The following is a 72089-nucleotide window of genomic DNA, read 5'->3' on the forward strand; positions in this document are numbered from 1 at the left end:
ATCAATCCTACCTAATCTTTCTAGTTTCTTTTCCATTGTCACAACATTTTTACGTTTTGTTAACATTACAGTTTTGTTACCATTACGTAGACAAAAATCAGGCAAACACAATCTGAAGCACGATTACAGAACGGAAGTGATTAAAACAATGTTGTTATTTAAGAACAGACTAAGGCCATTGTTTTAAAAAAGAATTTTTAAATAGTCACGTCTATTTTAAACAATGCTAAGACAGTTTGACATAAATAACGGAAAAGGAATACAGACAGGTGCCTGTTCTTTCCGATAAGCTGAAACGGTCGCTCTGCCTGCCGCCGTGTGCATGAATCATTTTTACTGTTGTACATACTTATATGTGTTCAAATTACACAAATACACATTATCTCTCAAATATTATTTGACCTACATACATTTTTATTTGATAAAATTGTTAAATTGTTTATTTGTTAAATTTTTGTCTGATGAAAATCGGTCCGGGTTAGCCGGACTTCCGGGTTATCGGGGGCCGACTTATCGGGGTTCCACTGTACTATAATACCTGTGTTCCAATCGTCTGGTAGTCAGTTTTGTCCATAATTTGTTGTATTAGTTGGTTAATTTCTTTATGTAATTCTCTTCCTCCGTATTTTTTAATTCCACTACTTTTTCATCTTCTCCTGCTGCTTTTCCGTTTCCTAGGTTTTTAATATTTGTTTTTGTACTTATTCTGCTGTGAAAATTTCGACTTCGTCGTTATCTTCTATGGTTTTATTTCTTCATCGCAGTGTGCTTCCTTCTTCATAGTGAATAGCATTTTTTCGTAATATTCTTCCCATATTTTGCTGATCTGTTTCTCTTCAACTACGGTTTCTCCTTTCTGGTTTTTTAGTCCTCTTGTTTTGCTTGATTTAATGCTGGGCATATTTTTTGTTGCTCTGACTTTTTTGTAAAATTGCTTTATTTACTGTTCAGTTAACAACTGTTTTGTTCTGACGGATTGTTAATCCATGATATTCTGGCTGAGTTTTTTACTTTGTTTCGCAGTCTTGATCGTACGTAAATTACATATTCAAAGGTAAATTGAAAAGGATTTGTAGGTCCCAAATTAGCTAAAAGACCATGTTTCATCCTGTCTATTTGGATATCGCTCCAAACCCTCCTTGGCAGTGGCGTACCCGGAGAGGGGACTTGGGGGTTAAACCCCCTTTCCCCCAGGGCATATGAAAAATATATAAAAAAATTAAAGGCACTCGTGGGAGTGCCGACAGAAGTGAAAACTTCTTGTAGTATATAAATTACGAGCTCAATGCTTTTACCCCGTCCTATAAGAAGTGCGATACCTATATCATATACGATATACGCGATGCGTATGCCCTATGCTATTTATGTATACATACACATAATTTATATATTATGTACAAAATTTATTTCAGCGAAGTGATGACGGTCGCAAATTCAATACTTTTTATCCATCCAAGAAGTGCACAACGCCCCTAAAAATTTTTCAATTCAAAAATTTATTTCGTCGAAGCGATAACGGTGGCTAATTTAATAATTTTTCCCATCCAAAAAGTGCACAACGTACCTCAAGAAGTTTTCAATTCAAATATTTATTTCGTCGAAGCGATGATAGTCGCTTATTTAATACTTTTTTACATCGAAAAAGTGCACAACGTCCCTAAATAAGTTTCACTTCAAATATTTATTTCGTCGAAGCGATTACGGCCCTAATTCAATACTTTTCCTCCATACAAAAAGTGCACAACGTCCCTAAAAAAGTTTTCACTTAAAAAATTTATTTCGTCGAAGCGATGACGGTCGCTAATTTAATAATTTTTCCTTATCCAAAAAGTGCACAACGTCCCTCAAGAACTTTCTACTTCAAAAATTGATTTCATCGAAGCGATGACGGTCGCTAATTTAATATTTTTTCCGTCGAAAAAGTGCACAACGTCCCTAAAGAAGTTTCACTTCAAATATTTATTTCGTAGAAGCGATGAATGACAGTCCCTAATTCAATATTTTCCCCCATCCAAAATGTGCACAAGGTCCCTAAAGAAGTTTCACTTCAAATATTTATTTCGTAGAAGCGATGACGGTCACTAATTTAGTAATTTATCCCCATCCAAAAAGTGCACAACGTCCCTAAAGAAATGCTTGACTTCAAAAATTTATTTCGTCGAAGCGATAAAGGTCGCTAACTTAATATTTTTCCCCATCCAAAAAGTGCACAACGTCCCTCAAGAAGTTTCCACTTCAAAAATTGATTTCATCGAAACGATGACGATCGCTAATTTAATACTTTTTTCCATCGAAAAAGTGCACAACGTCCCTAAAGAAGTTTCACTTCAAATATTTATTTCGTAGAAGCGATGAATGACAGTCCCTAATTCAATATTTTCCCCCATCCAAAATGTGCACAAGGTCCCTAAAGAAGTTTCACTTCAAATATTTATTTCGTAGAAGCGATGACGGTCACTAATTTAGTAATTTATCCCCATCCAAAAAGTGCACAACGTCCCTAAAGAAATGCTTGACTTCAAAAATTTATTTCGTCGAAGCGATAAAGGTCGCTAACTTAATATTTTTCCCCATCCAAAAAGTGCACAACGTCCCTCAAGAAGTTTCCACTTCAAAAATTGATTTCATCGAAACGATGACGATCGCTAATTTAATACTTTTTTCCATCGAAAAAGTGCACAACGTCCCTAAAGAAGTTTCACTTCAAATATTTATTTCATCGAAGCGATGACGGTCGCGATGACGGTCGATAATTTAATACTTTTTTCCATCCGAAAAGAGCACAATGTCCCTAAAGAAGTTTTCACTTGAAATGTTTATTTCGTCGAAGCGATGACGGTCGCTTATTTATTACTTTCTCCCCATCCAAATTTAATATTTTTTCCCCATCCAAAAATTGCACAACGTCCCTAAAGAAGTTTTCATTTCAAAAATTTATTTCGCCGAAGCGATGACGGTCGCTAATTCAATACTTCTTCCCCATCTAAAAAGTGCACAACGTCCCCAAAAAAAGTTTTCACTTTAAAAATTTATTTTGCCGAAGCGATGACGGTCGCGATGACATTCGCTAATTCAATACTGTTTCCCTATCTAAAAAGTGCACAACGTCCCTAAAGAAATTTTCACTTCAAAAATTTATTTCGTCGAAACGATGACGGTCGCTAATTTAATACTTTTTCCCCATCCAAAAAGTGCACAACGACCCTCAAGAAGTTTTCACTTCAAAAATTTATTTCTTCGACGCGATTTCATCCAAAAAGTGCACAGTCCCTAAAGAAGTTTTCACTTCAATACATATACGTACAAAATTTATTTCGTACGGTCAAGAGATGACGGTCGCGATGACGGTCGCGAAATAAATAAATTCAACATTTCCCCATCTAAAAGTGTATACCGTCCCTAAAAAAGTTTTCGCTTTAAACATTTATTTCGTGGAAGCAATGACGGTCGCTAATTCAATACTTTTTCCCCATCTAAAAAGAGCACAACGTCCCTAAAGAAGTTTTCACTTCAAAAATTTATTTCGTTGAAGCAATGACGGTCGCTAATTTAATACTTTTTCCCCATTCAAAAAGTGCAAAACGTCCCTAAAGAAGTTTTCACTTCAAAAATTTATTTTGCCGGAGCGATGACGGTCGTTAATTTAATACTTTTCCTCATCTAAAAAGCGCACAACGTCCCTAAAGAAGTTTTCACTTTAACAATTCATTTCGTCGAAGCATTGAAGGTCGCTAATTTAATACTTTTTCCCCACCTAAAAAGGACACAACGTCCCTAAAGAAGTTTTCACTTCAAAACATTATTTCGTCGAAGCAATGGCGGTCGCGACGAGGTCGCTAATTCAATACTTTTTCCCCATCTAAAAAGGGCAAAACATCCCTAAAGAAGTTTTCACTTCAAAAGATTATTTCGTCGAAGCAATGACGGTCGCGATGACGGTCGCTAATTTAATACTTTTTCCCCATCCCAAAAATGCACAACGTCCCTAAAGAAGTTTTCACTTCAAAACTTTATTTTGTCGAAGTAATGGCGGTCGGCATGACGGTCGCCAATTCAATAATTTTCCCCATCTAAAAAGGGCACAACGTTTCTACAGAAGTTTTCACTTCAAAAATTTATTTTGCCGGAGCGATAACAGTCGCTAATTTAACACGTTTTCCCCATCTAAAAAGTGCACAACGTCCCTAAAGAAGTATTCACTTTAAAAATTTATTTTGTCAAAGCAATGGCAGTCCCTAATTTAATACTTTTTCCCCATCTAAAAAGTGCACAACGTCCCTAAAGAAGTATTCACTTCAAAAATTTATTTTGTCGAAGCAATGATGGTAGCAAATTTAACACTTTTTCCCCATCTTAAAAGTGCACAACGTCCCTAAAGAAGTATTCACTTCAAAAATTTATTTTGCTGAAGCGATAACAGTCGCTAATTCAATACTTTTTCCCCATCTGCAAAGTGCACAACGTACCTAAAGAAGTTTCCACTTCAATAATATTACTATTATTATACGTACATTATATTAATATACGTACAAAACTTATTTCGTCGAAGCGATGACGGTCGCGAAATCAATCCTTTTTCCCCATCCCAAGATAGATTTTACATTTATTTTATATTTAAATACTTCTACACAATTTATATATACGTAGGTACACATAATAATATACGTACAGAATTCATTTCGCCGAAGAGATGACGGTCGCGAAATAAATCCTTTTTCCGCATCCCAAAATAGATTTTACATTTATTTTAAATTTAAATACTTCTACACAATTTATATATACATAGGTACACATAATAAATATACGTACAAAATTAATTTCGCCGAAGAGATGACGGTCGCGATGACGGTCGCGAAATAAATCCTATTTCCCCATCCAAAAATAGGTTTTACATTTATTTTAAATTTAAATTCTTCTATAAAATTTATATATAAATCCACATAATATACCTAGATATGTACAAAATTTATTTCGCCGAAGCGATGACGGTCGCGATGATGGTCGTTAAATCAATCCTTTTTCCCCATCCTAAAATAGATTTTACATTTATTTTAAATTTAAATACCTCTACACAATGTATATATACATAAACATAATATATAGCATAAGCGATGACGGTCGCAATGACGGTCGCGATGAGGGTCGCGATGACGGTCGCGAATTCAATGCTTTTTCCCCTATCCAAAAATCGCACAACGTCCCTAAAGAAGTTTTCACTTCAAAAAAGTAGGAAAATGTAACTTGTCTTTCACAAACAAAACAAAAAAATACGCCAACCCCCCTCCCCAGAGAAAAATTATACGCTACTGCTCCTTGGATGTGTCCCCTTTTTTCAAGTTTATGATCTGGTCACCCTAACTTACAACAAAATTTTTGACAGTTTTGTGGTTTGAAAATAGTTAGGATTTTTAAATGTCAAAGTTCTAAAAATTGTAGAATAGAAACGAATTCCAGTGACGAAGAGTTACAGTTTTTTCATTTGTTTATCGTAGATAAAATATTGTATGAAACTGTGCGTGAAGTACTTTTTGCGAACTTACGCGATGTATAGCACTCGCTCCGTTGTCGCTCGTGCTCTAAATATCGCGTGCGTTCGCAAAAAACATACTTCACGAACTGTTTCATAAATAACTATTTTTCAATAAGATTTTTTTACATCTAGTTTTGGTAACACTTTAGAAAAAGTCACGCTTCGCCACTGTGTAAACTGTATACTAAAATTTATCATTTCGCTATCGAGTTAATGATTAACAATAGTAGACTATATTAAAAATCGTTTGAACATAAAATAAAAATTTGATGTCAAATCACTACAATTCTACAGGGTGTAAATTTTGCTACGAAATTAACAAAAAAACGTAATTATCTTTTAAACTACCTCATATAATATTACAAAACTATATTTTTAAGAATGGAAACATTGAGGAGAATCTAAAAATGTAAAAATATACAGGGTGTTCCATTTAAAAAACATAAGTTTGTGTCACCCTGTCAATACGAACGCTTCTGTATATTTGAAAATATTTTTAAATTATGGTGCTATCAGTGCCCCAACTTTTACCTAAATAACTTTCTTTCGTATCTCTTACGACAAAAGAGTAATTGGACGTTGTCATACTAATTCCCCACCCTGTATTATAATGCCATATTAACAAGGTATTTTACGTTCTCGCACCCTGTGCAAGGGGTAGGGGGTAACAAGGCACCATCGCACCTTCCGACAAGATTCAGTTTTCCATTGTTCAAGGTCTCAGGTAAAGGAATTAGAACATAGTTGCCGGTCCTCAGGTTTTGCACACTCAAATACTTCCAGGGCCAGGGCCTGGATTCCGTGCACTGTAGATATCTACATGTCGCTTTCTATCGGTGTCAATTTTCGTAAAAATATTAGAATTTTTAGCTTTAATTGAATTATTTTCTACTTTTGCTAGGTTATACTCTAATTGATGCTGAAGTGACACTTAGTAAAACAAGAAAATATTTGAATTAAAACTAAAAATTAAAATATATTGACATCGCGCCGATCGCTTTCTATCAATGTCAATATATTTGAATTTTTAGTTTTAATTCAAATATTTTCTTGTTTTACTAAGTGTCACTTCAGCATCAATTAGAATATAACCTAGCAAAAATAGAAAATAATTCAATTAAAGCTAAAAATTCAAATATATTTACGAAAATTGACATCTATAGAAAGCGACGTGTAGATATCTACAGTGCACGGAATCCAGGTCCAGGTCTACATAAAATTATCCGTTATCTGGAGCTTTAAGGGTTTACACATACTGTGTAAGACAAATTATAGTCCGTCTCACCTTGACTTTACAGTATAAGGAACATAAAATGTAGGCAGTGCTTATGAGAGTTTTTAGCGCGGTGATGCTGATTTTATCAAAAAGAATTTGTAATCGAACATTATAGAGAGATTAAATTAAAACTGTTTTAGAAAGGCAATCTACAATTTTAGAATTCATATGCGTTTAAGTTTATTTGATATACTATAGTTATTACGCATATGAATCCTAAAATTGTAGATTGCCTTTATAAAACAGTTTAAATTTTTTACTGTACTTAATCAGTAGACCCATTTGTACCATTCGGTGTTGGGCCGTTTATAATACAATTCATTAAATTACAATATTTTACAATCTTCTGAGTTGTCCTAGCTCTTAACGAACTTTCTCCATTCCTTCCTATTGGATGCCATCTGTGTTGCTTCCTGCCAAGTCTTACCCTTACTCTGCAGTATCTGCGAAATGTCACTGTTTCATTCTTTAATGGATCTTCCTCTTCTGTTCTTCCCTATTGGTTTGGCGTCCCACACTCTTTTTACTTGTCTATTATTGTCCATCCGGGTTAGATGTCCGAACCATGCCAATTTTTTCTCCTTGATTGAGTGGAGTATCGGTTTGATTTTGAGTCTTTCTCTTATTTCTTCATTTCTGATTCTATCAGTTCTTTTTACTCCGATCGTTCTTCTGAGGTATTTCATCTCTGCTGCCTGAATTCTGCTCTGACGTCTTTTGTTTAATATTCAATTTTCTGCTTCATATGTCACCGTAGGTCTATATATTGTTTTGTATATTAGGCCAATCAAGTTAGGTTTTTACTAGACATAACGGAAAAGACGAGGTTTGACAGTTGAAATGTGTAGTATGAGATATTACAAAAAGACTACCATCTTTGGATTCATCAATTTTTTAGTGGAATATTTTTTAAATAAACAATCAAAACGTCAAACTTACTTTTTTACTCATCACTTAAAAACTTGTTTATTTAGAAATTTGACGTCCACAGGTAACTTTCTCAGAAAAAAAAGATACATCGAATGAGATACGCTAAATAAAAATCGGTTAATAAACAAAAAAGTTATTCCAAAATGGATGACAAAATCACTGTTTTTGAATATAGTTAATAACAATTTTATTGTTTGTTAAAATACGTTTTAATATACCCAAAATTGAGGGCACTATGGTGTTTGAATGGTGTGCAAAAAATGGTCCAGATCTGTTAAATAGTTTTCGTAAAATTGAATTTGTTTATAAAAATTTTTTAAAAACGAGCTAATTTCTGAGGCTGGTCCAGTTAATATGACTGAATGTAACTCAATAATCTGGGCCTCATTTCCTTCGTTAAGATGTATACTAACAGTTTATGAAAAAAAAAGTAAAAAAAATTACATATACGTACACAAAATTATTTGTTAATAAATAGCAGTTTTTAAGCTTATAAACAATTACAATAATTTCGTAGAAATGAGATCAAATTAAATGGCAATAAAAAATACGGAAATCTGGTTAAAATACACAACTTTCAAAAAAAAATTTTAGGTCCTACGATCCTTGGGGTCTGAGATAACCCTTTTTTTTTGAAAAAATCACTGTTACGTTAATTAACAACACTAAGAGCTGAAATTAACCAATCTTTTATAAGAAAAGTCAAAGTTTTTAACAAAGTTTTTAGTAAGAAAAAATGTTAAAAATTGTTTAAATAGAGGTGTTATAAACACAGAGTATTTTGCGTTCCGACTAAAGTAAAAAATAGCGGGCGTAGTCGACTGACTGAATAGTGGGCGCGGTTGGCGACCGGCATGCGGCAGCAACTATTAAAATTACGTTATCCCGACCACAAAAATCCACTTTAAGGTGAATGACAAATTTTCGTCATTCCGTATGTTTTCGAGGTCTCTGAATCTGAATATGGGGTTAATTTTTTTCTAGAATTAGTGGAACATGTTCAAAAATCAAATTTTATGCAAAAATGCGAAAAATCAATTTTGATGATTTTGCAATTTTAACTCACTGTATTTTTGGTCGCTGTAAATATTTCCTTTTGAAAATTTTACTGTGTTATCTTTGAAGCTTTTAGATAACAATGAGATTTGTCCAAAATGACTCAACACGTTAAAAGAGAAGTTGTTAATTTTTAAACATTTTGTCGTCAGATTTCGTTAGTTTCATGTTTACTTAAAAAAGTTGAGTGACAAACTTTTTAGTTTATAATTTTAATTAACACAGAAATAAAATATAATTTATGAAGAAGTTTTCCAAAAAAATTTGATTTAAAATATGCAATAGGAAAAATGTTATGTGACTTTATAGACGAGCGGCACACCCCAAAAAAAGCTTATTTCTCGAGATACTGTTACTAATTTTGGTCATACTTTATATTTTTGATGGTGCTCAAAACTAAAATTAGGGTTGTTTTGAATTTTACGTGGGGGAACATTATCAAAATCGCAACTTTACCTTAAAAATAAAAAAAAAATCACGTTTTTTGAGTTTAATTTGCTACAACTCTGTTCCATTGTAATATTTTTTTCTGATATTTTTATAGTATATATTTCTCAACTTTCTGAAGACAATGGGACCTGCTTCAATATTTCTGTCATGCCATAAAGAAAGTTATAAATTGTTTGAAGTAAAAGGTGCAGATTCTTGAATTGAAAAGTTTAATCGCAAAAGTTGAGTAACAAAATTTGAAATTTAGCTGTTTAATTAATTTTAAGTTAAAATCTAGAGTACAGAGAACAAAATGTTTTATAGAAAAAAAGTGGTGTAACTTTTAATTTTAAGAAAAACGTGATTTCATTTTTTTTATTTTTAGGGTAAAATTGCGATTTTGACAATGTTTCCCCATCTAAAATTCAAAATAAAACTCATTTTCGATTTCAGCACCATAAAAAGTATAAAGTAAGACCAAAATTAGCCATTCACCACACCGTGGTTGATATCTCGAGAAATGAGCGATTTTTGGGGGGGAGTACCACGTACCACTCGTCTATAAGGTCGCGTAACTTTTTTTCTGTTGCATATTTTGACTTTGTGGCCTTTTTATTGTTATTTTTTAAATTTATTTATTTAAAATATAATTTTACTAAATAAATGTGCAACATAACAATATCCACAAAAATTCAAGTTTCTACCAAAATATATAAATATAATATTAAGCTTCAAATCCGGTATACTGTCAATGTTAAAAATGGGCTGCAACGGTCTAGCGCTAGAGAATGCTAGTCCGCGAATTTATTATCATTCGGCTGCGCCCATCATTTTTTTTACTTTAGTCGGAACGCAAAATACTCTTTCTTTATAACAATACTGTTTAAACAATTTTTAACATTTTTCTTGCAAAAAACTTTGTTAAAAACTTTGACTTTTCTTATAAAAGATTGGTTAATTTCAGATCTTAGTGTTGTTAATTAACGTAACAGTGATTTTTTCAAAAAAAGGGGCTATCTCAGACCCCAAGGGTCGTAGGACCTAAAAATTATTTTTATAAGTTGTGTGTTTTAACCAGCTTTCAGTATTTTTTATTGCCATTTAATTTGATCTAATTTCTAGGAAATTATTGTAATTGTTTATAAGCTTAAAAAACTGATATTTATTAACAAATAATTTTGTGTACGTACATGTAATTTTTTTTACTTTTTTGAAGTTATACTTCTTTACCGGCGATAGAGGGTGATTTTTTTATATGTTAAAACCTATCAGCCCGGCGCATGCGCATTATAACTTTGTTCTGATTGGATGTTCAAATGACATGTCAAAAATTATCCGATATGGCAGCTGTGGTTTGGAGGTAAAGGTAAACAAATGTATAATATATTAGTTTTATTGTTGTGAGGACAGAAACAAAAAAGTTTATAATATTGTAGTGACTTTTAAATAGTTTTTAAAAGCAACAGGTACGTAATAATTGTTAATGTATCATGGGTATAAACCTACCTATTTGATCTGCCAAAATACATAGTATGTAATACTTTTATTTATATAATTTGATTACCATCAAAATTTCTATCAATATTCACCTAATATATTGGTTTTTTGCTCTATATTTTGTTGTATTTTTTCAATTCTAAATCATTTCAATTCAAAATTAAAATAATTTGATCAATTTTCAAAATATCAAAATATCACAAGTTTAATCCGTTTAGTTAGTCGATCTTCGTAAATAATGACACATAGTGTCCGTGGCTAAGCGGAGAAGGCGAGTGAATTCCAATACCAACCGCTCTTATCAGCGCTGGTTCGAGTCCCAATAGAAACTTCCTTTTTTGTTTTTTTTAATACATTTTATGATTGTAAGTATATTTATTATATAATTGTATTTTCAGAAAATACGTATTTAGTTAAAAAAAATTTCGACAATTAATTTTCAGACATCATTTGTGGCTTGTTTAATGTGTTTGTGTGTGTTTTATTCTTTTATTCTTTTAATTTTTGGCACTGTTCTAATAAAAATGTTTGAGAAGTTGTAAGTATAAATTAGTTTAATATTTAAACAAAATATAAATAAAAAGTATATTAATTTCGTTTAAATCATATAATAGAAGTATAACTTCTTACGTGCGTACAAAGTACACACACATTCTTTTTTTTTTTTCATAGGGTATTAGTATACATCTTAACGAAGGAAATGAGTCCCTGATTATTGAGATACATTTAGCCATATTAACTGGACCAGCCTCAGAACTTGGCTCGTTTTTCAAAAAATTCTATAAACAAATAAAATTTTGCAAAAACTATTTAACAGGTCTGGACCATTTTTTGCACACCATTCAAAAACCATAATGCCCTCAAGTTTAGGTATATTTAAACATATTTTAATAAACAGTAAAATTGTTATTAACAATATTCAAAAACAGTGATTTTGTCGTCCGTTTTGCAATAACTTTTTTGTTTATTAACCGATTTTAATTTGGTGTATCTCATTCGATGTATCTTTTTTTTCTGAAAAAGTTACCAGTGGACGTCAAATTTCTAAATAAACAAGTTTTTAAGTTCTGAGCAAAAAACTAAGTTTGACGTTTTGATTGTTTATTTAAAAAATGTTCCACTAAAAAATTGATGAATCCCAAGATGGTAGCCTTTTTGTAATATCTCATACTACACATTTCAACTGTCAAACCTCGTCTTTTCAATTATGTCGAAAAACGGCTTATTTTTTACTAACTTGTTTGGTCTATATTGTCATATTGGTCTTTGTTGATATTTCTTTGTTATTAAGGAATCCTCTATTTAGTGTTTGGTATAGTTTTCCTGTGTTTTCCATTCTGTTGTTAAGATCGTCCTCGATGTCTCCTTTGTTGTTGATAACTGTTCCTAAGTATTTGTATGAATTTGTCTGTATTATTTTTTGTTGGTCTATCATTACTTCTACTTGATCTTCCGTCCCTTGTTTCCTTGATATTTTCATTATCTGAGTATTCTCTTTGTTTACGTTTAAGTTGTATTTGCTTGCTTCTAGATTCCATTTCTCTAAGTTGTATTTCAGTTTTTCTGCTGTTTCCGCAATTAATACTATGTCGTCTGCAAATATACACATCTCAGCGTTTATCATTTGCATTCAGTTCCAACCGATGCAGTATTTCTTGAAAGTTTTCTTACATTCTTTCACTATCTCATCTATTACATTTTGAATAGCACTGGGCTGAGACTTCCCCCTTGTCTAACTCATTGAGTTGTTTCAAATGGTTCTGACTGTATATTTAACATTTTTACTGTATTTGTTGTTTTCATGTATATACTCTTTGTTGCTTCTATCAGTTCTTCACTTACTTGCTTCTTCTTTAAGCTTTCCCATATATCTTTTCTTTTGACTGAGTCGAATGCTTTTTCTATGTCTATAAAGCTCAGATATATTTCTCTATTTTTCTTTAATGCTTTTTCTATTATTTGTTGCATGGTGAATATATATATTCTATTTTTTTTTCTGATTTTCCTTTCTATTATGGTTTCATATACTTTTGCTGCTACACGTAGTAGTGACATACCTCTATAGTTCTTACAGTCTCTTGTGTTTCCTTTCTTGTATATAGGTATAATTAAATTAATCTCTCTAATGTTCGGTGGCTCTCTGATTATTGTTCTGAAGCTATTTCATTGTGGCATTTTTACAATCAACTATTTTTAATGGGAAACAAGCCACAATTTTACCAAAAATGATTTTATAACGTTTCGAATCCCAAATCGGGTTTCGTTGTCAAAATACAAAATACTAATAAAATAAACAAAAATGTTATTGCTAAGTAAAAAAATTCTTCTAATAATTTATTTAATACGTCAATTAAATCATTTTTGGTAAAAATGTGGCTTGTTTCCCACTAAAAATAGTTGATTGGCTCTCTGATTGTAAAGTCAAGGTGGGACGGACTATAGCAGTATAGTTATCTGAATTTCTACAATTTTAAATAACCTCGTAAAGTTATTCTTATTCACCTTATATACTATTACTTGTTATTGGCTCTATATTTGACTAATATTTTATGACAAAGATATGAACTAAACAAACCTTATTAGGTCATAAACTAATTTTGAAAGCTTAGTAAAATCATTAATAATTATTGACAAATGAAAATAATGTTTACATAAAGTCAACAAGAGAAGGTAATAAACAAATATATTATGCATAATAAAACAAATCAGATATTATTTAATCAGATTCAATGTTTGCTCTTTCGGTAATATTATTCAATAGCTGTTCTTGATTTACTCTAGTTTATTGATTAACCGTTTTACGTGTAATAGGTTTTAAATAAAAAACATTAATTAGTAATATTGACGTTTTTGTATTTTGAGAACGATTTCAGATATGGAAATCGAAACGTCAACTAAACGTATTTTAAACTAAAATTGTGGCTTATTCTCAAGAAAAATAATAAATTGCTAAGATGCCACGAGAAAATAGTTTCTGAACAATATTCAAATTAAAAAAAAAATTAAAAATTAAATCAAATTAAAAATTAAAATTTAAACAATAAGAAGCCGGTATGGGCCTAGCGTCACTCAAAATTTTAGGATATTGGAAATTTTATACGAAAAACTGGCACATTGTCAAAACTCGAATAATTTTTTGGGAAGATATAGAGATAATAAATTATTATATATTTGAGATCTATTAAATTTTCTATTTATAAGGTATTATATAAATAAAATTCATTGTTCTTTCTTGTTGATTCTCAGGTTTAGTTTTATACAAAATAGATCTGAATATGTTCGTTGGGTTCGTTGTCCAGGTCTCATCGAGACCTGAACAAAGATGTGAGGAATCAAGTACAGAAAGCAAATATACTGGCAGGATGCCTTAATAACAATATGTATATGGTAACCGACATATTAATAGTGAGATGAAGTCAAGAATTTATAAAGCCAGTGTAAGACCAATAATGAAATATGCATCAGAAACAAGAGCCGATACAACCACAACACAAAGACTATTGGAAATAGTAGGAATGAGAGTACAGTGACGAATTGCATGAAATACGCTGAGAGATCGAAAGAAAAGTGAGAACATTAGAAGAAAATGTAACGTACAGTGTATAAACGAATGGACACTAAATAGAAAAAATAATGGAATAACCACATAAAAAGAATTGGAGAGACAGGTGTGGCCAAAATAGCCAGAGATAAATCACCAATCGGTAGAAGAAGTATCGGCAAACCGCGCAAAAGATGGAGTGGCATACCTTTCATAGAAGTATCAAGCCGCCAATGAACAAGCAGAATTACTTATAAATAGGAAAAAGACGAAGAAGAAGATATACTTATTCTAGCACAAGTATTGATGACTTGAAATTAGTGGCAACATAGTAGTATTGGCACAAATTAACAAAGAACTTAAAAAATATTAAAAAAAAATAACAAGAAAGAAACAGATATAAAAAATTGTATATCAGCGGACTAAAAATGAAATTTTAAAAATGGAGGTCATCTAATAGTAAAGAATACAAAACTAAAAACATGTAAGTTGGAAGAAACAGAGAGATTTGGCTTCTGTCGAATATGGAACAACTAACAATAATAAAGGAATTCAAAAAATAATAATAGCTTTAATTTAATGGAAATGGATGAAATTTTAAAGAGATTGGTTATCACCAACGAAATGGATTCATAAGTTGGACACCTAATAGGAATGCGAGCAACACAGCCAATCACAGGAACACTTGTAGAGGCGGAGCAGCAATCATAGTTAGGAATAATCTAAAACACCATGAACTACCGAAAATCGAAAAAAACTTCCTGCAAGCAGCCTCAATTTGCATAGAAGACAATTTTGGCGACCCACTATGCATTTCAGCAGTTTATTGTCCGTCAAATTATCAACCGAACAAGAACGGATTTTAAACACTTTTTAAATAATTAGGTCCCAGGTTCTTAGCGGGTGGGGACTACAATTCAAAACACAAGTGCTGGGGCTCAAGATTATCCCCCTCGGGAAGAGGTAGAGTCCTATACGATGTGGTGAAAGAAACGCAACTACAATATCTCTCGACCTACAAACCAACTTACTGGCCAACCGATCAAAATAGATTGCCTGATCTGCTTGACTTCTTTATATATAAAGGAATACCAAAAGAATACCTGCACATAGAACCTAATGAAGACCTATCGTCAGATCATTCACCAATTATTGCAGCAATAATGACAAATCCATTAGAAAAATGTCCACCTCCAAGACTAACGAATAAAACAACAGACTGGAATATTTTCAAAGAAATCCTACAAGGACAAATAGACCTAAAAATCCCACTAAAACAACCACAAGATATAGAAAATGCAATAGAAACACTAACAAAACAGATACACGAAGCTGCATGCGACTCTACAAAACAAAATTTTGAACAAACACAGTTCCATAAGGATTGCCCAACAATAATAAGAACAAAAATATTAGAAAAACGAAAACTTCGTAAAAAATGGCAGCAAACTCGTTCACCTCAAGACAAAACAGAATTAAACAGAATGTGTAGAGAAATAAAAGAACTACTAAAACAACATAGTAACGCCAATTTCCAACATTACCTAGAAAATCTGACACCTAATTCAGATAGCGATTACTCATTATGGAAGGCCACAAATAAGCTAAAGCGGCCACAAAACCAAATTCCACCTATCAGAACAGAAGATTTAAAATGATTAAAGACAGATCAGGAAAAAGCAGACGCTTTCGCAAAACACCTAGGTATTTCAGCCACTAACAGACAGAGCCAATGAAGATGACGACATCTATGAATATTTAGATAGTCCTAATCAGATGAATCTACCACCCAAATGGGCAACTCCTAATGAAGTAAAAGGTCTAATAAAAAACCTCAATAAAAAGAAGGTCCTGGACATGATATGATAACGGCCAACATATTAAATAACCTACCTAGAAAAGGAATAGTAAGTTTAACACAGATTATTAACTCGATACTAAGAACAGGCTACTTTCCTGCACAATGGAAGTTAGCAGAAATCATAACGATTCCAAAACCAGGAAAACCTCCACATGAAATTACATCCAACCGACCCATTAGCTTATTACCAATTATGTCCAAAGTTGCAGAGAAAATCATTGCAAGTAGACTAATTATTAATATACAGACAAACAATATTATACCAAATCATCAGTTCGGTTTTCGCCAAAACCACGGCACAACTGAACATGCATGGGGGTGGTAGAAAAGATACAATCAGCCTTCCAGGAAAAGAGCTATTGCAATGCCATTTTCCTGGATGTAAGTCAAGCATTTGACAAGGTCTGGCATCCAGGATTGTTATTAAAACTGAAGAAAGAAATCTCTCAGCCGCTATATACAATACTAAAATCATATCTCGAAGAAACGCTATTTTACACAAGATACGAAGAAAGTGTGTCTGAAATTCACAACATAAATGCTGGGGTCCCGCAAGGCAGCGTCTTGGGACCAATTCTCTACACAATCTTAACAGCTGATTTCCCAACTGGAGAAGAATCTACAATCGCAATATTCGCAGATGACACTGCAATTCTGGTAAAAAAATCCAGATCCCATACAGGCAGCTGAAATATCGCAACAAAACATACATCTAATTGAAATATGGGCTAAAAAATGGAAGATAAAGATCAACGAAGCAAAATCAGTTAACGTAGTATTCACTAAATGTCACAAAGAAACACCGAATATCTCAATGCATAACAAGAATATTCCTAAAAATGATACTGTAAAATATCTCGGATTACACCTTGACAAGGGGCTAACATGGAGAACACACATCTGGACGAAGAGATCTGGACAATTAGGAATAAAATACAAAAACACTACTGGTTACCAGGCCGAAAATCCACCTTATATCTATCTAACAAAATATTAGTGTATAAAGCAATCATCCGGCCCATCTGGACATACGGAATTGAACTGTGGGGAAATGCAGCAGACAGCAACCTAGCAATACTGGAGCGGTTTCAATCCAAGGTTCTTCGTGCTATCACAAATGCACCGTGGTTCATTCCAAACACAGACATTTACAGGGACTTTAAGATCGAAACAGTGAAGCAAATGATCATCAAATGCAGTGATAAATATTTCAAACAACTGGAAAAGCACCCCAACGAATTACCAGTGAATTGATTGGACAACTCTACACAACTAAATAGACTGAAAATTAGAACTCCTATTGACTTGCCGCTTAGAATATAAGTGTTTTAAGGTTTTAAGTGAAAATAAGTGACTTAGTGTAGTTATTAGTAACAAACCTACTAGGAGTTGATAGTCATTGGACTAAAACTCCTCTCACATTTGTTCGCTCAACAAAAATGCTTAGTTTTACTTTTTTTGTGATGTAACCGATTGTATTTAAAAACAAATAAAAAAAACAGAAACACTTGTAGGAAGAAGAAGCAGAGGCGTACCTCGAATTAGGTGATTAGATGGAGTTGAGACCGATTTACGAATATTAAAAATCAGAAAATGGTAGCAGGTCACCAGAAACCGAAAAAATGGCGACGAATCTTGGATTAGGTTATGATCTACAAAGGATTGTCGAGCCGAAATGATGATGATGATACCTACTAAGATCCACTTAGAAATAGGTTTCAGAACCAGAAATAAAATACTAGGGTGACAAACTTGGACATCGTCTTCTCTACAAGAAGACGATACCTTGGGCAACGAGGTTTGGCAAAGGATGGCGGAAATACTGCAAGATGCTGTTAACAATAATCGAATTATAATTATTGTAACATAATTGAACCCGTATATAGATAAATAGATAGATAGATAGAAACTCGGACAGTAAATTAATAATTGAGCTTAGAAGAGAGTTGTGCAAGAGTATACATAGCTTGAAGTGTTAATTTACATACATATATACATGTACTTACGACTAAAAGGAGTAAAAACATCGGCAACAACATAATCACTTGCTATAATTCACATTTGCAATACCGTAAGGTTATATCCAATGGTATAATTGTCGAAACTTTGTTTAATCTCAGTACACAATGGCTTAAATACTAAGAGATTAGGATTTATTAAATGATTAACACGTAATTAAATAAAAAGTAAGCATTTATTAGCGGCGACAATAAAGCAATGAGATAATCTGCTTTTTAATTTCTCCGTTGTTGTTCTATGGATAAAATGATTTAATGAATAAAAATCGGAATGTTTGAAGTACATATTCTGCGGAGTATCATCATCATCATCATCCAGTTTTGTCTCTTGTCCACTGCACGACATAAGCCTCATCAGCACGTCTCCAGAAAACTCGATCTTGTGCTAATTGCATCCACTACCATCTATTCTTTTTATGTTGTCTGTCCAGCGTGTTGGTGGTCAGCGTCTGCTCTCGTGTCTTTGCGAGGTCTCCATTCTAACAGTTTTTTTGTCCACCTGTTATCCTACACTCTCGCTATATGTCCGGCGAAACTCCCTTCAATCTGGTAATTCTTTCTATGATATCTTGCACATTCGTTCATTGCCCTACTTCTAAATTTGTCATTCGATCCGCAAGTCTTATTTCTAGTATCAATCTTTCCATTTTTCGCTGTGTTATTCTAAGCTTTGACACCCTTGCTTTGGTTAATCTTAGTGTTTCAGCTCCAGACGTAATGACTGGAAGAGCACATTGATTGTATATTTTTCCACCTATCTCTACCAAAAGTATACTTTTCCTGACCTGATTGTAGGGAGCAAAGTCGTACTTTTCCTCCCTAGAGAGGGAAAGTACTTCTCCCTCTAGGGAGGAAACAGCACCTTGGTGCTTTACCAATTCAATACCTTGGTGGAGAAAGACGACTTTGCAGTCTTGTGTGACTACTCTCACTACCAGGGCCGCCGAGAGGAATGAGCGGGCCCCGTCAAGAAGTGGCGGACGGACCCCCGACAAAAAGTGAAGAGCGAAAATGTTCAACTTTTATAGAAATAAAATTATCAATAGTAAAAATATGTCATAAGAAACACTTCAAATATAAATTTTATTAAATTTTGATTATATTTATAATAGTGAAAATATTTATAATACAGGTGCTTTTCGAGTTTTCTGATTTAGAAAAGATGTCTATAATTTTCGAAAAATCGCATGATTTTACCAAATCATTCTCAATGCACAAAGTTGATAGGCGAGTTAACCAATCCTGTTTTATTGTAGATATCACAGCATTCTTTATGCGAGAAAGAAAACTAAAGGATCTTTTCGCTTCTGCGACTGTCACCGGAAATGTGCAAAATATTCTTAACGCAATAACGACGTTAGGAAATAATGAATCTAATTTGAGATGTTTAATTTTATTAAGTAAATCTATTGGAGAAATTGCAGGGAAAGATTCAAGGAAGGCGCAGCATAGGTAGAAGAAAAATGTCCTGGCAGAGAATGGTTTGGATCCAACTCAACTGAACTCTTTCGGGCTGTAGTGTCAAAAGTTAGAATAGCAATGATGATTGCCAACCTTCGTCGCAGAGATGGCACGTAAAGAAGAAGATTGGAGAAAGTTGAGATTTACTAATATTATCCTTGTATATCGCTCTCAAATAAAAAATTTCATCTATTAATTCTTCACTGATGTCTTCTTTATAAAACTCGCGCAATATATCAATTTTTTTTAATATTCTCGTCATCGTCATCGTCATCTCGGAATGTCCACAAAATGTTATATAGCGAATTAATTTCATTTGCCGCATTAAATATTCTGGTCAAATTGCTTATTATTTGACAATATTAAATAGTTCACAGCGAAATATTGCGTCGGGCTCAAAAGTCGCATCACTACTGGGCCCAGGCAATCATCAAAAAATCTCACTGGCTTCTTGCGCCGTCTTTCTTTATTTTATGTAAATTCTGGATTTATTCCATAATTGCTGGTAACTAATTTAGATTCTTCAACAATGGAGACCTGATCCCTTTAGATTCTGACCCTTTATATTCTTCAATCAATTTCTGATTTTTTGTAAATCTTCTAGAAGCCCTGATATATTTTTAATCTACATATCCATAATTATCTGACTGCACTGCAGCATTTGACTTCTGTGATTTATTGCTGTTAAAATTTTACAGCAAATCAACTAAAGGTCATGTTAAATATAGCCGAGGATTAATTAAACGTATTATGGACATTAAGTGAAGACCAAAAAAAGAAAACGGGAAAAATTACGTCTTTTGTCTGGTCGACGCCGGGCCCCTTACATCGCCGGGCCCCGATAAAATGTACCGCCTATACCGCCCTCTCGGCGGCCCTGCTCACTACCCTACAAACACAAGCGCCTCTAAATTATATAACAGGAGCCTTGAGTAGTACAAAAACAGTAAAGAAAACTCGTACACATATTTAGACTCTATTTTGTTTTGTCCAATAAGAAGAGAAAAATAGACTATTAAGCATATACATATATACTAAGGATTTCCACTGTATTCCTTCACTCAATCGTTATCTTCAGTTCTTTCTGTTTTGTTTTATACAATCTTGCGAGGAATTGAGAGAAGAAGAATATCATGGTTAAAGAGCCTGAGGAAATGTTAAGAGGTCAACAACTAGTAGGTATATTTAAAGCATCGGTTAACAAAATAATTATAGCCAGAATTATCGCCAATATTCGAAACGAATAGGTACCAATAGAAGATGATACGCTGCTTCGTCCATTTCATCTCTGAAAGATCTTCGGAGCCTGTCTCTCTTCCTTCCTCCTATCGGATTCTACACTGATATTCTGTTTGTTCAACAGTTTTTGTCTGCTCTTCTGACATATATTTTATAATTTTCATACCCATAATTCAAAATATTTCTTTTATTCTTCTATTTGTTTTTATAAGTATTAATGTACTTTTGCAGTTTCTTGTTTGTCCTAGTCTATTTTTTATATATTCTTCAGTTGTTCCTTTGTTTGATATTCTATCTAATTAGCCTTCTTCGGTCCATCTTTGGACATATACCTCCCCAATCCTTTTCCATTCTTCAGTATCTGTCGCTACAGTTATCCACCTAGAGCCCACGTGCTTCTTGACATCATCTGCCCATCTCATTTGTGGCCTTCCTCTGCTTCGTTTATATTCCCACGTTCTCCAATTTATGAGATTTTTTTTCTTTTATCATTTCAAACAATTCTTCTTTTTTATCGGTTATCAATACGATGTCATCGGCGTACCTTAGGTCGTTCAAGCGTTGTCCACAAATTTTTATACCTTTTTCTTCCCATTCTAATCTTTTAAAAATATCTTCCAGAGCCTGATTGAAAACTTTCGGTGATATTTTGTCACCCTAAATACTTATACCTGTTTGTTCTTTGCAGTGATGACGCGTGACTTTTTCTGAAGTGTTACCAAAACAAGATGCAAAAAATCTTATTTAAAAAAATGAAGATATGGCTAAATGTATATATACACTCACCGGCACAAAATTCCGCCACCCAAAATTTTTGATTAAGCTTGACAATCTATAACTTTATTATTTGTACTTCGATTTTCAAGATTCTTGCACGAGTTTGTAGGTACATGTATTGATGTCAATTGCTATTATTCCGGTAACAAAAATTTTTTGCTTTGATGGCAATATACGGGGGTGAATGTAAGCGTTGCTTTTTTCTCTTAACTTTAAAAAATGATGTGGAAAAATTGGAAGGCTGATTTTGTTTCATACTCCTTTTGTATTATCCTGGAGATATCACTAAGGTCATGTTTTTTGAATTATCTGAATATCTCTTTTCTTGTTAGGGACCGTTCTAGTATTACGTAACGCAGGTTGGGGGGGGGGGGTCAAAAATCTTCAAAAATTGCGTTACGCAATAGTTAAACTCCCATAAGAGTGCGTTACGTAGGGGGGGGGGGGTTAAAAATCTTCAAAAATCGCGTTACGTAATACTTGAACGCTCCCTAAGAGCTGTAATTAAAAACAGTGCTTTGAAGGTTTATTTAATCAAAAATATCAAACGCACTAAAATTAACAAAACAAAACAAATTTAACAACAAAACAAAACAATTCAATAGCGGTTATGTCCACCTCTTGCAGCAACGACTGCTCGCAATCTGTTTAGCATCTAATAAAGATGTGTTTTCCTTGCCTGGGGAATAGCCCGATATTCCACTACCAGGGCCATAACTGTACCAAATTTTCTGGAGGCCTAGGATGACGGCAAATAGTTTTTATTCATCCCATAAATGCTCAATATGATTGAGATCTGGGCTGCATGCGGGCCATTCTAATCTTATCAATCCAACCTCAATTGTATGAGTCAATCAGTGTTTTATTTACAAAAAATGGTACAGCTCTTACAAGAAAAAAGATATTCGGAGAATTCCAAAAACAAAATGTTGGTAATGTCTCCGGGAAAATATGACAGGACTATGAAACAAAATCAGCTATTACATTTTTCCACAGATTTTTTTAAAATTAGGAGAAAATGCAATGCTTCCTTTCACCGCTGTATAATGACATGCAAGCAAAATTTTTTGGTATCGGAATAATACCAAACAATATGAATACATGTACCTACAAACTGGTGTAAGAATCTTGAAAATCGGAGCACAAATAATAAAGTTATAAATTGTCAAATTTAATTAAAAACTTTGGGTGGCGGAATTTTGTGCCGGTGAGTGTAGCTTCACTAATATCATTTTGTATATCACTTGAAACTCTCGAAAAAACAGATGTCTCTAGATGTTGACAAAATTTTTTTTTTGGCAATTAATGTTAACAATTCCCTGTAATTGTCTGGATTGTCAGAGTCGTCGCACTCAAAATGACCACGAAACCCTAGTTCTTGTTTGGCCCAAAAACATACAGTATCTATTGTAAGTGTGCTAAGGATATACCTATCTATTTTTTTTAACAAACTCATTATGTTTAGCAATATTCGCTTTAAAAGCTTGGTTAAGAGAACTTTTGATTTTTGTTTTGCCAAACTGAATAAAATTGGGTATACATCTTACATGTAGGTAACGGAGAAATTTCATGTCTCCTTTTTAAAAATCTAACACTATTTAAATCGTGAACCTGGTCCACCCATTTTTCTGTAGAAACCAGAAGACATGGCCAACAATACAGTATATTTTTCTTGCAACCATAATATAACCAAGGATTTTCACTGTACCAACTAAATTTAAAATATCGAACTACTTTTGTTGATTCCTTTTTTAAATTGTTTAAAATAGGTCTTTAATTTTTAATCTTATTTTTTTCTTCAAAATTATACAAGGAGAATTTCTTTTCAAGTAGTTGATCGATTAAGAAGCGATTTCATCCATGGTTAACTGCAAGCACACTTTTTATAGGTACTGTCACCAATTTTAATTTTGGTAACAGCGCTACTGATACACAGCGTGCTTATGCCGTCGCTTCTTCAAAATGTTCAGTCACTAGCCGGTCCCGAGCGCCAGCGTGGGTATATAACCATTGTAACCAGAAATGAGTCTGGTAACAGAGTATAATAAAGTGCAACTGTGTCACATAAACTCGCCAATATTTTCGTGTCTACGAGTAGTTGGCTATTTACTGAGTTAGGTACTATTACCACATAATATAATAATATATTTCTATTGGTAAAAATATTGGTAAATTGAATTATTCATCATCATAAAATATTTATTTGCAAGATTTTTTTAACTGTTACCAATGGTAACAGTGGTTACATGGACGCTTCGCCAGTGGTTCTTTGATTTGTTTATATTCGTCTATTTCCAGCTGTTTTATTTCCGTATTCTCCGTTGGTAGGTATTTTGTTTTCTTAAGGTTTATTTCCATTCCTTTTTTTATATATTCCTGTTCCAGTTTTCTCGTCATAAAGATGAGGTCATCTTCGTCTTATTCGATCACTCTTCGGTCGTCAGCAAAACTTAGGGTTTTAAGCAATAAACTAGTAAGCAATAAGCATTTATTAAATTTAATTTTTTAAATACATTGTTTGAAGCAAAGGGTTAAATAGTTAAATGGTGAACAAAAACTAACAAATCTGATCTCTGCAATAACTCAACATGTTAATGTAAAATCACATACTTTTGTTTGTGGGTTAAAAGGGCGTCCAGTAGGACAAGTGTGGTTACTGAGAACCCACTGTCCATTGTAGTATATGCATATGAAGTAGCTTAAGCAGTTGGCGGTTTCGTAACGATGAGAGCCTGCGCCTTGGCTTTCACAAAGTGATTGTGATTCTGTTTCGTTAATTTGTCCAAAAATCTGAAATTAAATAAAGAAAATAATATATTAGAAATAAATAAAACACGTGTTGAACATACTTATGGACCAAAAGACATATAGAATGGAGACCTAGAGAAGATAAAAGACACTGAAGTAGACCATTAAAAAGGTGGATGGATGACTTCAGAGAAACAGTGGGAAGATGGAGACAGAAGGTACAAGATAGAGAATAATAGAAGAATATGGAGACCTATATTCAACAGTAGATGCAAGAGGTTGACGAATGGTGATGACGATGATGAACATACTTATAAAACAAGATAAATATACACACTAATCGTTAGACATTCTTCTTCTTCTTCTTCTTCTTTTTCTTCGTCTAGCCATTCACGTCCACATCTGAACATAAGCCTCTTCAAGTCTTCCTTTCCATTGTTTTTTGTTGTACGCTACTTGTAGCCAATTTTTCCCGGCAGTTCGTTTCAGATCATCTGTCCATCTCATAGGAGGTCTGCCTCTGGGTCTTTTGTGTTCGTATGGTCTTCAGGTTAGAATTGTTCTGTGCCATTTGATGAGATCGCTCCTAGCTACATGTCCAGCGTATTTCCATTTCAATTTTAGTGATTTTTGTACCACATCGGCGACTTTAGTTTTCTGTCTTATCCATGTGTTTCTTTTTCTGTCCTTAAGTGATATGCCAAGCATTGCTCTTTCCATCGCGTGTTGAGTGACTCTGAGTATCTTCATATTCTTTTTTGTGATTGTCCATGTTTGTGCCCCATATGTTAATATCGGAATAATGCATACATCAAAGACTTTAGATCTAAGATGTAGTTAAATTTGCTGATTTCTGAGTATATAGTTCAGTTTGCCAAATGCTGCCCATGCTAACTTTCTTCTTCTTTTTATTTCTTCCGTTTGAATTTCCCTATTTAGTATTATTTTTTGTCCTAAGTATATATATCCTTCAACTTTTTCTATAACTTTGTTGTTTATTATTGTCATCGTTTCTTCGGAGTGCATGACTTTTGTTTTGTTTAAATTCATTTTCAGTCCTATTTTAGAAGATTCTGTGTGTAGTTCTGAAAGCATGGTATGCAGTTCTTGTAGGTCAGTAGCTATCAGGATTATGTCATCCGCAAATCGTAGATTACTGAGATAGCGGCCATTGATGTTTATTCCCTTATATTTCCAATTTAGATTTTTAAAAACGTCCTCCAAAACTAAGGTGAACAGTTTGGGTGATAGAGTGTCTCCCTGTTTGACTCCCCTGTTTAATGGTACAGGGTTCGAATACTCGTTAGACATTAAGAAGTCAAAATCCAATGAATTTGAAACTGTTAATACAAGATGTGCATTATTTTGTTACCAGCATGAATATTAATATGTAAAGGAATTAAGTATTAGGGTGGTCGAAAAAATATTGTTTTATTTTTTAATCGCTATACCGCGGAAAACTTGTTTTTGGGGTATATAAGTAAATTGCAAAGTAATGTAAAGTTATATATTGAACGGCCAGCTAGCGCATCATACTTAACCCGGGAGTAGTCGCGCTCACTTCTGTAACGTGAACAGTCGCGTGTTAGATTTCATCTCATAATACGAATTAAAATATGAATTTACAACAAATTTTTATTTTATAGTGTTTTTATTTACTTGCTATGTTAGAAATATTATTTCTAACAATTATTAAAGCTAATTGGCTCTCCCCAAAGCCATAAATTCCACAAAAAGAAGAAGAAAAAAATACCTACGCATTACTACACCCTTACTCGAGGCACTTACGAATTCTTTTCAAAATTGCAAAATTTTTCACCAAGTTATCGCGAAAAAAGATAAAATGTAAGATTCTACTCTTATCTAACGGCGCGAATACTCGCGGGTTAAAATTTAGTTTTTTTCAGAAATCAAGACATTTTTCAATTATTTTTACAATCTTTAGTCAATAATATTTCAACATGCTATACTGAAAACTGTTTAGTTAATAGTTTAAAAAATAGGAAATAAATTTGAAACAGACAATATCTTTTAATTTGCGGTCGCGCAAAATACTCAAAAATTGGTAAAATTCACATAGTAGCACCTTAAAAGAAGGTGTGGTCTAGTATGTTGTGTTGGGTGTTAATAGCACAATCCATGTTTTGTCATTTTACTTTACACTCCATTTATTTGGAATAGAATTATTATAGTGTGTTTAAAGTTATAAAGGATATACATAAAACAGCTTATAATTTTAATAACACGTTTAGTTGAAACAAAAAAGAAACCAAATTGGAGCCAAAAAATGTGAACAAATTAAATGAAATTTTGACTTAGAAAGAGTCTTTTACTCACTATTTCTGAGTGGGTACGTTGAAGCTGCCCTTGCTTTCAAACTTTGGCATCGAAGCTCTGGATACTAAGGCAGATCTTATGAAACCATCTCAGTACTTAGCACCGACGACTTTTTTAGGTGCTTCAGTCACCAACTTGGCGCAGCGTTCCACGGCTTGAGTATGACATGGAAATTTTCCGTAGTTCCAATCCTCGGGTGTTTCACCAGCAGTGATTTTAGCCCAATCTTTATCATCAGAGACTCTCCGTAACAGTGATGGTGGTGTAAAATCAATGGTGTTCCAATCAATTAATTCAGTATAGTCAGTCGCATGAAAGTTGATTTTTGGAGGTCAAAAAACCCTAATTGTTTCTGTTTCTGTAGCTAACATCCTTGCTTTGATTATTCTTCGGAATCCAATTCTCTTATGTGCTTCCTTTCATCTACTATCATCCTCAGCAGCAAATTTTCTGGGTGTGAAAAAATGCATTTCTTTCGATTACAGGATCAACTACTTTAATCAAATTCTCTGGTAGAAATCTGGTTGACTTGATAGCCTCAAAAACGAGTTCAGGTCCATCTGTTATGTATTCGCTGTACTTTATTTTAAACCATACAGGCATGCATGATTTAATAATGAAGGATACTAACAATTTATGTTCAACTGAAGGCGTTTCTACACTTACATGCAGTCTCAAAATTCTGTTAACTGTAGTCAACCATCGAGAGTGGGAATGTGGACCTGGTTCTCGAACAGATAAGTCCACAGGGCAGTTGCCTGACTTTATCGCACAACTTATGTCTAGAAGATACTATTCATCTCTACTCAAAAGATTGCGATTAACTAGTCCTCCTAGTGGTTAGGAACGAGATGGTTTCATAAGATCCTGCCGTAGCATCCAGAGCTTCGATGCCAAAGTTTGACAGCAAGCGCAGCTTCAACGTACCCACATAGAAAGAGTGAGTAAAAGACTCTTTCTAAAGTCAAAATTTCATTTAATTTGTTGACACTGTTTGGCTACAATTTGGTTTCTTTTTGGTTTCAATTAAACATGTCATTAAAATTATAAGTTGTTTTATTTATATCCTTTATAACTCTAAACATACTATAATAATTATATTCCAATTAAATGGGGTGTAAATTAAAAGAACAAAAAATGGATTGTGTTATTAACACCAAACACAACATACATTGAAGAGACAACACGTAAGAAGAATAGAAGAGTTCGAAATGTGGTGTTACAGAAGAATATTGAAAATTCAGTGGGTTCAAAGGATTACCAATGTTGAAGTGCTACGTCGTTTAAATAAGGAGTTAGAAATTATGAAAAGTATAAAAACTAGAAAACTGGAATATTTGGGTCACATTACCAGAGGACAAAAATTTGAGTTGCTGAGAATTATTATGCAAGGAAGGATACAAGGAAGAAGAAGCATAGGAAGAAGACGCATCTCCTGGCTGAAGAACCTTAGAGAATGGTTTAACTGTAGTTCATTACAACTATTCAGAGCAGCAGCCAACAAAGTGACCATAGCCATTATGATATCCAACCACCGATAGGAGAGGGAACTTTAAGAAGAAGATAACATACTAGACCACACCTTCTTTTAAGGTGCTAATATGTTTTGTTGCTACCACAAATTAAAATTGTCTGTTGCAAATTTATTACCTATTATTTAAACTATTAACTAAACAGTTTTCACTATACCATGTTCAAATAAACCTTCAAATATACCCATTTGAAGTTATAATTTAAAAAAATTGTATTTTAATTAGTTTATAAGGGTTTCAAGCAAAAAACTATAAACATTTATACTTTAATTAACAATAATGATAGAAAAGCTCAAAAGGGCCAATTTGATCTTATGAAAATGTTCGTAAGTTTATTTTTGGCCAAGATATCGATATTTTAATGGCGCGCTATGAGGTGCAAGATCGGCTCACAGTCAAGTAAGTACCTATTTTTCGACGCTTTATCGATCGTAACTCTGCTTCTACGCATGCAAATGAGCTTTTCAAGATCTCATTTTAAAGCTTAATTAATGGACTTCTAAACAAGGTATTTTAAAGTACTTTATATATCATATTTTTTTTGACATATAATACACCATTTTTTATTAATTAAATTATTCGTTATTGCAACAAATCAATATTACATTACACTATTAAGAAACAATGACGTTGTTGTTACAAATAGACAGAATTGGCAGTAGTATGTTATATTGGTAGATATTAACAGACATATTAAGAACGTGCAAGGCCTCCTGAGCAAAAAAGTGTAACACCAGAGCAGTCGAAAGGTGTCTTTACCGTGATATTACTATTTGTGAGCCGATCTTGTACCTCAGAGTGTGCTATTAAATTATCGATATCTTGGCTAAAAATATAAACTCTTTCCCAAGCTCAAAATGTTACTTTTGAGTTATTCTATTATTAATGTTAATTAAAGTATAAATAATATTTATTCCTCTTTACTAAAAACCCTTATAAACAAGTTAACGTACAGGGTTATTCACTATATTTTGACCCCCCTGTAAACTGCTTTATTTACAGAATTAGAAAAAAACGTAAAATACAAAAGTTATTCGATTTTTAAATTATGATTTTTTGACATATATATCGTACTAGTGACGTCATCCATCTGGGCGTAATGACGCAATGTATGATTTATTTAAATGATAATATTCCATTGCTGCAGCGATGCTATAATATGAGGTGCCTGATGCCCGGCATGTACGACGTCATCTCCTGGAGTTTAATAAAAATTTGTTATATAAATAGTTGAAATTTATCCAAAATCAATGGGAAAATCCCAGTAGCTGGCCGTATACCATAATTAAAAATCATACAGAACAAGTAAAAACTTCGTTTGTACAATGATATAAAAAGTTTATTGAAAAGCTATTAAAAAGTCATCCAAAAGGATTCGCAAAACGTTTTCGATCTAGATCAGATCATCTTCAGTGCCTAGAACGAAGTATTTCCACGTTAGAATGAATACAAAAGGTTAAAATTATGACTAGTTAAAAAAATGTGGATAATACTTACGTTCTCCTTAGTAGATGAAATTTTATTTAGAAAGTTTATTTTTCATTTCTCTTTTTCTTTCAAACCAAATTAAACTTTCGTCTTCTTTTTTAAACTGTTATCAATGACGTCACTGGCTTTACTATGAATAACACTTTTATTAACATAAAAATAATAACAGTTCTTTCTGTAACAGAGAGTTGCCTTTTAGACTTTTACAATAGAATCTAATTTATAATAATTTAAATTCCACTTTAATACAGTTATTAACATCCATTGAGCTTAACTAATAATTTAAATTCATAAACTACACTATTTCTTAATGTGTACCCTCTTTAACAACAGAGTGGATAACACATATGGAACGGCACTAGGCTCCGGGCTTCAGTCGGTTAGAGGTGTCTTAGTCGGGGTTGAAAGTCTCAAATATAAGAAATAGAGGTACGAAAGAGAAAGAGAAGAGAAGATAAGGTAGGAGAAAACAATATTGGGCGCCACCTATCGCTGGATAGGAATTATGAGGAATAGGAAAACTTAAACGGTAATAAAATGACAAGTAAAGATAACAAATATGAGGCGAAGGAGATAGGATATGAATAATACGCGGTTGCAAAATAGACTTAAGAGAATAGCGGGTATTTATGTCGCGCGGTAATCACTAGATATCAAAAACACATATACACACGTACATATATATAAAAAAATAAAAATCAACATAATACCTGAAAGAGAAACAGAAATATACATGCAACAAAATAAATAATCAGATAGATATGAGGAAATAAAAATAAGTAAATATTTGAGTTAAAAATTATATTGTGATGTTCAGAGTATATATTTATAAAACAAGTAACAAAAAACAATGATTTAAAGGTTCTGTCGTAATTTTCCGCAACGTAATAATATTCAGATTGATATTCTCAAGGCAGGTCAGAAACAACAAAAAATATATAGTTATGTTTATGGAGATGATTAATTTAAATGAAAATTCTCTTGACACGTCTTGACAGCACACAAGGACACAGGAAAATGAATTTGTAAGTGCCTCTGAGGGCTAAATTTAGCTCTTAGGGATGAACACGGAAGAAGGGGTAATAGTCAAATATGGTCCGTAATGGCATCTGGAAGACGGGTCATTTAAGAATCTCTCAACTTTCTCTTGCTAAGCAAACATCCTTATACTGCAAGCGGCTTCGAAAGAGTTCGTAGAAATTTTAGTTTTGACGAAACAAAAGGAAAGAAATTCATTGTTAGGACAATGGAAATATGCGAGTACAAAACTAGAAAGTTGCCCCCTATGGATTTTATGAAAGCATCTCTGCAGAAGAGATTTACCACCTAAAGATTCCGAGATTAGGGCATATGTACAAGGCTGATCCTTTACCATGGGCGTAGCTAGAAAAATTTTGAGATGGTTTATAAAGGGGGGATTTCACACATGCCACACTACCCTTTCCACGGTGGAAACTAGTTATACTGAGTTTTCATCGGAGCTTTGAAACCAAGAAGCATGTGAGGACATCGCGAAGACAATGTTGTAAAGGACAGATAAAATTTATGGTACTACGGCAGATAATATATACATAAGATATGACCAAGTAACTTTATTACCTAAGATAAGCGATAAAATAACTATTAGTTATCTAATACAATAGTCAAACGAAAGGTAAAATTACAATTTTTACAAAAGGTACAACAATATAAGTTTAATAACCCTATATAACTAATATCATATATTGGTACAACTATGTTCATATTTACACATGCATATGTGTCTATGGCTCTTATTCGCTCCATAGTGTTACGGCGAACAGGACACGTTAGGCAAACAAGACACGCTAGGCAAACAAGACATGGTAGTCCGTTCACGGGGTTAGGAAAGACAGATAGGCGTTTATCCGAACATATCGATTATAATATTTACTATTTGGATTAGATTTGAAATCCTATATTAAGGTAATATATTTCATTAGGTAACGCACGGTAATCTGGGGGATCGTTGAACAATAAACGAGAGAGTAATTTCATTTTGATATTGTTAACGTAATGGAAGATAGGGTTGAATAAAATCGTAACGGTAAATAGTATAAGTATTCGTCTGATGTATCGTTACTATAAAGGTAGACTGAACATTGATTCGGTCAGGTACGAGGGTAACTAAAATGCAGATAATAGTGCTTATCGGAACACAAGCGGTAATAACTGACGATCGGTATGCCAACCTTTATCGTATCAAGGTATAAAATTAATCAGGCTAGGTTAGGTTTGGCTAGGTAAAAAGAAAGTTTGTAACTAACAAGGAAAATTGTATTGGAGGGTTGAGTATGCAGTATCTCTTGATGATTATCCTAAGTCTATACAGCATTTACAAAAGATGGAGAGTTAATAGAGTTAAAAAAAAATTCAGTAAGTTGGTTGCAAAACCTGAGGTCTAGGAGCAGGGGGTACGTATGGTACATAAATTTTTAAAGTGCACGTAAGGTATCTATTATGGTATTGACAGGACTAACCTCTTAGGCACCAAAATTTACACTAAGAGAGTCGTTTAGTGGACCTCTTTTGGTTGAAGAACGACTGAGTTCTTTCCACAGATTGTCAATGGAAACTAGGATTCAGATACTATTTTCGGCGAGTCAACTGACGGACGTCCGCTAACATCAGTCCTAATCTTCCTCAGTGCCTAGTATCTCTGACAGATCCTGGTCTCTATGACGAAAAGGGATAAAGAAGATGTTTTCTCTATGTGGGGACTCACATCAAAAGTTAAGCTAAGTAGAAGAGAGAGTAATACTCAATTTGGAAATTCTAAACACGACAGAGATGTCACAGCTAGACGGGGTGTTCAGTATTTCAGGGGAAATCTTGTTAGAAACAGTGTGTAGGGAAAGATAATATACAAAGTAGTTGTTTTTTCATAAAAGGTAAAGATAAAAAAGCCTAAGTTTTTCTTGAGTAAGGTAGTTCTCAAGTTGCATTTGAAGATAAGGTAATTTTACTCAAGATGAGATAACTTCCCATTTGTCGTTGGAAGGTAAGGCATTTTTAAAGGGTAAGGTATCCTTCAATTTCCACTTGAAGGTAAGGTAATTTTTCTTAGGGGGTAACACCCGATAAGATTTTTTCACTTGTAAGGGCTACAGCGCAGCACATATAGCTGTTATTTTATCAACAGAAACGAGGTGAGATACGTTATAAGGTAGGACGAAAAATCTAAGGTAAATCGCATCACGTCGCAAGTAAAAATAACGACACAGGTATATAAAAAGCGAGTCCTGCATTTTTTAAGCTAAGACTAACCGGGAATGATAGGGGTATTAATAAAAATTAATTTAATTTGACAGATAGGATATTTTGGTACTAAAACAATAAAGGTGTTTTCACGAGAGGAACGCTTGTTGATAACTGTTTTTAATTTCAGTTTTAGCAAAGGTATGTGGGGTAAAAGTTTCTAGTCGATAGAGTAAGTGTGGACGTTAAATTGCAGTATACAAGAAGGAATATAAATATTATTTGCATGGTAAATATTTATTCTTGATCGTTATCAGAATCATCGGAATCAAAAGAGTCATTAAAACACGGTTTCAGATCTTTTATATGCCAGCGTCCAGCGTTAGTACCATCTTCGTTTTGTATTTGATACACAAGACGAGAAATTTTTTTAGATATGGTACCCTTGACGTACTTGGGAGCGAGCTTAGACATGAAACGTTTTGAAGCACTACTAAGAACAATATTTTTTCGCCACACGGTATCACCAACAAAAAATTGAACATCTCTTTTGCGGAGATTGTAGAATTTGGCATTTCTCTCGTAGGCTTTAGATAGGTGGGTTTGGACTTCCTTAAAGACAGTAGACAAACCAGTTATTTCAGAGGCGTATTCGTCTCTGTTACCGGGAGAGAATTCGACATTTTCAAGCTTGTCTTGGGGACCATTGTAATAATCTCCTAATAAGGGAACATTACGGGCAAAATTCAGAAAAGCCGGGGAGTGTTGGGTAACTTCATGGCGAGCGGTATTAATAGCTTGCTGAATTTTAGAGATTTCTTTATCCCAGTCGGAATGTTCGGCAATATAGCTGCGGATAGCAGTGCAAATCGTACGGTTACTTCTTTCTACGAAGTTACATTGGGGGGAATAAACGGCAGTGAACCAGATTTTTTGAACTCTGTACTCGTGACAAAGATTCTTAAGAATTTTACTATTAAAATTTGAGGCATTATCGCATATGATATGTTGAGGAACACCGAAAGTTAAGAAGACATGATTTTCAAGGTAGTTAGCGACATTCTGTGCGGTAGCTTTGCGTAAGGGCTGTATTAAAGTATATTTGGAGAACCAGTCGGTCACGACGAGCAACCAAGAAAAACCTTTTTTACTACGCGTGAGAGGACCGATAAAATCAATTGCAATTATCTGCCAAGGAAACTCAGCTTTCTTCTGATTTCCCATTAAACCCATTTGAGGAACATTTGGAGCTTTCTGGGCTCCACAGGTTTGGCAGGAACGAACGTATTTGAGAACGTCTTTCTCATTTTTGGCCAGTAAAATCTTTCTTTGAGACGGGATAAAGTTTTAAAATAGCCTAAATGACTACAGGTAGGGGGTTCATGACAGGATTTGAGAACGTCCTGTTTTTGGGGAGAGGGTACTAATATTTTCCATTCTATCTCGTTGGATTTAAAAGGTAGACAGGAAGGAACAAACTTATAGACATATTCATTTTCCACTTTCCATTGGGGGAAGTTATCGGGATTAGCGATAATTTTGGACCGTAAGTTATCATACCAGGGTTCGATTCTATTTAGATCGACATCGAGAGAAGCTATTTCGGGACTTACGGGAGTTTCGTCTAGAGGGACTTGTTCGTGCATTCGACTGAGTGCATCCGGTACTTTGTGACAGGATCCCTTTCGGTGAACGAGAGTAAAGTTATGTTGTTTTAGGCGCATAGCCCAACGACAGAGACGACCAGAAGGATTTTTGAGGGTAGTTAACCAGAGAAGGGAATAGTGATCAGTGATGACTGTGAACTTGGTTCCTTCGACGTATGGTCTAAATTTTTCAATGGCAAAAAGGACGGCAAGACACTCACGTTCTGTGACAGAAAAATTTCGCTCGGCTTTAGTCAGGGATCGACTAGCGTAACATATGACTTGTTCGCTATTTTCTAATTGTTGCGTTAAAACAGCTCCAACTCCAGTGTCACTGGCGTCGGCTTGGACGACGAAGGGTTTCGAAAAATCTGGCTGAACCAGGACAGGGGCTATTACTAAGGCCTGCTTAATCAAGATAAACGACTTTTCGGCTTCAGGATTCCATGTAATGGCTTGTTTCTTTGCTTTTCCTTTGCCCTTTAGTAGATCGTTTATTGGAGAGACAAGAGTAGAGAAATTTTGAATGAAACGGCGGTACCAAGAGCAAAGTCCGATAAAGCGTTTGATTTCGGTAGTGTTTGTAGGTCTGGGATAGTTAATCATAGCACTTATTTTTTCGGGGTCCGACCGGAGAGAATTGTCACCTACGACGTAACCGAGAAATTTAAGGGAAGTTTTGAAAAATTCGCATTTGTCTACGTTAATGGTAAGATTTGCGTCTTTTAGTTTTTCTTTAACTTTCGAAAGAAGGGAGATATGTTCTTCGAAGGTAGGGGAACATACAATTATGTCGTCAAGGTAACAGAAGATAAATGGTTCGAATTCAGGTCCGAAAATTGCGTCGACTAAACGTTGTTGTGTTTGTGCAGAGTTACACAAACCGAAAGGCATCACAGTAAATTGGAATAATCCTCGACCCATTACGGCGAAAGCAGGTTTTTCACGGGATGATTTTTCCAAGGGAATTTGCCAGAAAGCTTTCTTAAGGTCAATAGAAGAGATAAATTTTGCTCCTCTTAAAAGAGAAAGAATCCTATCGATATTTGGAAGGGGGTAGGTGTCATGTTTAGTGACATCGTTTAAGGTACGACCATCGAAACAAAAACGATATTCGTCATTTTTTTTTTTTTTCTAACCAAGAGAACAGGAGAACACCAGGAACTACAACTGGGTTCTATTACACCTAGCTGAAGCATTGAATCTAGTTCTTTATTTAAAATATTCGACATATATGGAGACACAGGGAATGGACGTCGCTTGAATGGTTTTGAGTCGCCGGTGTCTATCGTCATTTGAATTTTGTCTGTGCGACCTATACCGTCAGCGCTACTAACTTCGTTAAAGTTATTAATAATTTTGTCCGCTAAGGTACGGTCGGTTGGACTGAGAGATTCTAACGAACAAAGTTGCGGGATAATCGCTCCTGGATTGGCCATAGAGAAAGTATGGTTTGGTTTGTGAGACCTAGTATTCCATTTGTTTGTATTGAAATCGATAGAGAGACAAAATTGTTCAGCAAAGTTACTTCCAAGAATAAAGGAACACGGTAAAGAGGGAACTATGAGGCATTGAATTACTCTGAAGACGTTATCGGCAAGAATAGGTAAATCGATGAGACCGGTTACTTTTTTATGGGAACCGTCTGCTAAGGAGACTTTCGTGTTAATGGATTTATTGATTTGGATATTATTCCTTCGAAGAAAATCAAGACCTTGTTGTCCAGCACACGTAATTGTACAACCCGTATCTAATAGTACAGTAAAATTTTGATTATAGATATTGACAGATATGTAAGGTCTTTTATCGGTATTTCGCGAGGTCACGATGGGACAGACCATATTATGAGATGGGAGACGGTAGAAGTTTTTAACTTGGGTGAGGTAGTTTTTCCGCTCACTTTCGGTCGGGCGGTAGGAATTTCCATTTGAGGAATAACTAGGGGATTGAGAAATATCGGGCTTTTTGGGATGACTGGGAATAGAATAGCCGATCGTATTTATTCCGTAGATTGGTTTTTTGAAGGATGGCAATTAAGACACTGGGGGAAGGTAACTTCAGGAGCGCCACATCGGTAGCAAAATATTTTCCTGGGACGATGACATTCACGATGACTGTGATTTTTCCCTTGGCAATTCCAACACGCATTGGAAGAATTTGACTTAGAGGTTTCGGGAGTTTTACAGTTTCTGTTTGAAGAACGGTTCTTGGAGAAGTTATTGTTGGAAGAATTGTTCCTAGACTGAGAATGTCTCGGATGGTTTCTCTGAGCATCCTTTTGGTTTTCCACGCTAGAGATAGAAGGGGGGTCACGTTTGAAAACTGAGGCAGCATTTATTTCGACTGTAGCAATAAGGGACGATAATTGGTCTACGGTATCCACCGTACTAGTGGCTATCATGGAAGAAAATTCAGGTAGAAGATTCGAACGGATGTGTGATACTATGGTTTTTTTGGAAGGCTGTCTCGGTAGTCTCTTTATTATATTTAGTACGTCTGCTTGATAAAGAACGAAAGGTTCATTTTTCCTTTGTTTCCGACTTTTTATCTTATCCCATAGCTCGTCTTCGTAGCCATGAGGGAGGAATGTGGACTTACGTAACTCGACCAGTTCTGGCCAAGAGGTAAGTTTAGGTTTAACGCTGCTATACCATTTAGCTGCATTACCTGAGAAAAATTCCACAGCAGATCGAAAAAGGGTCGTATTGGGAATTTCACGCGATTCGGCCAGATTTTGGATTTTTTCTAGGACACTAAATAGTTGCTTCGGATCGCCGGAAAATTTAATATTCCAGTCACCAACGTTTACTGGCGTATTAACATGGACGATAGGGTTAATGACTGGCATAGGGGCTTGTGAGGTTGACGGGAAATTTGCAGTATTCGGGTTACTAGCGGTAATTTTATCATCTAAATTGGATTCTAAAAGAAGGCAGGTAGATATAGCTTCATCTTTAAAATCTAGTTCGGCTGGTTTCTGTGGATCTGGGATTAGACGTTGGATTCTTAGAGAAAGATGTAATAGATAGGCCCGTGATCTTTTATAGGCTGAATCACTAGGATTTCCTTCGAATTCGGAAATAAGATTTTCGACTTCGGAAAAGATAGTTTCGATTTGTTTCGATTCGTCTTCGAAGATAAGGGGGTTTGCCGTTAAATCGATAATCGGAGTGGCTTTTTTTATAGCTTTCTTAAGGATCGACTTTTTTTCGGAAAGTTGTCTATTTGATTTTATACCTCTGATTTTCAGTTCGTAATCGATCTGATTTAACTTCAGGAAAGAGATATCAGAAGACTCCATTTTTTTGAAGACTCACTGTTAAAAAAGAGAAAAATTAGTCGGGAAAAGAGAAGATAAAATTCTTATTTTTGGTCCCACGTCGCGGCGCAATTTCTTACACCGTGGGGCGCCATTTCTTAATGTGTAGGTACCCTCTTTAACAACAGAGTGGATAACACATATGGAACGGCACTAGGCTCCGGGCTTCAGTCGGTTAGAGGTGTCTTAGTCGGGGTTGAAAGTCTCAAATATAAGAAATAGAGGTACAAAAGAGAAAGAGAAGAGAAGATAAGGTAGGAGAAAACAATATTGGGCGCCACCTATCGCTGGATAGGAATTATGAGGAATAGGAAAACTTAAACGGTAATAAAATGACAAGAAAAGATAACAAATATGAGGCGAAGGAGATAGGATATGAATAATACGCGGTTGCAAAATAGACTTAAGAGAATAGCGGGTATTTATGTCGCGCGGTAATCATTAGATATCAAAAATACATATACACACGTACATATATATAAAAAAATAAAAATCAACATAATACCTAAAAGAGAAACAGAAATATACATGCAACAAAATAAATAATCAGATAGATATGAGGAAATAAAAATAAGTAAATATTTGAGTTAAAAATTATATTGTGATGTTCAGAGTATATATTTATAAAACAAGTAACAAAAAACAATGATTAAAGGTTCTGTCGTAATTTTCCGAAACGTAATAATATTCAGATTGATATTCTCAAGACAGGTCAGAAACAAAAAAAAATACATAGTTATCTCACAATAAAACACTGAAAAACGTTTGTTTTTCTATACTTCCACAAAATTTATTACAACTATGTTATTACTACAGCTGTTTCGGCAAAGTGCCTTTCTCAAGTGATATATTTTACAATGTGTTTGCCTTTTTAAGTCTTTAACTGAAGAGGTTGAGGAGTGGGGAGCTGTTTGTCTCGAGTTGGTCATTCAGAATTATATCTGTATTTTTCAATTTATTAATTTCCATTGATTCTAAAAGTGATAGCTTAAGGCCTTTATTTTGAATATGTAGAATTGGAAACTCTTCATTGAAAGAATGATTATGATCTAGAAGGTGAAGTGCGTATGTAGAAGTGTCTGTTTTTCTATTGTTGAAAGCCCTTTTGTGTTCTGCTATCCGTTTGTCAAAAGTTCTGCCAGTTTGACCGATGTAAGTTTTCGGACAGTCACCACAAGTTAGTTTGTACACACCACTCTGTAGTTGCTTTCTCTTTCGGCTTTTATTGTTTTTAATATGTTTGCTTAAGTTGTTGTTAGTTCTGAAAGCTGGTGTTATTCCTTTCTTTTTTATGTATCTGGCTATTTTTGTTGTTATTTTGCCAGTATATGTGAGAGAGCAGAAGGTACTGGGTTCTTTCTGTGGTGGTGGATACACTTATTTCAAGGCTTTCTTATGGAGTTTTTGGTTTAAAATGTTGTTAACTGTTTGTTCGTTATAGCCATTGTTTACTGCTATTTGTCTAATGATATTTAGTTCTGTCTCGAAGTTATTTTTTGTCATAGGAATTTCTGTCAGTCTATGTATCATGCTATGGTAGGCTGCTAATTTGTGTTGTGTAGGATGGGATGATGAATTGTGTATAGTTGTGTCAGTATGGGTAGGTTTATGATATACGGAGAACTCATGTTTGTTGTGTAGTCTGGTAATCGTTACATCTAGAAAGTTTATGGAATTATTCTGTTCTGTTTCTATTGTGAACTCAATATTACTATGAAGTGAATTAATGTATGATAGAAATTGGTCAAGTTGTCTGCTAGTTCCTGTAAAGCAGACTAGTATGTCATCCACGTATCTCCACCAATATAAGAACAATTTCTAAACACCCCTTATTTAAACAGTTCTTATATTGGTGGAGATACGTGGATGACATACTAGTCTGCTTTACAGGAACTAACAGACAACTTGACCAATTTCTATCATACATTAATTCACTTCATAGTAATATTGAGTTCACAATAGAAACAGAACAGAATAATTCCATAAACTTTCTAGATGTAACGATTACTAGACTACACAACAAACATGAGTTCTCCGTATATCATAAACCTACCCATACTGACACAACTATACACAATTCATCATCCCATCCTACACAACACAAATTAGCAGCCTACCATAGCATGATACATAGACTGACAGAAATTCCTATGACAAAAAATAACTTCGAGACAGAACTAAATATCATTAGACAAATAGCAGTAAACAATGGCTATAACGAACAAACAGTTAACAACATTTTAAACCAAAAACTCCATAAGAAAGCCTTGAAATTAGTGTATCCACCACCACAGAAAGAACCCAGTACCTTCTGCTCTCTCACATATACTGGCAAAATAACAACAAAAATAGCCAGATATATAAAAAAGAAAGGAATAACACCAGCTTTCAGAACTAACAACAACTTAAGCAAACATATTAAAAACAATAAAAGCCGAAAGAGAAAGCAACTACAGAGTGGTGTGTACAAACTAACTTATGGTGACTGTCCGAAAACTTACATCGGTCAAACTGGCAGAACTTTTGACAAACGGATAGCAGAACACAAAAGGGCTTTCAACAATAGAAAAACAGACACTTCTACATACGCACTTCACCTTCTAGATCATAATCATTCTTTCAATGAAGAGTTTCCAATTCTACATATTCAAAATAAAGGCCTTAAGCTATCACTTTTAGAATCAATGGAAATTAATAAATTGAAAAATACAGATATAATTCTGAATGACCAACTCGAGACAAACAGCTCCCCACTCCTCAACCTCTTCAGTTAAAGACTTAAAAAGGCAAACACATTGTAAAATATATCACTTGAGAAAGGCACTTTGCCGAAACAGCTGTAGTAATAACATAGTTGTAATAAATTTTGTGGAAGTATAGAAAAACAAACGTTTTTCAGTGTTTTATTGTGAGATAAAATGAACTTCCATCAAGTAACGGTCGAATCCATCAATTATATATAGTTATGTTTATGGAGATGATTAATTTAAATGAAAATAGGTGAAACGAGTGATTATTTAGTCTTGAGAATACGTAAAAAAAGTTGATAGTGATCACTATAAGTATATTAAACATTTATAAAGAAAAAAATAGTCTGTAACAAATGGATTGGTGTTATATCGTATGTATATATATATATATATATATATATATATATATATATATATATATATATATATATATATATATATTTTAATTTGGGTTTCTTGGGCTTAGGTTCACAAAGAAAAAGAGATGGCTATGATGTTATGTCATATCATTTAATCGACGTTTCGACAGGAATATCCTTGCCTTTTTCAAGATCATTACGTGACCTGCATGTAAAGTTGGCAGTGAACAATAACAATAATAGACGTCACAAAATAAAACAATGTTAAAAACATAGGGACAGACCCACTAGTAGATACGTTTAAAATTTAGGTACTGTTATGACAGTATCTAAATTTTAAACGTATCTACTAGTGGGTCTGTCCCTATGTTTTTAACATTGTTTTATTTTGTGACGTCTATTATTGTTATTGTTCACTGCCAACTTTACATGCAGGTCACGTAATGATCTTGAAAAAGGCAAGGATATTCCTGTCGAAACGTCGATTAAATGATATGACATAACATCATAGCCATCTCTTTTTCTTTGTGAACCTAAGCCCAAGAAACCCAAATTAAAAAATATATTAAGGTTCAAGAATCATATTCAAACTATATATATATATATATATATATATATATATATATATATATATATACATCCTACTATCAATTTGGCATCGATACATTATGCATTTACCATCGATTTGGCATCGTCTTGCAAAGTGGCATCTGTATATCGATGCCACTTTACACTACCTTAATAACTTTATTCCTGTACTTGCTACCAGAAGTCTAATCAGCTCGGTAGTTAGAGATTTGATTCCTTGATGTTACTTTAATATATCAGCTTTCCTTGTTTACCTCTTACTAAGTTATATAAGTTTATTCCATAAAATGTTTGAGTCCAAAATGATCGTACAGTGAAAATATTATATACATTTAGTTCAGTGTTTTACCGTTTTGTCGCTGCCGTTATATACATGAAAACGTATATCCCACTTTCATTATCAATCATTTTGGCATCAGAAATTTGGCATCACTGTTGAATACAATATTATTCACAACGAAAAATAGACAATTTGAGAATGTATATATTATTTTCATAAAGAAATCAGTCTGGCATCATGTTTTATTGTTTTCACCCAATTTTGAAAAAATGTGAAAACTCTGTATTATCCACGTCCGTCTGTCCGTCTGTCTGTAACCACAACTCCTCCGTCAATATACCAGCTAGAATGACAAATGAGGTATCAAATGAAAGCTGATAATCCAAGGATGGTACTAAAGGTGAGATATTTGACCTTGGCGGTCTGTCCGTCGGTCTTTACGACCGCGAATATAACTCCTCCATCATTATACCAGGTAGAATGACAAATGAGGTGTCAAATGAAAGCATATAATCCAAGGATGGTACTAACGGTGAGATATTTGACCTAGGCTGTCTTTCCGTCGGTCCCTCCGACCGCAAATATAACTCCTCCGTCATTATACCAGGTACAATGACAAATGAGGTGTCAAAAGAAAGCTTATAATACAAGGATGGTACTAAAGGTGAGATATTTGACTTAGGCGGTCTGTGACTCGGTCCCTCCGACCGCGAATATAACTTATCCGTCATTATACCAGGTAGAATGACAAATGAGGTGTCAAATGAAAGCTGATAATCCTAGGATGGTACTAAAGGTGAGATATTTGACCTAGGCTGTCTTTCCGTCGGTCCCTCCGACCGCGAATATAACTCCTCCGTCATTATACCAGGTAGAATGACAAATGAGGTGTCAAAAGAAAGCTTATAATACAAGGATGGTACTAAAGGTGAGATATTTAACTTAGGCGATCTGTGCGCCGGTCCCTCCGACCGCGAATATAACTCCTCCATCATTATACCAGGTAGAATGACAAATGAGGTGTCAAATGAAAGTTTATATTCCAAGGATGGTAATAAAGGTGAGATATTTGACCTAGGCTGTCTTTCCGACGGTTCGTACGACCGGGAATATAACTCCTCCGTCATTATACCATGTAGAATGAGAAATGAGGTGTCAAATGAAGGCTGATATTCCAAGGATGGTACTAAAGGTGAGATATTTGACCTACATGGTCTGTCCGTCGGTCCGTCCGACCGCGAGTATAACTCCTCAATCATTATACCAGGTAGAATGATAAATGAGGTGTCAAATGAAAGCTTATAATCCAAGGATGGTACTAAAGGTGAGATATTTGGCCTAGGCAATCTTTCTGTCGGTCCGTACGACCGCGAATATAACTTCTCCGTCATTATACCAGGTAGAATGACAAATGAGGTGTCAAATGAAAGCTTATATTCCAAGGATGGTACTAAAGGTGAGATATTTGACCCAGGCTGTCTTTCCGTCGGTCCGTACGACCGCGCATATAACTCCTCCGTCGTTATACCAGGTAGAATGACAAATGAGGTGTCAAATGAAAGCTGATAATCCATTGATAGTACTACAGGTGAGCGATTTGACCTAGGCTGTCTTTCCGCCGGTCCGTACGACCGCGACTATAACTTCTGCGTCTTTATACCAAGTAGAATGACAAATGAGGTGTCAAATGAAAGCTGATAATCCAATGATGGTACTACAGGTGAGCGATTTGACGTAAGCTGTCTTTCCGCCGGTCCGTACGACCGCGACTATAACTTCTGCGTCTTTATACCAAGTAGAATGATAAATAAGGTGTCAAATGAAAGCTTATGATCCAAGGATGGTACTAAAAGTGAGATATTTGGCCTAGACAATCTTTCTGTCGGTCCGTACGACCGCGAATATAACTTCTCCGTCATTATACCAGGTAGAACGACAAATAAGGTGTCAAATGTAAGCTGGTAATACAAGGATGGTACTAAAGGTGAGATATTTGACCTAGGCGGTCTGTCGGTGGGTCCGTCCGACCGCGAATGTAACTCCTCTATCATTATACCAGCTATAATAATAAATGAGGTGTCAAATGAAAGCTTATAATCCAAGGATGGTACTAAAGGTGAGATATTTGAGCTGGGTACTCTTTCTGTCGGTCCGTACGACCGCCAATATAACTCCTCCGCCATTATACCGGGTAGAATGACAAATGAGGTGTCAAATAAAAGCTTGTGGGTGAAAACCTAGGACTTACGAAGTCCAATTTAAAAATAGAGCATATCAGAGATATGCCTTAGACATCATAGAAGACAATGACACAGAAAAATCAAACAAGCAATATGTCAAAAGGGCCTTAGTTATGTATCTTCGGTCCTGTTGGTCCAATCGTGATGTATAGCACCTCAAATGATAGGATTTGACAAACAGAATACAATGAGAGAAAATCAAATACAACCTCATGTCAAAAGGGCCTTAGTCGCGTATCTTCGGTCCTATAAGACCAATCGTGACGTACGGCATCTCAAATAATAGGACTTGACAAATAAAATACAATGACACAGAAAAATCAAATACAGCAACAAGTCAAAAGGGCCCTAGTTATGTATATCTAGTCCTATTGGTCCAATTGTGACGTACAGCAGCTCAAATGGTAGGGTTTAATGAACAGAATACAATGACACAGAAAAATCAAATACAGCAATATGTCAAAAGGGCCTTATTTACGTATCTTCGCTCCTATTGGTCCAATCGTGGCGTACAGCACCTAAAATAACTGGATTTGACTAATATAATACAATGACGTATGAAAATCAATTACAGCATCATGTCAAAAGGGCCTTAGTCTTGTATCTACGGTTCTATTGGTTCAATCGTGACGTACAGCGTCTGAAATGATGGGATTTAACTGGCAGAATAAAATGGTGTAGACAAATGAAAATGACGGCATGTAATAACACTTTAAAATTGTAGAAATAAAATGGATTAACACACATGGTATGACATATTAGGTGAGAGTATTTAACAAATAGAATACGATTACATACGTCCAGTTTTTGACAAGCGACTTCTCTACATATGATAAACGCGAAAGGGCCCCAACGTTCACTGCTCGACATAGGCCTCCCGTTCACTGCATATACCCACTGCTTTCTGACGCTGTGACTTGAGAGGATAGGATTTAACGAATAGAACGACAAAGAAGACTAAACAAGGCAGCTCACGGGAAAAACACAACTGTCCGTTTTATACTCTGCAGGGATGCATCAAATATTCAACGTAAGAATATATTAGAGTATAACGGTATGATAAATCTTTTTCTTCTTTTTTCATTTAGTGCATTCCGTACGTTTTTTAAACATAATCAGGAGAAGTTGTTGAATTTCTGTAGTCTATAAAAGAATTTCTTAACCCTTAAGTACTAACATCTTAAATCAATGGCGCAAACACTAACTAACCGCCTGACAGACGGATTTCACATTTTACTGGTTATTTTTCTTTTGTTAAATATTATAATGCAAAAAAATATTTCGATGACTTACTGAAAGTATTCTCTCTCTCTCGTTCCATCCCTCCTTGTGGAGTATTGGGCGCTTATGCGTTTCTTGGCCAAAAGTGTAAGATTGCTGTCTGGCCGGGACAGCGCATCTTCTTTTGTTTTTATTCTCTGGATAAATTGTGAACTAATTCCCTCCACTCTCTTCTATCTTTTGCTCTCTTTTTGACTTCGCCCCATCTTAGTCCAATTTTTTCGTGTTCTCTCGTTGTTGTTCTTTTCCAGCTGTTGTCTGGTCTGCCCCTCTTTCTTTTTCCCTCTGGTTGGTATTCAAGTGCTTGTCTTGCTATGCTGCTTTGGTCTTTCCTTAAAGTGTGGCCGATCCATTTCCATTTTTTTTCCTTGACTGTAGTAGATACGTTAGTTTGCTTTGTCCTTTCCCATAGTTCTGTATTAGTTATTTTATTTGGCCAGTATATTTTTAGGATTTTTCTTAGAGATTTGTTTACAAATGTTTGTAGTTTTTTAGTTGTATTTTCGTCCTGTTTCCATGTTTCTGCTCCATAGAGCAGTATACTTTTAATGCAACTGTTAAAGATTTTAATTTTTGTTGTTTCCGATATTTCGTTTGTTTGCCAAATTTTATTTAAAGCGTTGAATGCGTGTTGCGCCTTTGTTATTCTCGTCTGTATATCCTTTTTACACCCCCCGCTCCTTTCCATGACAGATCCCAGATATGTGAACTTGTCTACCTCTTCTACTTCTTTACCGTTTATCATTATTTTATTATTTGGATGGTTATTATTTTTTAGAAGTTTAGTTTTTTCTGTGTTTATTCGAAGTCCGATCGTGTCGGAGTACTGTGCCAATTTGTCAATTTTTGCTTGCATATGATTTCGGTGTTCAGTTATAAGGCAGATGTCATCTGCAAATTCGAGATCTTCTAGCTGTTTGAAAAGGTTCCACCTGATGCCTGTTCGATCGTCGATTACTTTCCTCATTACCCAATCTATCATAATAAGAAATAGGGTAGGGGATAGTACACAACCCTGTTTGACTCCACTTTCTATGGATATCTCTTCTGTTACTTCACCTGAATGTTCTAGTTTGGCTTTGTATCCTTCGTAGAAGAGTTTAATAAAGTTTATGATTTTTTGTGGTATCCCATATAATCTAAGGATTTTCCACATCTGTGCCCTATTTACACGGTCAAAGGCCTTCTCGAAGTCGATAAAACTCACATCTATATCTTTATTCCATTCATTTGTTTGTTCCAAGATAATTCTAAGGGTGCAAATGTGATCAATAGTGGAATGGTTGGAACGGAAGCCTGCTTGGTTGTTTCTCAGTTTTTTATCTAGTTCCGGCTTCAATCTTTCCAAAATGATTTTGGTCAGCACTTTGGATGTGGCACTTAGTAGTGTTATTGCACGCCAATTGTTGCATTTGCTCAGGTCTCCTTTTTTGGGTATTTTTATAATCAATCCCTCTTTCCACTCCTTTGGCAATTCTTCGTCCGTCCATATTTTATTCAAAAGTGTATGTAGCATCTCTACTGACTGCTCGGTGTCTGCTTTTATTATGTCAATGGGTATATTGTCGATTCCTGCGGCTTTGCCATTTTTTAGTAGTTTTAGAGTGTTTCCAATTTCTTCCATTGTAATTTCTCCAATATTCACTTCTAGCTCTGGTGATTCTACTTCATCTTCTATGATTTGAGTTATTTCATGCTTAGCATATATCTCTTCGAAGTATTCCTTCCATCTTTGTATTATTTCTTTCTCATTTTTTATTCTATTTCCTTGTTTATCCTTTACTTCTCGTATATTTCGTTGTGCTTTTCCTGTTAAGTTTCGTATGATTGTATATTGTGTTCGTAAGTCGTTTTCTTTCGCTGCTTCTTCTGATATATTTAGCATCTCATTTATATAGTTTCTTTTATCTTTTCTGGCTTGTTTTTTTACTTCTGCGTTTTTTGCCTTGTATTTCCTTTCAAGTGCCCTCTCTTCTTCCGATCCTTCCTTTTGTAGAATTTCTTCTTTGATCTTTTTTCTTTCTTCTATCAGTAGTAGAGTGTCTTTGGTAATCCATTTTTTATTTTGTCTTCTTTTTAATCCGATTGTTTCTTTTGCTGTATTCATCATCACTTCTTTAAAATATTTCCATGTTTCTTCGACTGACTCTCCAGTTTGTTGTGATACTGTTCGGTTAATTGCCAGTTTCTCACTAAATTTATTTCTTATACATTCTTGTTTTAGGGCATCAACGTTGTACTTGTTCCTTCTGCTGATTTTTTGGTTTTTATCTCTGGCTAATTTCATTTTTAGTCTCGCTTTGATTAGCATGTGGTCTGATCCCACATCAGCACCTCTTAAGCTCCTGACATCTTGCAGCCAGCTTCTCCATTTATATTCAATTATTATGTGGTCTATTTGATTCTTGTATCTCCCTCCCGGTGATTTCCATGTTTCCTTATGTATCCGCTTATGTTTAAAGATGCTTCCGCCTATTAAAAGTTCATTTTGCTCACAAAATTCGATTAATCGATTTCCATTGTCGTTTCTCTCTCCGATTCCCTCCTTTCCCATCACATGTTCATGTCCTTTATTATCATTTCCTATTTTTGCATTAAAGTCTCCGATTACTATTTTTATATCTCTTCTATATTTATTATTAATCTTATTAAACGTTGTTTGTAGTTGCTCGTAAAATTCTTCCTTCTCATTTTCGTCGTTTTTATTTGTGGGAGCATATACATTTATTACTATTATGTTATAATATCTTGCCTTCAGTCTCGCCCAAATAATCCTTTCTGACACTGGTTCCCACTCTACTAGAGCCTTTCTCCCCTTTTGGGCTAGCAGTATTGCCACTCCCTTTTCGTGTTTGTCATTTACATCCGTATTCCCAGAATATATCATTAGCTGTTGGTCACCTACTCGGGTTGATCCACTACCATTCCATCTTGTTTCGCTTAGTCCGACAATGTCTAATTTGTACTTATCAATCTCTTGGCTTACCTGCTCCAATTTGCCGGTTTCGTGTAGGGTTCTTACATTCCATGCACCTATAAATATGTTCTCTCTTATGTCTATTTCATGTTTATCTTTCGTTTTTGCTCTATTTCTATTTTCGTCCTTGCTCGATTCCTTTTTCTGTGCCTTGTCTGTCGTGATTTGTGCTTTTGTTTGTGTATTTTCATCTTCTGTTAGTTTTTTGGATTTCCCTGGTCTTCTTCTAGCTGGTTGCTGTATTGATTCCATTTGTGTGTTTTTCCATCTATTATTAATTTATTATATTTTATTGTAACACTTTTACCCTTATTAATTTCTTCATTTGCGACTTGTCTTATTTTTTTCTGTGTTTGTAGTTCTTCTTTTGTTATGTCATTATTTATATATACTTTATTGCCTTTTATGTGTTTTAGTTTAGCTTTATTTTGCATGATCTTTTCTTTTTCAAACTTGTTCTGTAGTTTGACCAAACATGTTTTTTCTCCCAGTTTGATAACTTCTTCGATTTGAACATTGATATTCATTTCTTTTTCCATGAAGTTTCCTACAGTTTGTTTCAGTGCATTTCTATCGATTGTATCTATTGGCAAGCCTTGTATTACAACATTATTTACTTTCCTTTCCTTTTCTAGTCTTTGTACACGTATTTTCATATAGTTTAGTTCTTTTTTCATTTCTTCCTTCTCCTTGTGTTTAGTTTGGTTTTCTTGTTTAACTTTCTCCAATTCTGTTTTCAGGTCGTTTAATTCCTCCCAGTACTTTCTCTGTTCATTCTTTATCTCTTTTACTTCCGTTGTTAAATTTTTTGTTTCTGTGGTTAAGTCATGCATCATTTTAATAATTTGATCGAGCTTATTATCTTCGTTACGGGTTTTGTTAGGCGATCTAGACACTTTTTTACTTTTTTGGAACAATTCTTCCTCTTCTTCTCTGTTCCTCTTTCTATGGTCTTCTGATGTGTCGTCGTCCGAATCCACTTTGTATCTATCCATTATTTTTACCGGTGTTAACAAATTCGAAGCCATTTTTTGTGGCGCAGCGTGCATGTATTACTCACTCCCGTTACTTAATAGTCCAATCGGTGTTTTGTCACTGTTCGGTTTGCGAAAAAGTGCCGAGCCCGCCTCAAAAGCGCGGAGGCTCTTCACCTTATCAAACCTAAATAGTTACTGTTATTTATAGTTCGTTAATTTGCATACGATATTTTTGTTCTTTCCCAATAAATATAAGAAATTGTACACATACAGATTTTTTTCACTTACTTATATTCACTCCCGTTACTTAATAGTCCAATCGTTATTTTGTAACAGTTTGGTTTGCGAAAAAGTGGCGAGCCCGCCTCGATGGCTCAAAATCAAGTCACCTTATCAGAACTAATTAGTTTCTGGTTTTTATAGTTCTTTAATTTGCAAGCGATATTTTTGTTCTATTCAATAAATGTAAATATAAGAAATTGTACTTACAAATTATTCTGCTTGTTTTCTTGACTCACTTTCTGCACAATTTCACTTTGTCAGTTTATGGTTTCTTTGGCGCTTTAAAAGCTTTTTAATTATAGCCGTAATAATCACAAAACTTGATAAAAGTTACGAGCACTCATAAACACGTCTTACCAATTCAATTAGAGATGGGAGTGTCAAAAGGGCCTTAGTCGCGTATCTTCGGTCCTATAAGACCAATCGTGACGTTCGGCATCTCAAATAATAGGACTTGACAAATAAAATACAATGACACAGAAAAATCAAATACAGCAACAAGTCAAAAGGGCCCTAGTTATGTATATCTAGTCCTATTGGTCCAATTGTGACGTACAGCAGCTCAAATGGTAGGGTTTAATGAACAGAATACAATGACACAGAAAAATCAAATACAGCAATATGTCAAAAGGGCCTTATTTACGTATCTTCGCTCCTATTGGTCCAATCGTGGCGTACAGCACCTAAAATAACTGGATTTGACTAATATAATACAATGACGTATGAAAATCAATTACAGCATCATGTCAAAAGGGCCTTAGTCTTGTATCTACGGTTCTATTGGTTCAATCGTGACGTACAGCGTCTGAAATGATGGGATTTAACTGGCAGAATAAAATGGTGTAGACAAATGAAAATGACGGCATGTAATAACACTTTAAAATTGTAGAAATAAAATGGATTAACACACATGGTATGACATATTAGGTGAGAGTATTTAACAAATAGAATACGATTACATACGTCCAGTTTTTGACAAGCGACTTCTCTACATATGATAAACGCGAAAGGGCCCCAACGTTCACTGCTCGACATAGGCCTCCCGTTCACTGCATATACCCACTGCTTTCTGACGCTGTGACTTGAGAGGATAGGATTTAACGAATAGAACGACAAAGAAGACTAAACAAGGCAGCTCACGGGAAAAACACAACTGTCCGTTTTATACTCTGCAGGGATGCATCAAATATTCAACGTAAGAATATATTAGAGTATAACGGTATGATAAATCTTTTTCTTCTTTTTTCATTTAGTGCATTCCGTACGTTTTTTAAACATAATCAGGAGAAGTTGTTGAATTTCTGTAGTCTATAAAAGAATTTCTTAACCCTTAAGTACTAACATCTTAAATCAATGGCGCAAACACTAACTAACCGCCTGACAGACGGATTTCACATTTTACTGGTTATTTTTCTTTTGTTAAATATTATAATGCAAAAAAATATTTCGATGACTTACTGAAAGTATTACTTATCTAAAAAACACAGTAATTGATCTAGTTTTTCTGTATTTATTAAAATACAAAACATTATAACAAGAATGGAAGGATTGTCTGTGCGACTTTTTATTCCTGAAAAAAAGTGTGATAAAAATGAAACAAATTAAAGAATCTTGATAAAAATTTATAATCGAGTTAAACAAAGAGTAATAAACATGAAAATAAAAAAAATTTTAAAAAATATTAAAACAAAAAAAAACTGACAGGCACTAAAATTTGTACAGTGTAGCAATGGTAGTCAGTGGCAACATTTTCATCACAAATTGATCCCACTTCGCTTACGTCGTCTTCTACCTCATCAAGTCATTTCAAAAGAGTTTCCTCATAGTCTTTATCCCCTTATTTGAACTTTTTGACGAACTGGGGCACATTATGTTTAATGACGAACTGGGCATAAACACTAACACCCCGTCTATTAGACGGAAATCACACTTTGAGTCTAAATATCTTTTGAATAACAACCTGCAGCAAATTGCCGAATTCAATACTAGTAAATAACAACCCAACTTGAAAAGTCATAAACGGATGACCTTCAAATTTTTCTAGGAAGGGAAATATCCCACTTTCAACAAACGATGCCGTCTGAGAGACGGTGTGTTAGTACTTAAGGGTTAACAAACCTTTTTTTAATTGTGTTATGGATTATTTTTAAGAATGTGTTTAAAAGGCAGTTCGCAGGCTTATTGTTCAATGGGCTTATCACTTTCAAGCGCCTGTTTTTTTTGTAGGACTATTAATTGTTACTTGTGATTTCAACCATTCTAGCGGGGCAATGCCTTTTCTATAACTGAAATGAATATTGTTATCCATTTAATTTTTTTCCTCAATTAATTGAATGCCTCCTACTGGTGTTTGGTCTAAGCTTACCGCTTTTCCCCATTTAAGCTAAACTGCTCGTCAAAAGTTAGGGATATAGAAAATTATGCTCATTTTCATAGCTAATTTTTTCGAGAACAGATTAACGGATTCCACTATTTTTTTTTAATATTTTAGATTTTTCTTTAGTATTTACACAGTTGTGCAAAGGTTTACACAAACTTCTTTTTTGTACTTATACCGAGTGGTAGGTATAAGTACAGAAAAGAAGTTTGAGTAAACCTCTTGATAGGTATTAGTTACGTATCTTCACTCCCATTGGTCCCAACGTGTCGTACGGCGGCTCAAATCATTGGAATCAGCCAACAGAATACAATGACTAGGGAGCGGATTTATATGCGATCAATTTTGATGAAATATTCGCATATATATGCGGTAAAAAATTACGAAATATGCGCAAGATATGCACAAAAATTCAAAAAATGCGCATTTCGGGAAATCACAAATTTTCTGTCTTATTTAGTAATCTTATTTATTATTTTTCAAATAAAATCATTTTTTATATATGCAATTTATTCACAGTTTTTACAAAAACTGCTACCAATAGTTACCTATTTAAAATAAAACAACAATATCACTATAAATATATCTTCGATTATAATTCACTACAATGTGTTTTTCCAAATTCTTTACGAGGAAACATATTCTTTGATCAGACAAAATATTTTTATAACTTGAAAAACTCCTTTCAACATCGATAATTGGTGCGTATTTAAAATAACTTGTTAATTTCCGTTAGAAAATCGTAAAACTTTGGCTAAAGGTGTAAATTCTCTTAACAATAGAGGATTTAAAAAATCACCAGAATTATAGGTAGGTACCTACCCTAATAGCACAAGGACGTCCAATGGACGTCCTTCACGGACTTTAGGGACGTCCATTGGACGTCCGTTTTCGTCCGAGGAACGTCCTTTATACGTCCTATTTTGGTCCAAATGTCGCGCTACCGAACGTCCATTGGACGTCCATCTAATGTCCGAGGGGACATATATTGGATCTTAATCGGACGTAAATTGGACCTTAATCGGACGTCCTAGGGGACGTAAATTGGACCCTAATCGGACGTAAATTGGACCTTAATCGGACGTAAATTGAACCTTAATCGGACGTAAATTGGACCTTAATCGGACGTAAATTGAACCTTAATCGGACGTAAATTGGACTTTAATCGGACGTAAATTGGACCTTAATCGGACGTAAATGGGACCTTAATTGGACGTAAATTGGACCTTAATCGGAGTAAATTGGATCTTAATCGGACGTCTTAGGGGACGTGAATTGGACCTTAACAGGACGTCCAATTTTGGTCCAAATTCCACGTTGCCAAACGCCCAATGGAGGTCCACCTAACGTCCGAAGGGACGTTCGGTGGACGTCAATTGGGCCTTCATAGGACGTCCCAGTTTGGTCCAATGTATTGCTGCCGATCATCCATCTAACGTCCTGGGAGGACGTTCGGTGGACGTCTAGAGACGATATTTATACCTGTGGAGAATGTATTGTGGGAAATAAAAAATATATTTTTTAAGGAACTTATATTACATCTTATATTAATTTACAATTATTGGATATTAGATTATTTACATTAAATTATAATTACATTTCTCCAAGAAATTAACGCACCACCTTAAAAATGGGCCATTTTTGATGTCTCGAATTTCCTAAAGCCATTGTCCCATCTAAGTGATTTTTTTAATAATATTATAGCCTAGGCTATATGGGCTACCTCCATAAGCTTGTCATGCACGGGGAGCTATACTGTAATAATATTATATCACATCGCTGAGGGAACTCTACATTACATATACTTTCCGAATCAAAACTTTTATTCTCTTAATAGGGTAACGGGTACAGTGATTGGCCACTTAAGGGATTTCAAATTGAATTAAAATTGTAAATTGGTATATTTTAATGTGAAATATTTTGTAAGGGTTTTTTAATAACAATGAAACATCAAATTTTATAAAAACTCAGGTTATTTTATTAAAAATAATATTGTACATAAAAAATTAACACAGATTTAAAAACATACAAAATTGCACAGTTATTGGCCATGCACACATAGTTATTGGCATATAGAATTACAGTTATTGGCCACTCAAAAAATTCCCAATTTTCTTTTTTTGTTTGTGCAGTTAGGGCACGCAAAACTATTTAGATTTTCAATTTCTTGTTGTTTTTTATCACAACTACCAATATGGGAGCCTCTGACACAAAATAAACATTTTATTCCAACTTTTGATTTAGAAATATTTTAGGAACAAGAATAGCACAATCCTGTATACAAAAGATTATTATTTACAGATATGTTAGTGTTGTCTGATTGTTTCACCAATATATCTGAGAGAATTTGTATTTTTCATTTTCTGGATATCCCTCTGTTTCGAAAAACAACTTTCTTTTAGCCGACTCACCAGCACGTTTTTCTTTGCTGGTTTCCAAATTTGTACATTTGCTTTGGGAAGTATTCCTCAAATTTGATGAATTCTTATTGTTGGAGACATCAAAAGATACGTTATCAATTGAGGGCAGAATAGCGTTTTCCTCTACAGAATCAGGAAATTGGTTCCGTGGCAGTTCGTGGTTTTCTTTGGCGTTAATCACTTCTGTTATATGTACTCTAACTCCACTTCTCAAAGTAGTGCTTTTAATTGTATGATCAAGAAGTGTGTCTGATTTAAAAGTATTTGTATCTACAATATCACCTGTATTTAGTGTAACATTTTCTTTATTCTTCACAACATTTTGACATTTTTTGCTCTCGGAATTGGCTCTTGTGGCATTTTTTTTATTACTTTCTTCTTGGTTTCTTTATTTTGTTTACATTTATTGTTTGCTTTTGCGTCAATTCGCTTTTGTTTTCGTTCTAATTTTATTTTTTCTTGTTCGTCTCTCTCTTCAATTTTACGCCTCTCTGCATTTTGACGATCTGAAGAAGTGAGCACGAAAGACAACCGTTCTGTTTGCTTTTTACCCTTTCTTTCTGGAGTTTTTGGCCAAAAAAGAATTTGTCAATTGAGGTGTCAATTTCTTTATATAATGAGTTGTCTTGATTTACTAAAGGCACATTATCGGATGTCGAGTGAATATCTAAAGTCATTGTATCTTCTGTGACAATAGTATCTTTTTGTTTGGGTTTTCTCATCTAAACTTTAATACTGCCCGGTTCTAATTTGCCTTTAATGGTTTAAATGCCGCAACATCTGCAGGCTGTATAATTCTGGTCGCATTGGGATATAATGCCACTAAAATAATTTGTAACTTTGAGCATAATTCACTGCTTTGAATGGTTAAGTGAGTTTTATGTCCATCAACGAACAAAATGACTGGAAATTTAGTGTTTTTTGCAAATAGGTACTTTTATAAGACGTTTCCTATGTATTCATAGAAGTTTTCATTCTTCATCCATCCCGTATCGCTACAGCCTATGCCCCTTCTCGAGGAACTGAATTTATAACATTACTAGGAAGTCGTTTGTATGGGTAAATAATCATCGGTGCTGTTATTTCTTCAGATGCTGCAAACCTAAACATAACCGTCAAATTAACTTTGGAGTGATGTTCTATTTGATATATAATCAAAATTTAATATACTTAATCAAAATTTAACCCTCACGCACAAGTTGTAGTTTGACTAACAACTTCAGTGAGAAATTGGGTTTATTTTTTATGTATTAGTTGCAACAAATAAACTCTATTATTATCCAGATTTAGCCATACGGCTCACACTCCCTCTAAGGGGAAAATTGACTCATCCCAGATACCTACGGTATCAAAAGGATTGAGCTCTGGTGGGACTCTTTCCGTGTTATCAAGCCCTAGGTGACTTGGAATGCAGGTGTATCTCCCAGAAATTTTCGTACGCATCTGGCCGTCGCGAGTAGTACAGCTTTCTGCATGGTCTTATAAAGATGTTCATTCAGACCCAGCTTTTTTATGCTTTCGAGGAGGGTCTTCGGAATGACTCCAGTAGTAGACATAATAATCGGTATCGTCTGGGTACTTTGCATTCTCCATTGCCTTCGTATTTGAATTTCTAGATCTCTGTACTTGGCGATCTTTTCAGTAAATTTACTACGTAGATTATTGTTGTTAGGTATCGCCACATCAATTAGTGTTGTTTGTCTTGTTAATTTATTAACTAGTACGAGATCTGGTCTATTATGTGCCACTGTTTGGTCTGTGAGCACAGTGCGGTCCCAGTATAGCTTGTAGTTGCCATCCTCAAGCATACTCTCAGGGACGTATTGATAATACGGGAGATGGTCTGTTTGGAGAAGTCCCAGCTTGATAGCTATCTCTTGATGAAGGATTTTTCCCACTGCGTCATGCCGTTCCTTGTATTCAGTTGCAGCAAATGCCTGGCAGCCCACTGTAAGATGTTGGATGGTTTCTTGGGCTTGACATCCATATCGGCATCTGTCGTTTTGAATCTGAGGGTCTTTGATGATATATTTCAGGTAATTTCTGGTTGGTATAACCTGATCCTGAATGGCCAGTAATGAACCCTCCGTCTCAGGGAACATCTTTCCTGATGTCAACCAGTAGTTCGACGCTATATTGTCGACATAATCTTGGCTGACCTCATTGGGATGTCGCCCGTGCAGAGGTTTACCCATCCAGGCGCGCACTTTTTCGTCCTTAGTAAGGTGGTTTATGCGCATTTCTGGTTCCCTCAGTTTGATCGGTGTTGTGTCATCTACTGCGCAGATAGCGCGATGTAGATTAGATGTCTCAGCCTGCATCTGAAAATAAGTTCTTAAATTAGCAATTTGTTTATCTAATTGCTCACCTATATCCATAAGTCCTCTTCCTCCTAGATTCCGTGGTAATGTTGTTCTTTCTACTGCACTTTTAGGATGGTGTTTTTGTGCCTTTGTGAGGTGTGTTCGTACTTTTCGCTGAAGAGCCTCTATATCTGTTTTTGTCCACTTAATAATACCAAATGAGTAGCTAAGCGCGGAACATGCGTAGGTGTTTAGTGCCTTAAACAAATTTGTACTGTTAAGGTGTGAGCGAAGCAGCTGTTTTACCCTTCGTATAAACTCAGTAGTTATCTCTGTTTTCATTTGTTTATGGTCAATTTTCCTCGCTTGCTTTACTCCAAGATATTTATACATATCGTTTTCACCCATGGCCTCGATGTTCTGGCCATTTTGCATATCGAATCCTCCGGGCTGTACTTTTCCTCTGACTATATTTAAAATACGACACTTATCTAGTCCGAAGTGCATGTTAATATCATTAGAAAAAGTTTCTACAATTTTTAGCATCTCGTCGAGTTGGTTTCGAGTGGAAGCCATTAATTTCAAATCATCCATGTACAATAAATGATTAAGCTTCGCCACCACATTGTTGTTATTTTTGATGCTAAAACCTGCATCTGAGGAGTTCAATAGCTGAGATAGTGGGTTCATAGCTAGACAGAACCACAGAGGACTCAACGAATCTCCTTGAAACAGGCCCCGGCTGATTACGATATTTTCAGTTTCGATGTTACTTTCACCAGGTATTTGAAGGTGAATTCTAGTTTTCCACTCTGTCATTATATGTTGTAAAAAGGTCACTATATTATCATCGACTTTATATATTCTCAAAATATCTATAAGCCATTCATGCGGCACTGAATCAAAGGCCTTCTTGTAATCAATAAAAGCAGTAAATAGATTCCTCTTTTTGGAATATGCTTGATTAGAAATGACTGAGTCGATGATAAGTTGTTCTTTGCAACCCATGGAACCCTTAGCGCATCCTTTCTGTTGAGGCTCTATGATATTGTTCAGAGCACAGTGTTGGTAGATACGCCGGGCTACACAGGATGTGACCAATTTATACAAAGTTGGAAGGCAAGTAATTGGGCGGTATTTTGCTGGATCTTGGGTGTTATTTTGATCCTTCGGTATTAAATAAGTGGTTCCCTGAGTTAGGAATGATGGAATATCCTGCGGATTAGAAATAACATGATTAATTAGTGTTGATAAGCATTCATGAGCACTCGAGAACTTCTTGAGCCAAAAGTTTTGAACTCCGTCTGGTCCAGGAGATTTCCAGTTATGAAGCTCTTTGATGATATTTGAGACTTCTTCAGTGGTGAAGGGTTCGTAGAGAGTAGTAGTGTAGTGTTGGCAGTTCTGTGCCGTATCTTCTATCCATCCAGCATTGTTGTTAAGAGCAGCTGGTGTGGAAAGTTGATTTCCCCAAAACTCATGAATTTCTTCTTGGCTTGGGTAAGACTTATCGAGATTTTCTACGGTGGAATTGAGTTTCCGATAGAACGCCTTCTCAGCAGTCTCAAAAAGGGCATTGTCGGATTTTCGGTTGTTACTCACTTTGTACCTTCTTAGTCGTCCTGAATAAACTGAGAGTCTTTGTTTTAATGTATCCAGGCACTGTTGGGCTGTGTTGTTTTCTGGATCGTATCTTGAGTGTCTTGCAGTATTCCGTATTATTTCTTCAGCTCTCCTGATGACTCTTGTACTTCTTACACCTCGTATATATTCTGTGACTTGACCAATATCCCTACGTAGCAATTCAATCTTTCCGAGCAGTCTTTTTTCCCAGGGTGCAATTCTGTTACCAGTCCTTCCGTTGTTAGTACCCCGTCGTGTTCTGATCTTAACGCCCATTACATTAGCAATTGCTGTTGCTGCACAGTAGATTAGCATGTGCAAATATTCTAATGTGTGGGCTTCTACGACATAATTGGGTAGGACTTCAGTGTTCACAATTTGTAACAGCGCTCCTAGTTTCTTACAAGAGTTTATTCGTGGTAGCGGTGGTCTGCTAAGTGGGTTTGTTCCATTAAACTCATGTACAGCACGTGCCATTTCGCTTACTAGGTTATCATGTAGCTCGTTGTTTTCCTGCTCTGTATTGTCAGGTTGAGTTTCTTGTATGGCAAGCTCAGGAATCTGCTCATGAACTTCATTGGGGACTTGATCTTCAATTACAACATCGTTATGAATCTCCCGTTCGACTTCGCTTCTGATAATATTGCGTCTAGTCTCTGGGATAAGGTTGTTTCTTATAATTACCCGGTATTGGTCTGATACTCGTTGCTCCGATACTTGAATATCTGGGTACGTCCTGCAAAATTCGGCATACAGCTGTTGCCGGTAGCCGATTGTTTCTTGACCGAGGTTTGTCACCTTGTAGTAGAAGCGCAAAATGTTTTCATTAATGGACACAGTCCATTTCATGCGCTGCCTCGGCCGTCCCGCTTGAGTGAGCGCCGGCTGATGATCCAGCGCAGCACCTTCGGCGGGTGGAGCTCTTGTTGTTGTTTGGCTCGCTTGTGGTTGTGGTTGTGGTTGGGCTGTAGCTAATTGTATGACAGGGGCCCGCCTCCTCAACACCCTGCCACCGACGTCCCGCATGCTGTCACGTCCAGCGCCGGCTCCAGACGTGCCCTGGCGATCCCCAGGCAGCGATCCTAAACATAAATTATTATTCTCCATTCTCATGGGTGTGCATTTTATACCTACTGCCAGGTGTCAGTTTTTGTTCCACGGCAAGTATCCCTGCTACTCTCTGGGTACTGGCGCTACGAATACCCAGAAAGCATCCCCCATTCGCAGGGGGCCGCGCCTGATAGAAGAACTGACAAAAACTCCCACAGGCTATTATTATTATTATTATTATTATTATTATTATTATATACATTTTTGCTTCCCTTTGCAGCCAACATTCGTTTATTTTTGGGACACAAGAGGAAGCAGGTTTCATCCCCATTAAAAACACGTGAAGGGTCTTGAAGAATATCAATGTAACGTTTACGGTGTAAATATTCTTTGAACACCGGTGAACCATTTTCTTATATATTTTTCAGACACAACTGAACTTGCTGCTGTTACCGCTTCTGAAGTTCGCTCGCTTAAATCTGGATGTCTCTTTAAAAAGGATCTATACCAACCTCTTCCGGGCCGATTGTCAGTAAAAGGATTAGCACGTAGATTTGCATCAAGAAAACCTTTAACCGAGTCTTGTATATTTTCCACTCTTACTGGAAAACCTTTTTCTTGGCATGTTACGATCCAATTCTTTAAACGATTCTCTTCCTCCAAAGAAAGAATAGGATTGGGACCAAGGTTAGTTTTTTCATTAAATTTTTCGCTTGCTCTAAACTGCAGTGTTGCTCTTGGCACATTAAATTGTTCAGCGGCTTTCCGTTGGCTCATGCCATTTTCTATGGCCTGAAAAGCAGACTGAAGATCTTGTTCTGTATATTTTTTGTGATACGTTTTATCTTTCCGGATATTTGTCATTTTTTATTCTAAAAATAAAAATCATTTAATAGTATCTAATAATGTTATCTACAATACTTATTACACATTACAGTTATTGGCCACCCTGTGGTTTAGTGATTGGCAGCCGGCCAACCACTAGTTATTGCCATAAAAAAAATAAGAAAAAATGCTTGAAATATGTTGTGTTGGGCCAAACTAAGCTAAAAGAGCCTAAATTATAATAAATATTTTAATTTAAAGTAGGTACAGTAATTGGCCGGTAGGCCAATCATTATAATGCGGACATATTTAAGATACAGTGCTTGGCCACTAAAATTTACCGCCAAAAAATTATAACCTTACTATTAAAACCACCGATAACGTAAGATGTACCCCACTAAATCATCACAAAACATTAATATAAGCAGATACACAATATTATTAGCCAAGATAACTCACCTCATGAATGGCCTTCCTTAACAAATTCTTTAAAAAACTCTTAAAACTGGATGCACCTGTTAAGCTTCGAACAACACACGCTGTCACAACTAGACAATATTAACTGAGAGAGATAATGGCTAGACCAAATATATAGCAATGTTGCCGAATTGCAATGCAAATACATTTATTTCCTTATACTTTCTAAAAATCTTAATATTTCGGATTTTTGTGAAAGTGGCCAATCACTAGTGACCGGCCAACAACTGTACCCGTTACCCTATTATTACTTAAAAAATATATACTACATTCGTCTCGCTAAACTCGAAAAATAACTTATAAACCATAAAAATCTCCAAAAATATAAATGACATAAATGAGAATTGGCACAATTATTATTATGGTTTTAAGTTGATTTTTCGGATTTAACTACAATATTATGCAAAAAATTATGTTATATCGCAGATTTAAAATGGGTTTATCTCGAAAACAGTTATATTAAGTTTAGCGAGATGATTGTAGTACACTTTTTTTAAGTAAAAATATTAAGAGAATAAAAGTAGACTGGTACGCAGTCTGATTTTTGCATAAGAGTTTAATGAAATGGTAACAAATCAATTGGAAGTTCTGTCCGACAAAATACATGGAACGTTTTCGGTAGTCTGATGTTCCAAGTTTTTAACCTGTTCCACAATTAAAACTTCCCCGGTTCCAGTATTCCCGTACATCAAAGTTTGTCCGACTAGACACCGTGAAGCTATTAACAAATTTTCAGCTTGCTGTTAATCAACTTTTTTTATTACGCGGGATCCAGGTCTATAAATGAATACAATAAATAAGTAGGTAGGTACATATTATACACTTATTTATACGAGTACAATTAATAGTAGAGCTGGTTTTTGGGATGTTACAAGCAGCATTTGCATTTCCACAGAGATACTTATGACAGAAATAATAAAATACCGAGACGGACTATTATTATAATAATTTACAATAGGACCCGACGGCCGACGCTATAGGGACAGGTAAAATTTATGACTGAACAATGCACCGAGCATCGATACAAGCAATATGTACCGGTCGAAGGTTATTTTTTATTGTGCCAAATGGACGTATATAGTACCTACCTCTAAAAATCGAATACACAAATTAAAAGATATTTAACAACCATAAAGATTTGTCAAACTCTATCACCGACTTCATGAAAACAAGTATTACTACATTCTTTGATGGTTTTTGCTGTAAATTTTAAAGGATTGACATAAAATTTGGCATACGCGTAGCTAACATGCCAAAGAAAAAAAGTGATATTGTGCCAATGTGTGCTATTGCCCTGGGGTGAGTTTCACTCTTTCTCTGGGGTGAAAAACGTTCAAAATAAGTCCGGACTTCGATAAACTGATTAATATTAAGCAACCTTTATTCCATACTTACAAAGTATGTGTACTTACAAATTAGTATGTAAATTTGGGGGGTGAGTTTCACCCCGAGGAGGGGTGATATACAAAATATAGATAGATACACAAAAGATATACAAAAATGTTTCAAAACATCGAAAAAATGGTGTAAAATGCAAATATACATATCATATTATGATAAAATTGCGATTTTGGCGATTTGCCTTTTTGGATAGAATGATGATGATGTTGATTAGGATAAAACTGCGAAGAATTTTTTTATCGAAATATAGTAAAAAATATGAAAAATATACCAAAAAGCTTGAAAAAATATGTAAGTATGTAAGGAAAAACATAAATAATTAAATAAACTTTTGACAACACAACACAAAAGTTTGAAACACTCACTATTTGGATTGGTTGTCCTGGCTTGTGATTTTCTTCTTTGCAGATGACGCTCACGGATCGATGTCAATGTCCAACGGACGTCCGAGCACGGGCGTCCAATGGACGTCCAAAGGACGTTCATATTTATTCAACACGTAAGTACGTCCAACGTCGGACGTCCGAAGGACGTTCATTTATAGTCCATCCGCATTAGGACTAAAACTGGACCTATTTTGGGCACACGTACGCTCAACTTCAAAAAGATGCTCTCAATATTCATCTGTAGTAAGGATACATTGATAAAAATTATATTTTTGCTTATTAGAATTAACCACCAAACTTCTATCATCTTGGTAACGGGAATAATAAAACATTATAAAGTCCACTTTACATCAACAATAATTGAACAAGAAATTGACGACAAGTTATTCAAGGTCAAATTTGGCTTATACAAAACACAATTCTACTTCCAATTTTGCCGTGAATAAACAGAAAATAAAGAAATTTGACAAAATAAAACACATCCAATTGTTCTATTTCATCAAATTCCTTCATTTTCTTTTACAAATCATACATTTTGTACTCGTCAAATTTGGCCTTGAATAACTTAGTCAATTTCTTGTTCAATTTATTGTTGATGTAGAGTGGACATAACGAATAATTTACCGATCAGATTTTCACACTTTACATAAAAACAAAAACATGTATTAGATATTAAACTAATCCAATTGTTCTATTTCATCAAATTCCTTCATTTTCTTTTACAAATCATACATTTTGTACTCGTCAAATTTGGCCTTGAATAACTTAGTCAATTTCTTGTTCAATTTATTGTTGATGTAGAGTGGACATAACGAATAATTTACCGATCAGATTTTCACACTTTACATAAAAACAAAAACATGTATTAGATATTAAACTACATATACAGTTTTGAATTAAATATGATTTATAATCTTTTCCATTTAAACTATTTTATTAACATAATTAAGTTAATATTTTATTAAATAATTTTACTGTTTAATCCCCTTATTGGTAGAATATGTCCAATATGGACGATTGGAAAAGGTCCGTATTTCGTCCGAGTACGGACGTCCAAAGGACGTTCATATTTATTCCACCCGAAGGACGTCCAACACCGGACGTCCGAAGGACGTACATATTTAGTCCACCCGAAGGACGTCCAACGCCGGACGTCCAAAGGACGTACATATTTAGTCCACCTGAAGGACGTCCAACGCCGGACGTCCAAAGGACGTACATATTTAGTACACCCGAAGTACGTCCAGCGTCGGACGTCCAAAGGACGTCCGTTTATGGTCCATGGACGTTAGGACCAAAAATTGACCTATTTTGGACGTCCAAAGGACGTCGTGTGCTATTAGGGTATTAAATATAACAAAAGTATATAAAATTCGGATTTCCGGGTAAAACATCCTTCGTCATTTTAACATCCTACAATCATTTCATAACGGCGGCGTATTATCCTATAAGCACTTTGTGTAAAGATCGTTTATTTTCTAAGAAAAAATGAAAGGCGGTTAATGAGCTGTCTCTCTTGGTTCTCGAATTAATACAGACCACAGCCTGTGCGTGGAAATATTTTGTCGAATTAAAAAATTTAAATTTTGTTTTGGACTAATGAAATAAAACATTTTAGTAGTTCCAAAATGACACAAAATCTAGGCATCGGATAAAAAAGTTTATTTGAAGAAAGTGTATTTTTTTGTTCTTCTTAATGGCGGTACAGGCTCGTTTTTTTAATATTGTATTTAATTACAGAATAATTTTCAAATATTACCTAATATATTTTTCAAATTGGGCTCTGTACCGCCATTCTTTATTATATTACGGATACGTGTGCCAAATATCTTGAAAAAATATTCAAAATTACAGCCGCAATCTTGGAACGCGTTTTGGCTACCTGTTGATCGCTACTGTATCACCTTAAACAATTTTTTAAACAAATTCACAAAAATAATTTTTTCATTACGAACGATTTTTTAGATAAGTTGGGTTATTCTGAGCAAAAAAGGTATCTTGAGATTTTTCTCTAAAATTGATTTTTGTCGAGTTATATGGCCATTTTCGCATTTTTCAGGTTTTAAATCGCGTATAACTCGACAACAATCAATTTTAGAGAAAATTGACAAGAGACCTTTTTTGTTCAGAATGTCCAAAATTATCTAAAAAAAATTGTTCAAAGTGAAAAAATTATTTTTGTGGATTTGTTTAAAAAATTGTTTAAACAATTTTTCGACCACGGCACCTTGTGAATATGTTATAAGGACCTCTTTTTGAGTAAGTTTGTGCAAAAAAATCGAATCGGAATAATTTCACTAACAGGGGCGACGATAAATCCGGGACTATAGCGCTAATTATTAATAATTAAAAATAACAGCTTTGTAATAAAATAATGACAAAAATCTCTTAAGGACCTTGAAGCAAGGGTTTGAAGCTTGATCTGCTCACTTTTTAATTTCATAATAATAACTTTTAATCGAGTTATTAAGACTTAAAAATGGCCATTTTCGCATTTTTCAAATTTTTAATCGCATATAACTCGACAACAATCAATTTTAAACAAAAATGGCAAGATACCTTTTTTGCCCAGAATGACACAAGTTATCTAAAAAAAATTGTTCGAAATGAAAAAATTGTTTTTGTGAATTTGTTTCAAAAAAATTTTTTAAACAATTTTTCGACCAATGCACCGCCCGGCACCCTTTGGATATGTTATAAGGACCTCTTTTTGAGTAAGTTTGTGCAAAAAAATCGAATCGGAATAATTTCGCTAGCGGGGGCGACGATACTGCCCGGTCTACTTTTGATGCTGATGGTGATAGAATAGATACTTTTTATATAACAAAAATAAAACTTTTTTTAAACTCTTTAAAAAATTTGTGGCGGGTTTTCCCCGAAAAGTGCGTTATTTTTTGGACATTTTACGTTGAACTAGTCGATTTGGAATTTGACGAATAAGAACCAACTTTTGATTAGCTCCAACTCTGTTTTTATTGTGTGTCCAGACTTCATACATACATCATTTTTTTTACTGTTTTATAAGCTTTATATTTGCTAGGAATAGTTTTCGATCAAATACTTACTTTTTGATTTATTTGCGAAAAACCATCTAAAAACAAAAGTTACAAGGAATTTAATTAGTTTATCCACTTACGGACTTATTTGGACCTATATTTTTTCACACTCGAGAAGGGGGTGGTACTCATCGCCAGAAAAAAAGCACACACTGGCACTCTGATGTTCATTTCGCGAAATATCGCAGGGTTCGTATTTAAAATTTTTAATTTACTCCTCACCCCTTTCCGTGGGGGTTCGTTTTTGGTATCATTCGATAGACTTTTGAAAAATATTGAACACGCATTTTTTAGTTTTTCGATCTGACGTTCATTTCACGAAATATTCGCTTTTTTGTGAAACTTTGTGACTCGCCCATCATTTCTTCAGATTTGGGAACACTTAATAATCGGAGGGGGCCAAGTCAGGAGAGTAAGCCGCATGAGAAAGTAATTAGAACCCCAACTCGAATTTTTGCTACTGTCACAACGCTCTTGTGAGTCGATGTATTGTCTTAGGTCTTGAGAACACTTTTTTCTTCTGCTTATGGAGTCGTTTTTCATTCATCACATACCGGAACTCACCACATAAATTTTGAAGACCCTGACATCAAAACTGTATTAAATTATATGTGATCTAAGTAAGTTAATGAAAAGTCAGAATAGATAGAGTAGAACACTTATAAAAAAAATTGTAACAAGCAATTGGACATCGTAAGTTCTAATTTTTCACAAAAAGTGACCGGAAGTTGAACCGGCAGTCGATATTTGAACCCTTCGTGTAACTTTTTGTCAGCTGATATGACGGATGAATTTTGTTCACCTACAGATATGGACGAACAGACAGGCATGAAACCGGAAGTATGTATTTGTTCTGGTCTTTCTTAGTCGTGTTGACCAATAGTTTGTACTATTTCGACGAATTTAAAACAGTACTTTCGGTTGCAACTCTGGATCAGGCAGTCCGAGGTCAAACTTCTCACATGTAATATCATATTTTGGTTATAGGCTTTCATTTGACACCTTATTTGTCATTCTTTCTGTCCTACTAATAGACGAGTTGTGTTTATTGACGGACAGACATGGATAATTCTAGGTTTTCACATTTAATGATAAAAACAATAATTATACAATTCAGTTAACCTGACTATATCATTGTGATAATGACTTCTTATCTAAAAGTGACAACGGCAATAATTGCCGTTGTAATAATTATTATTCCATTCACTCACGATAAAATATCGCAAAACCTCCAGATTTTAAAGAACCGCTTGGATTGACATAAAATTTGGCACACACGTAGCTAAAATGCCAAAGAAAAAAGTGAGATTATGCCGATATGTTCTCTTGTCCTGGATGTGACTTTCACCCCTTCTTGGAGGTGAAAAAACATACGTGCAAAATAAGTCCGGAAGTGGATAAACTGACTAATTCTAATTCTAAGCAAATTTTGTTCTATAAAAGTTTTAGGTCAATACTTTTCGAGGTATGTGCGAGTGAATATGTTTATTTTTCATAGCAAAACACGTTTTGGACGGATTTTCGCAAATAACTCAAAAAGTAAGTATGTACATATTTTATCGAAGAAAATATTCCTAGCAATAATATAGCTTATGAAAAAGAGGTGTCAGTATAAGGTCTGTAGACCCAGTAGAAGCAGGGTTGCAGCTAATGAAAAATAGGTTCTTATTCGTCAAATACCAGATCGAATATTTCAACGTAAAATAACCAAAAAAATAAAGCACTTTTCGGGAAACACTCATCATAACTCTTTTAAAGTGTTTAAAAAAAATTTTTTTTGTTGTTTTTAAAACAGTTTCTAGCGTGAAAAGTAAGCAAGTTACGCTGAAAATAAAATCGTTCCCTTTTTTTTGGCAAAAGAAAGTCATGAAAATTAATTGTTACCGCTTCACACGTTACTTTAGATAAATGTATTGTTTATACAGGGTGTCTCCGAAAATAGTGCGTTCCTTTAAGGTGTGGATATAATACACAATTTAGAACAAAAAGGTGTTGTAACATTTTTTCCTAAAGTTAACCGTTTCAACAAAAATTACGTTGTTCTCCATAAGAGTAAATTTTTATTTTCATAAATTTATATGACCTGGCAACATGGCGTAGAAGAACCTGTGACTGTGAAATTTAATCTAATGGGACCCCTTGTTTATTTACTAATTGAGTATCAATTTGCATATCAAAATGTATTTTCGTTTTTTGGTCAAACGGCTGAATTTAGAATAAAATGTTATAAGACTTTTTTGCTCTACATTGTGCTTTCTATCTATACCTTTAAGGAACGCACTATTTTCGGGGAAACCCTGTATATGATCTGTAAGTTGCATTGGTTCAAAATGCTTATTTTTGAAAGGGGTTTTGTTGAAAGGCCTCGAACGAATCACTAGTCACGAGTATGTATATGCAAATTTTGAACAGCCATATCTTAACCAATTTTTGTCTTCCAGAAAATCAAAAAATTCCAAATATTTAAAAAAGCAACACCTACATTTTTTACTCTTTAAGATATTTGGTATCACTAATAATTTTTAAGTTATTTTGACAAAAGTCTTTTTTCAAAATTAAAGATTTAAAAAAATTTACTTTAAAACCAAATTTTTCCACAAATAAGCACTTTGAACTGATGAAACTTACAAACACAAACAATACATAAAGTTACTTGTGAAGTGGTAACGATTAATTCCATTTGGGCTGTTAATTAGAGGGAGTTTTTAGAATATTTTTAACCAAAAAAAAAGGAACAACTGTATTTTGAGCGTAACCTGCTTACTCTTGCTGCTGGAAACTTTAAAAACAAAAAAATAAACGTTTTCTTAAACACTTTAAGAAAGTTGTAATAAGTTTTCCCAGAAAAGTGTTTCATTTTTTTTATTTCACGTTAAAATATTCGATTTGGAATTTGAGATATAAGAGCTTATTTTTCACTATAGTCTGTTTTTAAACAAGAGGAGTCATTCAAATTTCCCGCGCCGTACACCTTGTTTGTAATTGGTACAACCTCAGGCAATTTTACTCATATCAAATTTTGACACTATTGGCATTTCATAGGTCAGTTTATTTATATTATCAGCAATTTTTGTATTTTCTGCGTTCTTCCTTTTATTTTTAGATTTTTAGTCAAGATTACCGTCAAAGGCCGATATGATCAACCAAAAAAGAAGATTTATCTGATGATATTTCTAGTGACTTTCTTGGGTGTGAATCTGCCATTTAGTTTACCTACTCCTCTTGGTTTTAAAACAAAGCTTAGCAATAACTCGGCTTCTACTGGGTCTACAGACCTGACACATATACCATTTTTTCACTTTTTTATAAGCTATATTTACTATTTGCTAATTTTTTTTCAATAAAGTACCTACTTTTTGAGTTATTTGCGAAAAACCGTATAAAAACGTTTTTTTTTTTGTTGAAAAATGAACATATTCACTCGCAAATATCTCTAAAAGTATTGACTTAGTGAAAAACGCTATAAAATAGAAGTTGCTTAGAATTAGTCAGTTTATCCAATTCCGGACTTATTTGAACGTATTTGTTTTCATACCCTATAACCGACGAAACTCACCTCCAGATCAAAAGCACATATCGGCACAATATCACTTTTTTTCTTTAACATATTAGCTATAGGTACGTGTCCCAAATTTTATGTCAAACCAAGCGTTTCTTCAAAATTCTGACCAAAAACCCTAAGTAAATTAAACGAAAATATAAAATGAATTTTTCAAACAAATATTTTAAGTCGGTATGAGAAATTTTAATTTAACAGATGAAATCAAATAAACACAATTCAACTCGTAAAATATTTAGACCCTTGCTTGGTAATCCAGCTGAACAGGTAAAGAACCTACCTTTTATGTAGTTTATAATCTGAGAGGATGGAATATTTTACCAAAATATTCCATCCTCTAAGTTTACAATAGACCTTTTCTACCTGTCCTCAAAAGATCGGTATTTTTAACTCGTGGCAACGTCGAAAAGCGGCAAAATGATGGGAAATACACATTTTTATGTGGTGGAAGTCAAAATGGTTATGAAGTGTAAAAATTTTTGTATATAATTTAAATTCTTAAAATTAAAATTTTAGAAAACTGAGAACGATACAGGGCGTTAAAAAATGCGCTCAACAAACATACACGAATTAAAATTCGAAAATGATAGTATTTCTTGGTGATGCCAAATGACTGCAACATGAAAAGATGACATAATGATAGCGGGATGTATATATATATATATATATATATATATATGTTATATGTGAAAATAGTCACCTTGAACCACTCAAGGGTTACCGACTCTTTGGTTTCGCAATATCAGTTCCTATTTCATCATCCTTCCAGCAAGCGTTCCCATAGAGATAGCTGACCATGCATGGACGTCAACCTCTGACCAAAGCTGGCCTTTCGTGGGAAATGCCGACACCACAGTTTGTAGGAAGATTATAAATTTAGTACTTTAACATTATTGTATCACTCGTCATTTTAGTTTCTCGCTAGTAACATATTTGCATTATATAATTTTATTTACTTCAATTTATCATAGAACAAAGTATAAGTGTAATTTGTGAAATAAATCTTTTTTAAAAAGTCAATTAAGAAGTTAGTGATTTAACATTTGGCGCAGTCAGTAGGATTCGGTCAACGTTGTTAGAACAAGGAAACTCACTAGCAACGGCGGATCCTTATCCCTCAACGGAAAAAGAACCTAGAGCCGTCCTCATTCAACTGGATACTACGGAAGGAACACCTGGTGAAGCCCCTGGTAGCAGATCCCGTTAGAAAACAAGACGTCCTCGATGTTTCTGTTAATGTAAGTTATTGAATCATCTCGTTTAATATTTTAATATTTGCAAGCATACCGTACATACATCATACTATTTTCAATTTATAATCTTGACTATACAGTAAGTCAAGCCAAGTTGATTATCTAATAACGAAATATTTTTTTTATTACATACTTTTTATTACTTTATCATTTTTATTTACGCATTTCATTGATTTCATATTATATTTTCGCCGATATTTTACTTTATTTAACCATATTTTACCTGATTTTACCATATTTTACTTGATTTTTACCATATTTTACATTATTTTTATCATATTTACTTGATTTTACCATATTTTACTATATTTTACCTTATTTTATTTTACCATATTTTACTTTTCGTATTTTGTATATTCTGTTTTATACTTCCACTGACATATTATTATCAAAATGCCTGAAACACGTTCACAAACCCAAGCTGAAATTGAACCCTACAAACTTTCAGAAATATTTTCCATAATTCCTGAATTCGAAGGAGACCCAATCTCTCTCCCCACATTTTTAGACGCATGTGATTGCGCAATTAGAATGGCTTCGGGAGACCAACGTATCTTATTAACGATTCACATTAAAAATAAACTAAGAGGTAAAGCAGCTCAATTAATAAACTCTAGAAAACCAAGTTCTTATACAGACATAAAAAATTTACTAAACCTTCATTTCGGAGATAGTAGAGATCTCACTTCTTTAATCCATGATCTACAAAGACTTCGACAGTTATCAAATGAATCACCCTTAACCTTTTTCAACAGACTACAAGTTCTAAATGCAAAAATGCACGCTTCAATCCAAAAATCAGACCTAACACAAGACCAAAAGAAAGCCCAATGCACTTTAATTGACTCTATGGCTTTGAATACTCTTTTAACTGGACTAGAACCCCGATTAGGACAAATCATTAGGGCTAGTAACCCTCCTGATCTTATTGCAGCTAGTAACCGTATCAGACGTGAACTTCAGTTGTCGTATTTCGAAACACAAAAATCAAATAAAGATAACCAAAATAATCCAAAACCTTCCCAACCGATGAGAAGAACCTCATCTAATCTTTCTAAATGCACAATTTGTGGACGAATTGGCCATCTAAGTAGCGAATGCCGCTCTTCACGTTTTCCTTCTTACCAAAATCAATATAATGGTAGACCACAAAACTACCAAAATAATCAAAATCAATACTCTTCCAACCAATATAACAATAGACCACAAAACTATCAAGGTAATCCAAACCAATACTCTTCCAATCAACAAAATTTAAACCCACAGAGATCGACTTTCCCTTCTCAAAATCAACCGCAAAATCGCCCCTCTGTTATTCAGAGAAATCCAAATATCCAAAATTTTCAACAAAGAGCCCATGTTTTTAATGAATACCCTGATGATCTCGTAGAATCTTATGGAGATTATTATACAGAAAATGATCTCCAACCTGACTATTTTTACGATTATACCAATGATACACCTAATTATACCAATGATACATCTCATTATACCAATGATACACTTGATTTAGAAAATTATCAGGATTTTCTTTCGCTACCCAATCAGAACCATCCTCCAGTACATACGAACCTTTCAACCGATATTATGAACGTACAACAACAAATCCAAGCCCTCAATTTGGACAATTTCGATCCAAATGTGAACTTTCCGGAACAGAAATTCCTGTAAGCCCCTTTCACACAATGAGCTCTAAAAACTTATATTATATTAATGACGCTACG

General features: G+C 34.5%; 1 long non-coding RNA gene across 1 annotated transcript; it reads right to left on the reverse strand.

Moving 5' to 3' along the window:
• Positions 1 to 24089: 24089 nt before the first annotated feature.
• LOC126892467 (uncharacterized) lies at positions 24090 to 30005 on the reverse strand. The gene is made up of 2 exons (XR_007700851.1): positions 29730 to 30005; positions 24090 to 24405 (listed from the first exon to the last, which is right to left on the reverse strand). It is a non-coding gene; the product is annotated as an uncharacterized LOC126892467 (long non-coding RNA).
• Positions 30006 to 72089: the final 42084 nt, after the last annotated feature.

Source organism: Diabrotica virgifera, chromosome 1, assembly GCF_917563875.1.
Source record: "Diabrotica virgifera virgifera chromosome 1, PGI_DIABVI_V3a".
NCBI classification, from domain to species: domain Eukaryota; kingdom Metazoa; phylum Arthropoda; class Insecta; order Coleoptera; family Chrysomelidae; genus Diabrotica; species Diabrotica virgifera.